This window comes from Chenopodium album, chromosome 24 (genome assembly GCF_948465745.1).
Source record: "Chenopodium album chromosome 24, dcCheAlbu1.1, whole genome shotgun sequence".
Lineage (NCBI taxonomy): Eukaryota > Viridiplantae > Streptophyta > Magnoliopsida > Caryophyllales > Amaranthaceae > Chenopodium > Chenopodium album.
Window position 1 is genome coordinate 13,082,209 of NC_137857.1, and position 72,089 is coordinate 13,154,297.

The window sequence follows — 72,089 nt, forward strand, 5'->3', positions numbered from 1 at the left end:
CACTCAAGGACCACAAGCCACATGGCACCTACCCTTGGGCACCAAGGCAGCCAAGGTGGGCTGCCATGTGCTGCTGTCCGTGGCAGCCACGCCCAGCAAGCCCAGCACTCGCATGCGGGCTGCCAGCCGCTGCTGGCCAGCACGCCCAACATGCTTGTGCGGGCTGCTGCTGCTGGCCTTGTGCCTTGGCCAGCGCTGCTAGGCAGCAAGCAATGGCCTAGCCATGCTGCTGCTAGCTGTTGCGAGCTGGCGCGCCTAGCGTGCTAGCTCCAGCAGCTTGTTGCGGCATGGCTTGCTAGCCATTGCGCGCACAAGGCTGCGCCTAGCATGCTAGCACGCACTAGGCAGCCCCTAGCCTTGCGATGCTAGCATGAGTGCGCTAGCACGCACCAGCCAGCCTAGGCTCGGCTTGGTGCGCATGCTAGCCACCATGCTAGGCTATACGCCCTTAGCACTCGGTTTGCTTGGGCATTCCGATGCTAGGGGTATTTCGGTCTTTTGTTGATTTATTACTATTTCTCGTCTCGTCTTTCACTATTTTTCGACTCGACTTCCGACGCTCGGTTTCGACGCTCTAAGCTCGAATTTCCGACGTCTAAATAAATATTACTCGGTCGACTCATTATTTCCTTCCGAATTAATTCGTCGTTTCGGTTTGTTGAATGCTTGGGTGTGACCCGAAGGGTTCAGTCAAGATTAAGCTGTAACATTAATTATCCATTAATATTACTGATCGGAAGCGGCCTCCACCCAGGCATTCCGATCACTTGACCTTACTGAATATATTAGCTTTCTAATAATTCTGAACCCGCTAACGAAATAGTACACTTGTTCGAAGGACACCATTCCTTTCAATAACACCTCCTATAACTGGTTACCAACTTAAGAAACCGGTCAAGGGATTGTTTTGAGAAGATAAGAGTTAAAGGTAGGATTATTTTTAGATTACTCAAAGGTGGGATTAGATGTTTATCAAAGAGTGTAATAGTACATTCAAATAGACATTGGAGGGTATATTTGTAAAGAGCCTTTATCAGTTTAGCGTTAGAACGCAGTTTATCTCATTTTCTTTTTTTCTCTTTCCTCATGTTAGCTTAACTTCTTCCACTGTTACTCCTCCATTGCTGTTCCTCCTTTTTATTTATTTATTTATTTATTTTTTGATGGGGCTACTCCTCCATTGTTGATAGTATTCCTTTGCAACAAATATTTTTAGCCCTATAGGGTTGATCAATCCCATAACTTTACATATTTCCTTTGGGTTTTCTTTAAATTCGTCGACGAAGCCGCCGGAAGCTTCGAGAAGGTGAAGAAATAGAAACCGAATTTACAAAGAAATTGAAGGAACACCAATGGTGAAGTTGCTAAAAGGTACGAGAAGGTGAAGAAGTCAATGCCGAATTTTCAAAGAAGATGAGGAACAACAACTTGTTTCAGAATGGTAAAAAAAAAAAAAAGTTTTAGAAATTAGAAGTAGTTAAAAGTAGGTGATGGTGATGGCCTGATAGGGGAGTTGATAGGCTGACTTTCATCTTGTCCAAGGTTTCCGGTGGTTGTGTTTGTTTTTTAAAATACTGATGCAACAATGATACTAAGCTAACTCCAATTATTATTCATCACTCACGGAGTGATATGAGTTATTTAAGCCAACTGTCCAAAAAGCGGAGAAATTAATATTTTGTTAATGAAACTCAAATATCAAGACAATTTATTTACGAAATTGTCATTAGATATACATCCAAACTTTACATTACCCCCAATCCAAGCATGACCTTAAGTCCTTAACGCCACTAACAAAAAGTTGTGTAATCAAAGGGTTAAAGGCGTAAAGGTTATTTGATGCCTTGATGGCGATACTCTTAACTAACTCCTCCTAACTGCTACAAGATCTTAACCTTCGAAGGTGCACACAAAAATAACGGTTTAGATTATTATAAGACATACGAGCTAATGAACATGCATCAATGCATCATGCATGGTTATGGAGCAGCACTCCAAAAATACCAAAAAAATAAATAAATAAAAATTCATAACTTAATACTGGGTCAAAAATACCAATTAATTTAGGAAATTAATCTTCTCTTTCTTCATTTGATCATCCAACAACTTTCTCTCTCCTCAACATCACCGCAAATTTACCTACATTTTTTGTGAATTTCATCGGCATTCAGGTGCGAAATTTCGATCATTTCATTAATTTTTCAAATTTAATATTTGTAAGAATTTGATTTTTTCTGATTTTTTTTTACCCTAATTTGATTTGTTTTTGTTGTTAATTAATAGTGATTGATTACGACCTTTTTTCAGGGAGAAAGATGAAATAAAATTAAGTTTAAGGTCAGATTATGTGATTTTTGTATACGAGTTTGAGGCGAAATGGGGACTTTTCCAAAACAGGTAAGAATGATTTTGAATTTATTTTAGGTAAGTTTTGATTTGTTTGATTCAGATTGTGTTATTTTCTGGAATTGTAGATTTTTGTTTAGCTCATTTTGGACTATTTGTTCAATAATTTGTTGTGAACATAGTAATTTGATCATTTAATGGCTTCCCGTTAGATTTTTTTGACCTCTAATTGAAAAAGAAATGAAGTTGGCTAGCTTAATTTGTGAAGTCTTAGGGTAGTATTGAACCTGTGTTTGAATCCCGTCTACATCGATGCCATTTGTGGTTTTCTATACAACTAGAAAAAAAAAAAAGTATTGATTAAAGAAATGTGTTTTCTATGATTGGCATGTATAATGTTGATAGTAGGTAATGTGCTGAATCGGGGGTTGCTCGTATTTATACAACACTGAGTACTTTTTATGCCAGATGAAGGGGTACATTCAATTGAATTTTTCTCACTGAATTGAGGGCACAATAGGGTTAAATTAGGTAATACAAGTATAAGTATTCCCTTTAACCAGACAGCAACATATGTACATTGGCTATGGTAATTGTTGGCTAGGCTGCAAGGAATTAACCCAGCAGAATATGCGTGCTTTAGTGGGAACTGGGAAAATAATTAAATAATATTCAATGTAAGTGGATAAAAAATAATTATGTCAGTTCAAAAGTAATTAAAGATTTATTTCTGTAATACATATTTGGTTGCGCTATTACAGTCATTTGTTACTCAAGACAAATTTGATGGTAAATCGGCAAATGGTTCTATAACAATGATCTGCTCATTTTTTTTTAATTGTGCAGGGTGCAAGTATCAATTATGTGGTCGGATCGCTTGTTTGGGTAGAGGACAATGAGGAAGCATGGTTAGATGGAGAAGTTGTGGAAGTGAGTGGTGAAGAACTTACAGTAAATTGTACAACAGGGAACACTGTGAGTATTTTTTCTCTCTGAATGTATTTGAAATACATGTACCACGCTTTTTGTGATTTAGAGGACCTAATCAGAGAAATTACACCCGTGACAGGACTTAATGACATAAATCGATATTATATGAAGATAAAAAATTAATTGACCATGCTGGCGAATGTTAGTTAGGACAATCTTACTGTGATTCTTAAGCTTATGAGTAGAAAATTTGATTAGAAAAATTGCAAGAATTTCATATATATAATGGAGTAAAGTGGTGATATTCTTTCATCAGCTTGTCATACTCTCCTACCCATGACTATCTTAATATTTCCAGCCCTAGCACTGCTGTAGGCCCAGATTTGGTGTAATTAGCATAAAATGCAATGTTATCTGTCTACGAGTTGATTTATGCTACTTCCTCTGTTAAATATTAGTTGCAACAAAGGAATATTTTATGTCTCACAAATAATACCCCTTTGCTGCAATTAATTGTTAACGAAGGAAGTATATAGTATATACTAGTCAAATAACATTCTCAGCTGTAGTTTTAGAGACAGACTTCTTCCAGCCGATCATGGGTTACTCTTTCAACTTATGTAAGTTAAATGACTCATGGGAAACAATATAATAGTCGTCTTGAGGTTTCAGTGCTGTGATAACCTTTCCAACTTTTGGTGGATGCACTTGAGTATTCATGCCTAAACACTCACCTCTTAGTCTTAAGGAGCTCTATCTAATGCAAGTACTTCGGGTATCACAAAGGAAGATAATATATCTCTTTGCTATATGGGTGATATTAAATGAAGAAATCTACAAAGGGAGGTAAAGGTTCCCTGAAAAGAATCAATTAATTAACATGAATGAGTCTTTGAAGGTTCATACTCATATTAGCTTGTAAGGCAAAACAAGTACATGAACGAGTGGTTGCTTGTTTGACATTTTTGTTTCAAGCCAGAATTCTCCAATTTTGTGATGAAGGGATTAGAAAAAAAAAATTTATTGGATTCCAAGATGTACTATGATGCATTTATTTGAAAGCTGGGATCTCTTTGAAACTTAATAATTCTTCTATCTACCTTTGGTCCTTTTCAAGAATGATTTTGATAAAGTGTAGGTTTTGTTGTGTTATGTGTAAGAAGTTTGTGTGGAAATATACATATTTGTATATGTTGGTGTATTTCACTCTAGATATTCAAGGATCTTTCAATGAAGTCAAATACAATGACGACACTTTTACTCCTTTGGTCCCCAAATAAATGTTTCATTTGCCTTTTGCACACATTTATTGGAAGGTGAAAAAATAAATAAGACAATGGATTTTGGTTGATTGAAAGTGAGTATATAAAAATAATATTTTGTGGGGTTTAATTATGTTGATTAAAGATGAATAAAGATATACATAAGTGAAATGTTACTTTTATTTATGAATAAGGTTTTGGATGATATGAGCCCTTTGTTTTAGGGATAGGGGGAGTGATTTTATTCTAAAAGAATGTGATGGGTGCTTAGGGGAACCTAGATCGTTGAACCAATCTAAGAAATAATTCCTTTCTACTCATTCCTCAATACATAGTACCCGGTTAAGCAAGGCGTTGGTCTACAATGATTTTGGTATAATGTCAACAAATCAAAAGTGACGTTTCTAAAATCTCGCTGAGAAAGTCAATAATCAAAGGAGGATTAGGGGGAAGGGATTCCTCGTAATGCATAAATTATTTATAGCAAGGTTGTGTATTACCACAAGTTCCTATTTGGGTTCACGATAAAGTTCATGGCTCTTGGACATAGGTTTCTACCCCAAGTCCCCAATTTAACCTCAACTCTTGTTGTTGGACTCATATTTGGCATATGGATTTCTTGAGAAAGAGAGGAGACTTTTCTTAGCTACGAAACCACCCAAGTTCCTCTCGGATCTTTCTCGAGTTTGCTAGGTAATCCCTAGGTCTAGCCATTAGCGAAATCCCCTTCTCATGAGAGTGCTTTTCTTAGGTAAGTGTCCAAGACTAACAAGATAGATTGACCCATATTAAATGATCCTAGGATCTAGTCCAAATCCTAGGGTCTTTCTAAATCGTTGTCTTAATTCATAAACCTGGAATCACTGAAAATACCTATGGTCCTAGCCAAATCATGCAAGAATGAACTCAAAGTGCTAGAGGGGAAGAGGAATATACTTGCCATGACACTATTAGAGATCACCTGACCCCTAGTCCTATAGGACTTTTCATAAATCATGTTGGCAACTACAAGATATGAACTTTAAACAATGAAGCCCATCATTAAATATAAACAGTAACCAAATTTTGTAGCTGAACTAAGAGCTTAAATCTACTAACTACTAGCATTGCAGACTAGTAGATTAAACACAATTGAATATTAATAACATAGAAATTAAAAGCTACTGCGTAATATAAATTGTTTGAAGTGATGGTGAGAAACAACTAAACTAAAGCCTTTCAAAATTTCAATGTTGTTTTACAAAGAGGAGCGAGCTTCTTGTAGGAAGGAAAAAATTACGAAAAAAAAGAGGTAAAGCTGTCACTTTGTGCGAGGGGTGGAGCAGCCATTCCCCTGGCATGGCTATGAAGGTCAGAGATGAGGAACGTGTCGTTCTTTAATCTTTCATGGCTGTTCTTCATCTCATTGAAAAATTGAAGTCCCTGAACAGGCTTGTGTCTTGAATGGGGAGGATGCATGGTCTTGTCCTTCCTTTTCTGTATTCTTGGTTGAGCTGGTCTTCTAGCTTAGGCGATTCCCTTGGACTGATTTATGGCAGAGCTAGGTATGATGAACTTTGCAACAATATGAACTTGTCAAAGGGGTTTGATGATGATGATGAGATATTTTATCTTTAGTAGGGGCAAGCAAACATCATTGGTTCTTTTTTAAGTTTTTTTCTTTGAATTCTTAGGGAATTCTTCCCTTTAGCTCTATTTGTAGTAAATTTGTAAAATAAGCAAAAGCAAGGGAAGAAAGAAGAAAGAATGCAAATATGACCTAAAATGCAACTATAATGCGCGTGCAGACAGACACACACACACGCACACCCACACGCACACGCACACACACGCACACGCACACATGCGCGCACAAACACATATCTTCTATTATATGTTTATTTAAGTGTCATATGCTGAATACTTACATTACAACTATTGACTCTTGCTAATGCTCATAGAGTCCTCCTCATCTGACATTCCCTGGCATAGCATGTAGCATTGTAAATGCAATTGGTTCTGTTTTCCATATTCTCAACACTGGTGGACCTTTTGTTTCCCTAGTTGGTATCATTATGCCATTAATGATACATTTTCTTTGAAAAAATACAGGTTGTTGCTAATGCATCCAGGGTTCATCCAAAGGATCCCGAAGCACCTCCTTCTGGTGTAGATGATATGACCAAACTGGCTTATCTACATGAGCCAGGGGTTCTTAATAATCTGAAATGTCGTTATGATATCAATGAAATTTATGTAAGTGATGAGCAATTTTCCTTTTTTCTCTTTTCATATGTGCTTACATATATGATCACAATCTAAACTCTTACTCTTGTGCCGTCATACTGATGTGCTAAATATGTTTGTGTGTACCTGTCATAATTGTGAAAATATGTATCAGTGCTATTTAGTCTTCGCATAACCTTTTTGCACTATGTTGCTTGATACTGAGCATTAAGCCACCAGGATAGAGAATTATGTGCTTTGAATTACTGTTTGTATTATGATCATCTTATCTGTTTCCGGAACATACAAGAAATGGGAAATATGCTGGCAATGGCGCATTTCCTATTTTATTGTGTAATTATATCTTGTTATTCAACAGTAAGAATTTAGTATTCATCTCCTACAAATAAGTTTGATACTACTAAATTTCTTTCTAGACATACACAGGAAATATACTGATAGCTGTGAACCCTTTCCAAAGGCTACCTCACTTGTATGATAGTGATATGAAAGAGAAGTATAGAGGGGCAGCTTTAGGTGAACTAAGCCCGCATCCCTTTGCAATTGCAGATTCTGCATACAGGTAATGTTTTATTTTTGTGGTCAATTTTGAAGATGGCTTCTTATTTTGCCTGTGAACCTTGGTGTTAATTACATATGTTCATGACAGGATGATGTTACAGGAAGGAATAAGTCAGTCAATATTGGTTAGCGGGGAGAGTGGAGCTGGGAAAACAGAAAGTACTAAAAGTCTTATGCAATTTCTAGCATATATGGGAGGAAGAGCTAATGCTGAGGGACGTACTGTTGAGCAGCAAGTTCTAGAGGTATAAATGATTAAATAATTGTTTTCGGTACAATAGTATTGTTTAAAGCATATCATAACTTAGAATTGATTCTATCTATCACATAGCTTTCCAGAACTTGTATTTTTTAAGCAGAAGCTGTTTCCTGTTGTGCTTTAACATGCTTTTATACTGTTATCTCGTAGTAGGAAACAAGCAATATTTGCACCCTATGAAATTCTAGTTTCTATTTTCTGTCTCTCTGAATTCCTTAGTTTTTTAGAAGAATGTGGTGGTTACTGGAAGCAAGTTAAGGCCTTTTTCATGTTAGAAGTCGTATCATGAAGCAATGCCAGGATGGCAGTTACATTGCATGCGTAGTCAACTCATAGCATTGTCTATTTCTGCTGTAAGAAGGGACATAGGTACCATTAAAAGTTAAGGAATTAGGGTCTCTACCATGGTTAATTGATCAAATGTATAATCAACTTTTCTGTTTGGAAAGATATTGGTCGTAGAACTTGTCATGGCAAAGTGCTTTCTTTGCAACATATGTTGCATTCCTAAGAAAGTACCTGGTGGCCTTACTTTTGATTGTGGGACTTTTTAATTTGGTATATATCTAGCTATTGGGGCTTGTGTTAAAGTAATTTTTACTAAGGGGACAAGCAATCACTGAGATTCAAAGAACTAGGTTTTGGCTCAAGAACAGTGTAGAAATTGCTAATATAAGTATGTAGCTAAGCATATGATACGGGGGAAGGTAGGGAAGGTAGTTCCTTTTGATTTCCTGAGTGGTAAAGGCACTAGAATTTAAATCTATTAGTTCATATGATCTCAGTGTTGATAAGCGTCATATGTCAACTTTGTTTATCTGGATAGGGATATGTGGTCCTCCAACACCAATAGTCTCTTTCATTTAATTTTATCACATCTAATATTGTTTTTGATCCTTTGTTATGCAGTCCAACCCAGTTCTGGAAGCATTTGGTAATGCTAAGACCGTGAGAAACAACAACTCAAGGTATTTATCTTGCTTTTCCATTATAATATTCATTCCCATACTTTTGAATAAACCGTGTCTACAATCATTTTCATTAAATTGAGTTTTAACACTGTATAACTTGGCAGTCGTTTTGGCAAGTTTGTGGAGATACAATTTGATCAAAGGGGGAGGATTTCAGGAGCTGCTATCAGAACTTATCTACTAGAAAGATCTCGTGTTTGTCAGGTGTCTGATCCTGAAAGAAACTATCACTGCTTCTACATGCTATGTGCTGCCCCAAAAGAGGTAATTAGTTAGTGAATAATGCTTCTTTATGTGTGATGTTTGGATATGTTATTACATGTGGCTAGAATTATTGCTGGTTCAGATAAGAAAAGAAATGGTGATGCTGATTTGTAGCACTTACAAGAGAGAAGGAATTTGCTAAATGGCTTGTTGACTTTGCAGAAGAAAGATTGAGAACTGAACTATAATCTTGTGAATTTCTTCAGAAGATCTGCATTAATTTATTTCTTAGCAAGTCTCAAAATTCAAACAAAAGCATAGTTTTTGATTTCACAGAACTGCCCTCAAACATTCTTAAGTCTCAAAGTAAAAACTTTAGTAAGGATTTTATCCATATGCTTAAGCAAATAATATATATTACAGTTAGATCTTTCGTCCTTCACCATCTCATTTCTCATAGATTCAGGGAAATTTTTCAATAATCTTATACATGATTAATTGCTATAATGTAGGAAGAATATTTGAGATTGAGACCTTTGAGCCTTGATATCTGTCTACGCCTATCCTCAAACTCCTGTACTGATCAGACTTTTTCTATGTCACTAGTTTGTGTAGTTTCCTTTGTTGCCTTGATGGATACTTTTGTAATTTCAAGGTAGTACTGGGTATCGTACTATCGTGTCAAAATTTCTTTTAATAACTCATAATTACTTTGCTCATTGGCTGTATAAAATTGAACTTTGTTTTATTGTCGGCAACAAGCTCAAAAAAGTTTGCATTACCCTCCATCTTTTTGTTTATATTATGTCTTTTAATGTCTTTCTAATGCATGCTATATACTTGCAGCAAGCTTAATGTTTACTTTGTTTCAAGTTCTATGAATCCATGTCAAATAATATATATATATATATATATTTTTTTTTCATTTATGCTCACTTAGGATGTCGAAAGGTTTAAGTTGGACAGTCCGAGAACTTTTCATTATCTCAATCAATCAAATTGCTACGAGGTTGATGTCATTGATGATGCACAAGAGTACTTAACAACTAGAAGAGCCATGGATGTTGTTGGAATTAATTCTCATGAGCAGGTAGTATGGACATAAAGAAATCTCCGATATTCTTTTTATCGTATCATGCTGGATAGATTTTAGATTTGTTTTCTTACCTAAATAGGATTTGTTATAATCCATTTCCTTCATAGGATGCGATATTCAAAGTTGTGGCTGCAATTCTCCATCTAGGTAATATTGAATTTGCAAAAGGGAGTGATTCAGATTCCTCTAAACCCAAAGATGAAAAATCTAGGTTTCATCTGAGAACAGCCGCTGAGCTTTTCATGTAAGCAGCTTCTTGCACTTGTGACATTTATTTTATATGTACCTTATTGAGGTAGCTCATGCACATGTAATTTGTGTTTAGGTGTGACAAGAAGGCCCTTGAGGATTCTCTTTGCAAACGTGTGATTTTTACTCGTGGTGAATCGATTACTAAGAATTTGGATCCAGATGCTGCTACTGTCAGTAGAGATGCCTTGGCCAAAATTGTTTACTCCAGGTTGTTTGACTGGTACGTTCCTAGACATTCTAACTTAAGGTAAAATATTTTACCTTTAAGCTGGTTAAGACGAGCCAGTCTTATAAGGTTTCATCCTATTTCTTCAGGCTTGTCAACAAGATAAATAGTTCAATTGGTCAGGATCCTGATTCAAAATTTCTGATTGGGGTTTTGGACATTTACGGTTTCGAGACATTCAAGACCAACAGGTGCTTAACCGGTACGCACTTTTGTTGTTAATTGAACGATTTTACCAAATAGAATTGAGAAAAAGTGATTTGATGCATGAGAAACTATATGATTGACAAAATGATGTATGTCACCACATAGCTAGCAGGCACAATCAATTGTTCAGTTATTAAATGATTGACCAATGGATTCCATTTGTTTACCTTTAGCAGACTGTTGAAGCTGTTTGTTGGTCTGGTTATGCCAGCCGTGTCATAAAATTACTTTAAGCTAAGACAATCACTTGATTTGAAATCATTTGTTTTATTATATTGTTGTGTTTTTAAAATAAATTTTTTTTTCTTGCTCTCCTTTTTCAAATTTGTACAGTACTCATTTGTGAGGTTAATTCTACTCTTTGCAGCTTTGAGCAGTTCTGTATTAATTTAACAAATGAGAAGCTACAGCAACATTTTAATCAGGTTCTTATTTTATGTAATTAAAAATCTTAAACGATAGCTCTACTTGATGATGAACAATTATTATTTATAGTATTTGTTTATCTGTTTTCCTTTCTGGCAGCATGTTTTTAAGATGGAGCAAGAAGAATACACTAGAGAAGAAATTGATTGGAGCTATATTGAGTTTGTTGACAACCAGGATGTTCTTGATCTCATTGAGAAGGTTGGTATTCGCCGCTGTTGTCCTGTTTTGATTAGTACACAGAGCTGGTTTGTTACTGTTTCACAATGAAAACTTGGAAGCTTAAGGTCTAAGTTTATCTACCAAAGATTTTAAGTCTAAAATAAATCAGTGTCCCAGACCTTCATGTTCAGGTCACTCAATACTTATGCCATGTATTTATAGTAATGTTAGTGTTCCATGAACAGTCTTCTTTATGAATTGATGTTTCAAATCTTGAGACAAAAACTTTTCTACTTAATACCATTTTCTAAGAAACAAATCAAATGTATCCGAATCTTCAAGATTTTTATAAGAGAAAGCAAATGAGGGGACAACTGATTATTTTGGTGTAATAAGTCTTTTCTATATATGTTATTTCATGTCCACATTATGATTTTCCCATTGTGAAGATTGGGTACATTCCCTGAAAATGTCATCCTGACCAGTTTAACTTTTTGTTGGTGAGCCTCCCGCCCTTGCTACCTAAGATAAAAGAGGATTCTGTGCGTAAAACCTTCCTGACTTTTAACCTGTGTATTGATTGCAGAAACCTGGTGGTATTATTGCTCTTCTGGACGAAGCCTGGTAAGTACTGGAATTATTAAGTTTTTAAATGATAATGTTTTTCATACTTTATGTATATTCAACCTCCTTCCTCTCCTTAAATAGCAAAATGAGAAAAACAACAAAATACACATGTAGATCATCGTTTTCAATGTTGATGAAATTTGTTTTTCCCATAGTATGTTTCCTAGATCAACACATGAGACATTTGCTGAAAAGCTGTACCAGACATTCAGCAATCATAAACGCTTCAGCAAACCAAAGCTATCCCGCACAGACTTTGTCATTTCTCATTATGCTGGTGAGGTAGGTCACTTTTGAGGAGGAATAATATACATGGATGGTAGGGTCTCTTGTTTTTTAGAAAAACTTATCATCTTGATATTAATCTATCAATAATTATGCTGCAGGTGACCTACCAAACCGAGTTTTTCTTGGATAAGAACAAAGATTATGTTGTTCCAGAGCATCAAGAACTTCTAAGTGCTTCCGAATGTGCCTTTGTGGCAAGCTTGTTTCCACGTTTTCCTGAGGAGTCAGCTAAATCTTCTAAGTTTTCCTCTATAGGTACCAGCTTTAAGGTCTGTCTACTAATTCTGTATCTCTCTCTCTCTCTTCTTATTCCATTCTCTTCCCCTGGAGAGTGTTGAGGGTGAGATTCACCTTTTCTTATCTGTGCTTCCCACGTGTCTGAAGCTTCCATATTGAATTATTTTTCCTCGTCTTGTTTACCCAGCACCAATTGCAGTTACTGTTGGAGACACTTAGCGCAACAGAGCCACATTATATCCGCTGTGTAAAGCCTAACAATCTTCTTAAGCCTGCAATATTTGAGAACAGTAATGTTCTGCATCAACTTCGTTGTGGGGTATATTTTTCTGCTTATTGTATTGCTTGGTGTTACACTGTATGAACTTTAGTATGTTGCTTAGTCAGGACTCTTAAAATTTGATTATCTCCTTTAGGGGGTCATGGAGGCTATAAGAATTAGCTGTGCTGGATTTCCCACAAGAAAGCCATTTCATGAATTTATAAATCGTTGTCGTATTCTTGCTCCAGAAATTATGAATGGCAGGTAAAATAACCTAAGTTTAATACTATGGTTCGTTTGTCTTAAATTTTGATTCTTGTTTGTGCTGTTTTCTTTTCCTTCACAATCATTTTACATGTTATGACCTTTTATCTCTATGACTTGCTTTCTACAGCTACGATGAAGTCACTGCATGTAGAAAGATTTTAAAGAAAGTGCAGCTTGACGGATATCAGGTGTGACGGATCTATTATGATGCACTGTATTTTGTATTAAGTTTGTTAGTAAATTTTTACCAAGTCCATGTTGTAGCTCTTATGGTCTTCTATGAGATAATATCAGTTCATAGCAAGGTCATAAAGCCATAGTTGTTCTATTCATCATCATGGTTCTTTCGTGCCCAATAGAAATTAGCAAATGTAGCTTATTACTTTGAATTGCCTGATGATTTACAAACAAAAGTATTGACTATTTCAGCCAGTGTTTTTGGCATCTTATGAATCATATTGTATACTGTGAACTTTTTTTGAAATACTCAAAAAACATAACAAAAACAATGTCACAGCCATAATCCTGGATGGGTCAGCTACACAAACCAAGATGTCATCTTTATGAGTAATTCATGTGAATCATTTTCCACCACTCTCTCGTCTGTCCAATATGAGATGGTCCTGGCCTCCTGGGCGTCGAATTTTCTTCATATCGTTTTTCACTCTTACAATCCATGTCATCCTTGGTTGACCTTGACTTGTAATTACTCCATTATCACAATATTCTATTCTTGGGAAAACTGTCTTTTGATGTTGGATGTGTCCAAACTACAAGAGTTGGTTATTCATAAAATTACTGTGGATGTCTAATTGCAAATTCCATGTCTTACCTCGCATCCACCTTTAACATAATTGCCACATTTTCTTACAAACTTGATCTATCTTGAATTTCTTGTATTCCTATCCTTATAGTAAAGCTTATCAAACAGTTATGTTATAAAACTTATACTTCACCTTTAGGCGCTGTAGTGATGCAGAGTCAATAATTTTCCCTTTTCGAGCCAAGTTTGATCTTGTGCGAAATATCTTGGTCAAAGTCCCATTTTTTTTTCGATGATATACTCTAAACACTCAACATTCTCAGTAATAGACAATTCTACTTTCTATCCCAAAAAGTTCAACAGTATTTTCATCCAAATTCTCCTCTACCTAATTTAACTCGACACATTCTGTTTTTGTTTTACATCACTTTGCCTTAAGCCTCAAGTTTCCAATTCCTGTCTCTATATATATAATTTAATATTGTCATAAATTACATTTTCTTATGTCCATGGTATACATGTATATTCTTTAGTTTTTAAATACATGAGCTTGCATGATCATTCTAAGTATGATTTAATGGCAGATCGGTATAAGTAAAGTGTTTCTCAGAGCAGGCCAGATGGCTGAACTAGATGCACTCAGGAATGAGGTTTTAGGGCAATCTGCTACCAAAATTCAGAAGCAAATCCGGACTTTTTTCTTCCACAGATGGTTCAAACAAATGCGGTTGTCTGCTATACATATTCAAACCTTCTGCAGAGGTACTGCTATATCTGTTTAGGACCTCTACCCAAGAAATATTCTTTAATTCCATCTTAATAAATATACAAATAAAGTACATAGGCCTCTATACTGCAAAAGAGCAATGACTACTTAGCTAGCCTGCTGGATGAGCATAACAGATGTATTCTAGTTAAAGATAAGAACATAAAATTGAATTTGTGATCTTTGTGAAGTACTACTTCCTAAGTAATCGATAATAGAATGTAGTTGTAATGTAATCTATAAGAACAATGGCTAATTCTCAATAGTAACCCTAAGTTATGGACAATTATCCTTGGATGTCAACCTAAATTTATTTCTCCATGGTAATTTTGTGCTTTTTATTATACTTGAAAATATGGCATTAACAACCATTTTTTAATATAAACAATTGTGAAAGAGTTGTTTTTAAATTAATTACAATTCTCAATGTTTGAATGACGTAAGTTCCCTTCAATAAACTGCTTTTTCTTCATCTCTCTTTAAAAACAAAAATGAACTAGTATTTCGATAAGAGACGAAGGAACCATCCTACAATCATAGTTTACAAAAGTCTCCAAAGTTCAAAACTCCAAATATATGTTGGCGTATTGCCCCGACATTCCCAAATAACTTAGTGGCCAATGTTGGATTAATACCCTACTGAAGAAGCAAATTTCTCAGAATCTTTAAGGCCAATATAATTCTTGTTAGATTTATGGAGGTTGATCTTTCATTCGGAAACCACTGTTGACGCATGCAATACCATGAAGACCTTGTAAAGAAGATTATTAGGATCAAAGCATGATAAGTGAGCTGGAGTTGCTTCAGGAAAACTTTATTAGTTGTGTAAAAAAAAATGTTCTTAATAATCTAAAGGCTATAGAGTTCTGAGGAGAATAAATTTTGTTTGACTTTGAGATAGCCCATTCCTTAATGTGATAATTTTTGGAAATGAATTTTAAGCCGTCCTCATTGTAAGAAATCACTCTATTGTGGAAATATGACTATTTATAGATGGTAGTTGCCAATAGATCAGACTTGCACTTGTTGAGGACATGCACACACATTTGTATGCTTTCTACTAACTCAAACTTATCATTGCAGGACAAGTTGCTCGGTCTGTGTTTGAACACAAGAAGAAAGAAGCAGCATGTCTGAGAATCCAAAAGGAGTTGCGCAGGCATCTTGCCAGGAAATCTTACTTAGAGTTATATTCTTCTGCTATGACAATTGAGAGAGGTATGCGGAGCATGGCTGCTCGTAGTGAGCTTCGTTTTCGAAGACAGACAAGGGCTGCAATTAAAATTCAGGTAAAATCTCATACTCCCTCTTTCCTTTATTCTTGTCTCATTTGGAATTTTCATTTGAAGAGAGAAACTTTGTCCATGAATTTTATCTATATAGACATCCTCAATCCTCAAATAATTGCTCCATTTCTCATTTTACACTTTATACAAACTCTCCTTTAACTTTCTTTTCTAATTTACACATAAGGAACTAGATGGAGAGTTGTATAGAAAAGAAATACTCATGTGAGATCTTGTTAGATTCGTTTCAATGTGTAGTTTTAAATTATTAACTTCTCATAATTCATAAATTAAACATAAATAAAGATGTGCACTGCAATTTTTTGAAATGTCATATGGAACATACGTTAAGGAATGCAGGAATTAGTTTATGTCTAAAAGAACTAAAGTTTTAGCCGTATGGTGGAGTCTATATTGGGCAAGATGTCACATTTTTGTTTAGTGAACACAATTGGAAGGGTGAGAACCTTTCATTTTTGGTGAAAATTTCTTTATTGTAGATAGAAGAAGAATGTACGAGGGAGGACCAGAGATCCTTTGAAAAATATAAATGCAAAAATTGTCCTCGTATCACATGTTAATCTTTAGATGAAAGTACCATCAGCATGTGCTGTATAGAAGCTGATTACACAGATATCTAGAGAAGTCAATGCAAACCAAGTTATTGATGTTTTTTATAATCCTATTATTTCTATCTAATCGAATCACCCACACGACCACAAAAAAAGTTGATTCACTTTTAAACACTTCCCATTTTCCTCCTGAAGGTCATACAAAAAAATATGATAATGCTCCTAAATGATTTGTTACATGAGAAAGACGCCTGCTTGTAGTGGAAAAAATAAGGAAGCCCTTCCCTTACTTGAAAAACACAAAACATACTCAGTTGGTTAGCAAGCTTTGTGAGTCTCTTCATCAAAAGTTTATCGTATTGTGTCTCTCTAAGAGAGAGATCAAGTTCCACCCTCCTCCCTCCCCAATTCCATAATAAGGAGAAAGGATTATGTAGAAGTAGCATTATAAGATACCTAAGAGGCAAACTTATGTGTATTTATACATTCGGAATCGAGTACCATCTTACGTATATTATTGTTTGTGAGAACTAGTTTAGATCTTATTTCTGATGATGAGTCAATAGCTGTTTATTTAGTTTTGAAAATGGCTTGTCCTCTTTTCTTGTATAAAGTGTAAAATAAAACTCCCTCTGTAGTCTGTCCATAATTTATTTTTTTGTTAGGCTTAGGTATGCATATTAAGAAATTCAGTAGGGTGGGTGAGAGTATGAGATAAAGTGATGCAGTAGAGGGGTCTACTTCACATGAGTTTAGTAAAGTAGCAAGAAGATTTTTTGTGGACATCTTAAAAAGGAATACAAGAAGATTATTTGTGGACAGAGGAAGTATAATGCTAATTAGGACAGTTAATCTTACCATAGTGGAGTGCTGGATAGTAATTATACATGGAGAAACCTGCTGAAAAGGACGTTCAATTTTCTTAAAACGAAATCATATGAAAAAATGCGTATGAAGACTTTATGTTCTCCATGTAAAACATACGATTCCCTCATAGAAGATAAGAAGTTTTCGGGAATGGATTAGTAGGTGATTAATTTGGCTTTAAAATGGCTTGCCCTTCTTTATTGTTTCATCCATTAATTTTTCAATATATTAGCATGCACTAATATTTTCCTTTTTGTGATATGTTCATGTGTACTACAGAGTCATTGTAGAAGGTACAAAGCCCAATATCACTATCGAAGGATGAGGAAAGCAGCTATTATAACACAATGTGCATGGCGAGCTAAAATGGCAAGAAGAGAATTACGGAAACTTAAAATGGTGACAAAGTGAACATTTTTAAGCAGATTATTTCTTGACCTTTGTGAAATAGTTTGATATGAAATGCGTCTGCTTTGATTTTCCTTGCTTCTAGTTCAATGGAGGATCAACATATAATTGAGTTGAGCATGTTCCTTAGCCACCTCATATGTTGAAACCTTGCTTTTACATGATGTGAGATTACTGGAGTAGGCTACTTATAGTTAAAGACCCATGTAAACAATTAAATGCCTCAAATCATCCCATACAAATAACTGGCGTTCATTTTCATCCACAGAAATCAGAATAGTTTCACTGTACAACTGTCTTTTATAGTTAACCTATTTGAGGGACAATGTGTGTTGGTCAGCAAAATAATATCAACAACTTTTTTTTTTTTTTTTTTTTTTTTTTTTTTTTTTTTTTTTTTGCATCTTTGTTTAAACTTGATTTCATGAATTATATTAACGTATTAGTAGATAAACTTTAATTTAAAAACAAAATTTGAAAGGGAGAAGGCAAAGGTTGATGTTATTTTGTCCCAAATATAGTTGACTCTATGAACTGAGGGTGATCTCTCCCATGGCCTCAATATTTATTATGGTCTTGTAGTTTAGAGGAAAAGTTGTGACATGCAAGCCGGTTAGTGGAAAAGTACATTTTCATTGTCTTTTGTGCTACATTTTACCAAAAATTTGTTGATGTTTGATTGTATGTTAATCTATAAAATTACTCTGCTTTATTTTATTCTATGCTATTTATTCTATTGAACTGCCAGCTACTTTAACTTTAATTTTCTCAATTATAAATTCATTTTATGATCATTTGTGCTAGGCTGCAAAGGAGGCGGGTGCTTTGAAGGAAGCTAAGAATAGATTAGAAAAGGAAGTTGAAGAACTAACTTCCCGACTGCAGCTAGAGAAATGCATGAGGGTTAGTATTATGGTGAATAATTAGCTCAGCCATTAACTATTGTATATCATGAATTCTTCGTTGTTTCCAACCATGACTTCAGATTACTCTTATGAATAGTAATTTTGTAGTATTATGGTGAAAATATAATGAATTTCTCTTGATAAGTTTCTGTACATTTTTTGTGTATTGCCTGCTGTATTTCATCCTTGACACACTTGATTGATATTTACTAGGAAAACTCCTGAGTTTTTATTCATTTGTTTTTATTACCAAAATTATCAAAAGTGTATTTGCATGAGAGTGAGGTATTGGATCGTAAGGGATGGAGGAGGAAGATTTTTGTGGATGACTATACGGAATAATCACTTTTGGTTCATGTAGCCGACCCCACTTATGGGATTAAGGCTTTGATTGATTGAATTATCAAAAGTGGCAGAATCATTAACACTCTTAGTATGTTGTCCTCTAGAATGTCAAAGTTTCATTTTGGTACTAGATCTGACAAAGTACAAATCTTGTTAAGGTTATGGTGATTTACCTGGTTTCATCTTTACTGCTTGCTGTAAGGACTTCAATGAGGTTGTCCCACTCTGCATACATCTAGACAAAATTCGCAGATCTTTTTATTGTTTGATTTTATAGAAAATATGTTGTTCTCTGCATTTACCTCCTCTTTCAAGCATTTTAACTAAACATTTCTCTTACCTGCAAATATATTCTGAACAAAGAACAGCAACAGATGTTTGAAGCTAAATTAAGTAAAACTCATATCATATATAAAATTGATATTGTGTGAGTCTTCAATTTGGCTCTATCTCTCATACACTTATCTCTTATTAGATATTTCTCTTCATTTGTTTGTTTTTTTTCTTAAGGATGATCTTGAACAATTGAAGAATCAAGAAAATGAAAAGCTACAACAGGCTTTGGAAATTATGGAGAAGCAATTTCATGAAACTAAGACATTGCTTATGAAGGAACGTGAGGAAGCTGTGAAAAATGCAGCTGAGCAAGTCCCTATTATACAAGAAGTACCTGTTTATGATGATGAACTGATGAGTAAGCTTACTGTTGAAAATGAACAACTCAAGGTAACATATCTTTTGTATATCTTGCTTGGTCTTCTTTGTATGGAACGATTCCTGTTTGTTCTCTTTTCAATTTCAACGTGTCTTCCCAGGAATGTGTAAGTTCACTAGAAAAGAAAATTGAAGAGACTGAGAAGAAATATGAGGAAATAAGCAAGCGTAATCAAGAATCTATTTCTAATACTGAATTGATAGATAAACTTTCAGCAGAAAATGAACAGCTCCAGGTAATATTTCATGATGGCCTTGCATGACCTACAGTTATTTCCTAAACTACATTTGTTTTGCTCTCATTTAAAATTTTTTTCTTCCTAGAGACTGGTGAGTTCATTGGAAACAAAAATCAATGAAACTGAGAGGAAATATGCAGAAACGAGCAAGCAGAGTGAAGATCCTGTTTTTGACAGTGAGTCGATAGATAGACTTGCTGTGGAAAATAAACAGCTAGAGGTAAGATATCTTTATGTAAGTTTTCTTGATCCGTCATTCATAAGGAGCAATTGTATTTGGGCACTTATTTCAATGTAAATTTCCCAGGAAATGGTTAGCTCATTGGAACATAAAATTAATGAAACTCAGAAGAAATATGAGGAAACAAGCAAGCTAAATGAAGAGCTTGAGGTGAGATTTCGTTGTGTAGGCCTGCTTGACGTGAAATTCACGCAGAACTTCAATTTTTTAATACTTATTGCAATACTTTCCTTTCTTCTCAGGGAGTGGTAAGCTCATTGGAACAGAAAATTGACGAAACTCAGAAAAAATATGAGGAAACAAGCAAGCTAAGTGAAGAGCGGTTAAAGCAGTCACAAGAAGCTGAGTCAAAGATGATTGGACTCAAAATTGCAGTACACAGGTGCTTGACAGCTCTTTACATTTGTTCTTATTAATAAGGATTGTATGTCAGTTTATATAAATGTATGTAAAGGAACTACTGATACTATAGGTTATGATAGTAATGGATCTTTAGTGGTCCTGTGGACTCAAACAATTCATATATGAATCTTAGACACTTTAGTGGAGCCATCATTGACTCGTTGCTACCAAATTTAATGCAAATTGCAGTACCATATCATATACTCCCTTCATCCTCAAATAAAGTCCACCAATATTTAATACAAATTGCAGTACCAGATCATATACTCCCTTCATCCTCTAATAAAGTCCGATTTCTCTTTTGCACATGTTTTTAGAATAGTGAGTAAAAAAATAAGATTGTGGGGTTTAGTTGATTAAAAGTGAATATAAAAAGAAGAAAGTGGGGTTTTGTTGATTATGAACTGATAGCGAAGTTCAATTCTCTTGCAAAGGCCTTCATTGCCTACTAGATCTATGAATGGCCTTTGCAATTTCAACTTCTTGTACCAGCTCATTAACATCTAGTGCAAGCTTCTCAAGGGGACAAGAAAGGATTAAGATTGTGACAGATGGAGTTTAGACTCACATTTGCATTCTGCTGATTTACAATACTTTTCCTAACTTGCAATTTTCCCAAAAAATATCCTTATTGTAGGGATTAGAATCATCCTAAGTACTTTGTCACATTGGTCAATTTGGGTTAGGACTTGCTTGCTTCCCATGCTGGTAATGTTACCCAAAATATCCATTTATCTCAGGTTTTCTTTCCATAAGAATCTTGTTCTGGGATCTAAGCCCTCCTTTTCTTTTTATGTACGTGTGTTACCTGAATTTCAAACACATAATCCTAAGGAAATGGGATTAATTACAAGGAACAAAATATCATCCGCATGAATCACTCACATGGATCTGTTTCTACACTATTACCTTGGTATAATTTGATCTGGGAGACTCAATTTCTTAATATCCTTGATATATATGGTTTATCACGGCCATCTCTTGTCTCCCTTGATCTCTTTTAATGTCTCCATTTTTCCGATCCTCCATTGTGGTGTTTTTGATCACGACGTTGGACTAGTCCAAACTCCAAACCACTGTAGATGGTTTCTTGCATCATATCCTTGATAAATGCTTCTCTGACCTTATGTAGAATCTCTACATTTCAAAATATTTCTCATCTCATGTTACTTCTCATTCACCTTATCACACTCATTTCTACCACATTCATGTATTGATGATGATACTAGAGTTGTGGTTAATGCTAAGTTAGAGTGATGGAGACAAAAGTAAGAATTTTGTGGGTTTAAGTTGAAATATTGAGCAGAACGTGACTCACAAGGGGAGTGGAGGCACCTTAAGAGATAAATTAAGTATGAAAATAATCGAAGGCAGGTTGGAATGATGGATATTGATAGAGACAGCAGACAGGTTACAATGCTTTGGACATGTGTGCATCGTCCAAAAAATGTATCGATTAGAAAAGTGGAGAGTTAGAAAAATGGGTATTTTGAAGTAGTTGTAAGAAGCCAAAGATGTCAGGAATGCTGGGGTCAAAACGATGCGTAGAAATTGGGTTTACAAGAGCATATAGCATCAAATAGAAATATAGAATTGAATGAAGAGGATGTAGTAGTGGACGACACTGGTAATAATTCTTGGTCCATGCTTTTGAGGTCAAGGCTTTAGCATTGTTGTTTCTTATTTTTATTATTTTGCTCATATGGCTGAAAAATGTGAAGGATACAAATTTAACTCTTCGTAAATTGTTCCTTCTGTTTTCTTCTCATTTTCAGTGTTGTGTACTTCGTTGAAATGTAGCTAGGAGCTCACAGTCGCATTTCTCATCTGTGTTGATTGGTAGGCTTGCATAGACAAGCATTTTTATTATGGTTTGGATTTTCAGGCTGGAAGAGAAGATAGCTTCTATGGAGACTGAGCGCAAGAGCAAATTTTCAGATTATCCGGTATGGAGGTTTTTTTAAATTTCAGAACAGTTCTGTCTTTACGTTCATTTTCCATGCACTTATGCTCTCATGATCTTTTCAGTCATTCAGTAATGGTCATGTGAATGAACCCAACAAGGCAAGCCATTTAATATGATTCATTTCATATATCTTTCTATGATTGTATCTACGTATGATAACAAAGTGAAGATATCCTTGTTTTACAGGACTTGCCAAGTGGAACACCAAAGAAAGTTTTTGGCACCGAATCTATGAGGAAATCACATATGGAGAGACAGCGTGTATGTAATAATTTATATTAACTGAGCAACAAGCCTTGCTCTTTCTCATATCAGCACAAGCTATCTGTATAATCTTGATTTGTGCTAGAGCTTGTAGTTCTACCAATATGTTTATTGTTTGTTGCAGGAGCTTGCAGATTCTCTTATCAAATGCGTAGCTGGAGATGCTGGATTTAGTCAGGGAAAACCAGTTGCTGCAGTTACAATGTACAAGTGTCTGCTTCACTGGAAAACGTTTGAAGCTGAAAGAACAAATGTTTTTGATCGGCTTACCGAGTTGATTAGTTCTGCATTCCAGGTATATAAACAAGTATAAATAATTTCTCTGGACAGTACTCATGGAATTTTTTTGGTTCTCTTTTTCGATATTTTGTTCATATTTCAGCACTGTTTTAGACTAATGAAATTTTTTGTTAGTAATCCCTACCATTTAAAAAGTTCGAGACTTTTATGAATAGTGTTTGGACAGTCGTATCCTCTAAAATGTTTATTTTCTTATTTGCCATCATTAATGTTAATTACCTTTTTTTAACTCTTAAGAATAGTGTGTGGACATTTATACTCCTAAAAAATATTTGTCTATATATTTCTCAAGATTGCTATCAAAAACTAAAGTAGTGACATAAAGTCAAACTGGAAGAGCTCCTCGGACAGGCGGACATGGCTAGCGATGCACGGCGTTAGCCACCCTAGTAACTGTGAAAAGAATGATGGTACAAAAGTTGGACAAGGAGATTTGTATTAAAAAAAAAAAAAGGAATAAAATAGAACTGTAGGAGTAGAGCAAAAAACTTAACCTAGATGGAAAGTTGAAAAAATAAAAACGGAGGTCTCGCATCTAACTACAGAAATACAAGCTTATTTGTAACGTATCCTGGCCTCACAAAGACCTTGGATCCCTGAATCTTTCAAACTCTGTGTGAAACATTGCCATTGAAGTAGGGACCTATTGTTAAGAAAAGGGCTGGTGAAGAGATATAATTTTGCTGATTTCCTGGATCCGAAATATTCAAACTCTGTGTGAAACATAACCATTAAAGTAGGGACATTTTGTTAAGAAAAGTGCTGGAGAAGAGATATAATTTTGTTGATTTGACACATCATGTTTATATTGTATATTCAGTACTATGCATTGTTCCTTTCTCCCTGAAACTTGACAACCACTTCATGGTAATTGGTGCAGAATTCAGATAATAATAGTCATCTGGCTTATTGGCTGTCTAACACAACTACACTGTTGTTCTTGCTGCAAAGAAGTTTCAAGGAAAATAAAGATTGGAAACCTCCTCAGCCGCCAACATTTTTCGGGAGGATGGCCCAAGTAACTTCACTTTATATATCTAGAGTTGTTTTGATTTTTATGGCTTACACTTGTTTAAACAGATTATTTCTTGTGTCTTTATATTACTTGGTCTCTGTTACTTAAATATTTTAAAACAATCCCTGAACATTACTTGACCTTCTCTGTGATAAATTTAACTTTCTAGGGATTTCGCGCCTCTCCTTCGTCTGCAAATCTACAAATTGATATAGTTCGCCCTGTCGAGGCCAAGCAACCAGCTTTGCTTTTCAAGCAACAGCTTACAGCTTACGTCGAAATGTTTTTTGGGATCATTCGAGATAATTTTAAGGCAGAGTTGTCACCTCTACTTTCTGCTTCTAGACAGGTTCATTGTGCTTGGCTTTATTTCATAAGCTTATCAAATTTTTGTGTTGAGGTCTTTAAGTAACTACTTCCTTTGTTTCGTTTAAGATGCATCATTTTTAAAAACACGGACTTCTAGGTAGTTTTTGGAGATGAGAAGGATAGAGAGAAAGGAAAAAGAGGAGTCATGTGATATGAGAGAGATAGAGAAAATTTATTAACTAAAAAGCAATGTGATGCATCTAATTTGAAACTTCCTTATTTAGAAAGTGATGCATCCAAAACAATATGGAGGAAGTACAATAATGTTCATATCTTTTGCATCAACTCACCCACCCCTCTTGGGGTTCTTTATTTTTTTTTTTTTGAAACAACTCTGATTTGCTGTTTTACTACCTTAATATGTGTGGAACTCCATCACACATTCACACTGACATCTTATAGTTTTGCAATTGCTTGAAAACTTGAATTTCGCTCTTAACATGTTCATTCTCTGTCTTAAAAGACAAGGAAGCAACTATAGTATAGACCCTATCCCATCCAGGTTTTAATGTTGTAACTTAAGAATGAAGGAGCTCAGCAGAGTCAAGAACTGCCCAGTTTATGTCTGTTAATTTGAGTTGTTCAACTCACTCAGATTGCCTATATATGCTCATATTGTGTAAATTATGAATATTTCATATTTAAATACCATACATTGAACAAAGCTAACAAGATCTCACATGATATGTTTTTTTGTTTTGTATGTAATAACAAAAGACTGTTTTTTTAGCTTGACCCCATTAATATTGAGTAGAACAAAAATTAGAGGTAGTTTTTATTAACAGCCACAGGTGTATTCTGTTAACATCTCAAATAGAACAATCAAGGGACATATCAAAATCAAACAATCAAACACGGGATAGTTATAGTGGGACAAAGGATTGGGGGATTTGGGGGGGGGGGGGGGGGGGGGAATCTTTTCTTTGATTTACATGTGTATAAGTTGTCCTAAGATACCAGAATTATCAGCTTGGGCGTTTGGTTCATAGTGGTATGGATATGGAACCATGAATGTTACCAAGGTAGTATGGGGTTGGTGCTTGATACCTAATGCCATATGTTTGGTTCCCTTAAGGAATGTATATGACCCCCTTATTGATACCTAGAGATATGGTATGAGCTAAACCCACCTACCCAAACCCTGTATCTTATTGGTTTGTGGTACAGGTTTTTAGATAATTTTGTTAACAAAACACATGGTATGGGTTTTACCAATTGCAAATCGAAGTGTGAATTATGAAAAATTGTTAAGAAGTCCTATAAATAGACCAAATGACAGACAAAGACTTCATGTTTATTTTTATGGAAAGTAATTAATGTTCTCGAAAGATTGACGAGGCTAGTTACCTTGATCTTTTTAATTATTAGTACAATCATACCTTTACTTGTTCTTCCCTAATCATTCTTCTTCCTTAATCTCTTCATATTCTCTTCCTCAAAAAAATAAATAAATAAATAAATAAAAATTTCATATTCTCTCTGTTTTGGTCCTTAATCTCTTAAAAAATTAGAATTGAAACATATAATAACCAAGTTGTTCATAATCAAATAAAAAAAATGAATAACCTTATGTTCATAGTTATATAATTAGTCAATAAATGTAATGAATCAGGCCACACCTGTTACTCACACTTACAGAAGGAAGCAGAAAAAAGGGATAGGCTAACACACCACCATAAGGGGAAGCACTACTTTAATGCTGCAGTGGACAGTAGTTTTTTTTGTTGGCTTGTTAGCTGCCATGTTGGCTTTTAAGGATGAACACAAGAATTAGTAAATGCAGCAAATAAAGTTGTACTTTCTTAGCTAAGTAAGTAAGTAGTATAAATTGGTAGCAAGTAGTGGAAGGAAGATAGGCAGAAATTTGTATTGGGGAAACCTTAGAGAGTTGTGGCTTAAAGCCATTGTTAGAAAGCTATAGTCTCACGCTATTTTGAAAGTAATAGCCTCACACTAATTTGAAGTAATAGCCTAAAGCTATAAAACCTATAATTTGTAATCCCCTTTGTGCCATTGTCAATCAAGATTCAAGCTTCCATCTTTATTATTTCTTCTTATTCAATCTATTTACAAAAAGTCAGAATATCTAGTTATTACAATAAAACAATAAATATGTCCAAAGTTAGTTATTCTATGACAAAAGAGAGAACAAAAGGGCATCAATGACTTTGAATTGGTGGTGTTGAATAACTCCAGTAAGCTTGCTGATTTTTTTTTTTCTTTTTTTTTTTTTTTTTTTTTTTTTTTCTTTTCCCGAAACCGTAAGCTTGCTGATTTACCTACATTACAACTCCCACAAGTTGCTCCATTTCCTGTTATATGTCTGGTATACAACTTTTGGATTTTTTCTCATCTAATTATTTTCAATCATGACACATAGGTTCCAAAGACATCAGAGGTAGCAGAAGATCCATTGGTTCACCATTGGCAGGACGTCATTGACTGCCTTGATTCATTTCTTAATACACTGAAGGAAAATCATGTATGTGCTTTCATTGAGTCCTTGGAGTTGTGGAAATATTTTCTGCCTTGTCGCTCACGAGTAGTGTTGTATTTGTGTCAGGTTCCTAAAGTATACGTACAAAAGATCTTTATACAGATTTTTTCGTATATCAACGTGCAACTTTTTAACAGGTAAGATTCTGCTTTCCTAATAACTGGTCTAGATCACATCTCATGGTGATCTTGATCCATAATTTTAGTCCTTTGATGCTAAGAGAATCTGTTGCCAAATCTTATAGGGCAGGAAGCCTGCTTAGAGGTGGGTCTGTGAGTCTTAAGAGATTTAAGGCACAACTTGAACATAGTGGAAAAATAGTGAAAATATAGATTTCCTACATTAGGAATATGGAGCATGTAACTAAAAACTAAATTTCTTCTCTCTAAATCAACAGTGTACTCCTGAATCGTGAGTGTTGCACATTCAGCAATGGGGAGTATGTCAAGGCTGGGTTGGACAAATTGGAAGCATGGTGTGGGGAAGCTACAGATGAGGTATCTGTATGACAATCTTCAGCGTTAGATAATATTCATTCTATGTTTTACCATGTTTTATCTGGCTGCTTTTTTTATAAATTTTTTGGGATGACTGTATCTTTGCTACTTGTCCTCTCATGATTTTTGGTTGATGAAACTTAAACTTTATTTCCAACAAAAAAATCTACAATTCAAAAAGGGCTTTACATAAACTTTCATCAATGCCGTTTGAAAATTCATTTTATGCATCAGATATTGCCAAAGATATGATTTTTCAAGCAGTTAATTATGAATTTTTTTAGTATTCTATACAAAATATTTACTTTCAAATTCTCAGTGTTAGATCTTCTGGATATAATCATATAGACTGTCCCATGATAGAAGTCTTTAGAATGTTATGTCCCAATGCTTTACTCATTTTCAAAGATAACCCTATAATTTAAGTTGACAGGAAGCCAGGAATCATCTACTGCTGCCAATATCAATTTATTGAAACTGTAAAAATATGTTAATCTTTGTCAATTGCAGTTTATAGGATCATCATGGGATGAACTTAAGCACATAAGACAAGCTGTTGGATTTCTGGTAAGTCTATCCAATGCTGTTTTTTTCCCACAGTTTTACCTTTCTTTTGACTCATTGTCATGTGAAGGTGTGAACTTGTGAATATACGATGGTTCTATTGACTATCTATTGTGAGTGATTTTCCTCAAAAAAAAAAAAAAAAAAAAAAAAAAAAAAAAAAAAAAAAAAATCTATTGTGAGTGATCTAAACAAATGATAAGCTTATCTTTGCACAAGAGCTTAAATCAATTCAACCAGTATTTCTCATACTTTACCCTTTGATTAATACTACTATTATTATACTTGGCTAGATTGATTAGGATGAGTTGAATTGGGATATACATTGCAACAATCAGTTAACATGACAATCATACTCTTGTCAGTATCGTTCTTTAAACACTTCATTGATAATATAACCATTAGTCAGCTGTGTTTATAAGGATCTGAGCTTGTATTAAAGTGATTTGGTCTGACCATATACTTTATTTATAATCTCTTATACTTCCTCTGTTTTTAAATAAGTGCAACGTTTCCCTTTTTTGGAAGTTTCATAATAAGTACAACATCACTACTTATGGAAATGATCTCTCTCTCTCTCTCTCTCTCTCTCTCTCTCTCTCTCTCTCTCTCTATCTATCTATCTATCTATCTATCTATCTCTCCTAACCACATCAGACTACTTCTCTATCTCTCTCCTCTCCAACAAGATTGTACTTCCCTTACATGTTACACTTATAAAAAAACAAAGGAAGTATGTAGTTCATTATAGTATTCTCTTTTATTTAAACATTGTTACGAATTCAATCTCATTTCTAATTTAATGATTGTGTTAAGGCCTGTTATTGTAAATAAGGTTGGAGAGAGAGGAGGTGTATGACACAACTGTTGCATAATTCACATTGAACACTATTAGCAAACGAAAAAAATTGGGTGAGTCAGACTCACGGTGAGTTCAATATATATGACATTAATAATCTAATATCTCACAATAATAAGCTAATATCTGACATTAGATTATTAGATTGTTAATGTTAGAAATTAGATTATTAATGTCAGGCATTAGATTTCTCATGTTAGATATTAGATTATTAATGTCAGATATGTTGTACTCACAGTGAGTCCAGTCTTACGCAAAACGTTCTTATTAACAAATTATTTAGAATTACATTAAGAATGTATAAAATTTATATTCAAATTAAACAATACAACTCAATAGTTTCAAAAAAAAGGAAAAAAAACTGCAACTCAAACCATAGTCACAAATTCATAATCACGTCCATTGCATAATAAACATGTGAAGAACTTGATGATAACAAATTACAATAACTCAGTACAATTACATAAATAAAAAAAATGAAAAAAAAAAGAAAGAAAAAATCGCAATCAAATTTACAATGATGTAAAATATAGAACATAACATATACAACTAAAATAATACCGCTATTAACTATAAGGTAAAAGACCTATAATACACCCGTGCATCCTAGTCATATGAAGTTTCTTATATAATTGGTGTAGAGTGGGGGCATGTAAAATAAAGTGGGGTTAGAGTGATAGTTGCTTCTAATAAGTATTGTTTCTAGCTTTGAATGTCACAACAAACATGACTGTATTTGATGGTTCATTTTTTTCCTTTTGTTTTTGGTGTTTGATACTTATTATTTTGCTCTATATATAAAGTTCTTATGATTGAACTTAAGTGTTTGATTCTTGATTATATATAAATTTAATCTCATTGTTTTTAAAATCTGTCTTTTGTAAGTGAATTTTTAATATTTCATGTAGATGTTTCTTATTTTATCTCATGGTTTTCATAATCTACCTTTTACTTTTAAAAGAATTTTCAAATATTTATATGCTTTTCATTTTACTCACTTGCATTGTGTGCTATATCCAATGTGTATGATTACTCTATTACCCCCTCCGTCCCCAAATGATAGTCCCTTATAGGCAAAAATTACGGGAATTAAGAAACTTAAATAAAAGTAATAAAATTACATTGAAAAGTTTGTTTTCAAAAAAAAAAAAAAAAAAAAAATTACATTGAAAAGATAAATTTACATTGGGTATGTAAAATAGTAGAGAGAGAAAGTAATAAAAGTACTTTGAAAAACAAAATTTACATGGGAAAATTAAATTTGCACAAATATTATTGTAATTGGAAGAAATTTTGATAAAAAATTTATATTAATGGTACTTGAAAAAAGCAAATGGGACTATCAATTTGGGACTAAAAATAGGCCATAAGGGACTATCATTTGGGGACGGAGGGAGTATATCATTAAATACACATTAGTGTAAATTATGAATTTTTTTTATTTAAATACCCACATTGAAACGATTCTAAAAAAGGTTCTTTTTTATAATTTTTAACCTTCACTCTTCCCTCCCAGTATCCCCATTAGTTAATGTACTAAATTGGAAAAGAATTCCGGGTCATTCAGATTTCAAGTTCGGGTTGGGGATATAGATGTGGTTCGAATCCTGTCACCTTGATGTGATGGGCTGATGTGCACAGACCCGAAGGCTATAAGGCTGACGAATAAAGTACATCTTTCATTAATGCACAAGAGAAATGAAGCAAATATATAGTACCGAAGGAAGTAACACTAATATTTCCTAGTAGTAAGAATTAGAAAGAGAAAATTAATTTGCATCTTATATGTTTTGTCCGATATTGTTTTGAAAAGCTTATTTAATTGACTACTTTATTCTAAAATAATTCAAACAGAACAAGGTATTAGATTGCTGCTTCCTAAGGGAACAGTGGAAGTATAGGTCTTTCTTTTATATTTAAATCAATTTATGTCCTTCATTTTTATCTGTTCTATATATTAGTTGAAAGGGCTTGGCGATTACCTACCTCACCAACTCTTTCCATGAAGTTGTTTCTTAAGAGAAACCCTGAGGGCTGTAAATTTTTATTAACCGTCATGCTGCTGTCAATAATAACAAGAACAATCGTTACAAAGTGCAATAACTAAAAACTGGGCATTAAGCAATTGGCCATCTTGTTTGAATGAACTTCGCAAACATTCTGTCTATGCATTTATGATACTCTTCATGACAGTGTATAAACTGTGATATTGTATGTTTTTGCTTTTTTGGTCCATCAAGATTTTATGTTGCAACATATATTCATTTACAAGCTTCTACAAGGCCTAGCAAGCTCTTATTGTTACATAAATTATGTCAACATCTGTTCCTCATTATGTGGCTTGTAAAAAATTTTGTATGGCTGGCCTTCTTGTTTCATTGGTATGCGGTCTTATAATAATATAAATAGAAATAATGACCTAATTTTTATATTTTCAACAATAGGTTATAAACCACAAGGGGAGGATCACCTTTGAAGATCTTACAAGCGATCTCTGCCCTGTAAGTTTCTTTCTTCTCCACTGTAGGTGTAGGTTGCAAATGGAAACAGAAACCCGATGCTCTAAAACTGAAAAATCCCGTTATCAATTTAGCATTTTGCCTAGGTGAGGAAATTAGCTTAAATGGGTGAAAATTAATGCACGAGTCAGGGATTGGTGATGAAATTGGAACAAAGTACTCAGCTCCCCATAATAGATCAATTCTTTGTTTAGAGCTACATAAATTCCAAGTTAAAAGAATAATCACCTCACTCAACTTTAATCCATTTAGGCTGCACAGAGTAAATGTAAAACTTTATTTTTCTTTCTTTGTTATGCTATAAATGTCTGTAGAGGGCAGTCTTCATCAATATAATTTGCCTTTTCTGAACATTTGTGATATCACATAAAGAATCAAGATATGATTGAAAACTTAACTGTAGTTTCTACCTGTATTCAAATTTTACTGACTTTGATATTGTATATATTTTCAGCTATTGAGTGTTAAGCAGCTATATAAAATATGTACAACATACTGGGATGATGATTATAACACCACTAGTGTTTCTCCAGATGTAAGCCCATAAGCTTTTATAGTCATGATACTCTATCGTTGCTTTTCCTTTAGTGTAACTGTGTAAGGCACTATTCTGCTTTGGATTTTTACAGGTCATTTTAAGCATGAAGACATCAATGCCTGGAGAAAATGAGGGTGAATTGGATAGTGATAAAGGCTGTTCATTGCATGATAATTCCAGGTGAAAAGAGAGAATACACAGAAATCACTTTTCTTCCTTCAGTAGTCAATTCTAAACTTTTGATAATATGTTTTTACTGCAGCATACCCCTTCCTGTTGATGACCTATCTCCTTCTCCGGATGAGAGAGACTTTGCCGGTGTGAAGCCACCACCTCTGTTACTTGAGAATCCAGATTTCCAGTTTCTACAGGAGTGAGGCTGAGATGATAATTATCTACAGCGCTTATCTGCTTCACCTAATGAGCTCAAACTAACCCAGTGTAAATTCATCATTCACACATAAAGGTTATCCCTTGTCCCATTTTTCTTCTAAAGTAGTGCAACATCCATTTCCCTAGTTGTAAATTTATTATCAGTATTTGATATACATAGATTTAGGCTTCTCCTCATCATCAATGATTGTATATGTTTTGATTTCTTCAACTCTCCCCAATAGACGTCGAAATTTTTTATTTTTTGATAGAAGTAGGATACTTATGTTCGATGTAGCATGGTGAGAGAAGTTGTGATGATCTTCCTCCCATTCTTTGGTGTGGTAATACAGAGAGGAAATCTTTTCAGGTTTGTCTGTACAGTTTTATTGCAAGGTGTACCTCTAATGATTTGTATGTACAGTTGTATTCAAAGGTGTACGTCAAAATCAATGGAAAAACTATTCATTAATGCCAAATCTTCTTGCATTTCTGCATTTCACTAATAATAGTTTTTGTAAATTTGCTGAACTCTGAATTTCTTACCTCCTTTTTGGAAGAAGCACTAAGCATTGTCTCATCTATGGATGTTTATTTTTACATTCTGTTTAAATAAAAGTGCAAGTGGAGAGAAAAGGAGGGGATATGCACAAACACAAGTTCCCTTATTTTTGGATAAGAGGTTGGGGGAAAGGAAGGCATAGGAGGGGAGGACAATTTTACGGTTTTTTCACCAACGGGGCGGTTAACATTAAAGCTAATTATGTCACGTGTCAACTTCTAATTGGTTCTCTTTTATATTATTTAATTAATTATTAAAAGTATAAAAAAAATTTAAAAAAATAAATAAAATAACACCCCAGCCCATGCGGTGGCGTCTCATGCCGCCCCTCCCCCCTACAAAAAACTTCATTTGCAAAAATGACATAAGAAATTGTCATCGGGTAGTGCATACAGTGCTATGACAATGGAAATACAGAAAGCAATAAGAGCACTCAAGATTAGTCGAGGAGGTAGTGTTAGTCCAACTCAAAGAGAATCACCCTCGATGTTGGAATAGTAGACTTGACGTTTTGTTGTACTATTACTAGCAACCATTGTAACATCTGCTTTCAAAAGTCCAATAGTTTGGGTAACATACAATACACATGGAGTTGCATAAACACAATATATATGGTTTTGAGTTATGGCAGGGTAACCCAGGCTTCACATACAGTGTATCAGAATTCAGAAGTATTAGTACTTTTGTTGTGGATCTTTGTGGTGAAAGAAATGTTATCTAGAGTATATACAAATAATACAAAGTACAAGAAATGTTGAGCTGCTTCATATTTGCCACAATTGGTAAGTAGCATATGTGTGATGAGTAAACATTTGTAGAGAAAATGCACCTCGTATTTCAATTGCCATAATATAGCATGTAAAACCAAAACTCAGCTGCTAATTTATCATTATCGAAATTTTACAGTGTGCAATGGCTATCCCCAACATGGTCAGTGTATCGACATTCCTCGTTTCAATCAGTCCCAAAATAGATTGGAACTAGATGAAGCCCGTGCGATGCACGGTTTTTTGATTATTTATTTATTTATTTATTTTGTATTTATGAGATAAAATTTGTTATATATTTAGATAAAATCCCTAATATTAAAAAATATATTTAATTAATTTAAACTTAAAAATCTCATTCGCCAATTTTGCTTACGTGGCATGTGAATTATTTAATTCTAAAAGAAATTAATAATCTCTTATTTAATTGGCTACTACTAAGATTTATATTCCTACATGGCGCGCTGAGAAAATTAGATCCTACGTGGCTCTCTAAAAACTCGGGAAAAAACTCCCCTTTATATATATATATTAGATTACAACTTCTACGTTAATTATAGGTGATACAAGAAGTATATATAACCTTATTGGTACAATTCTCAAATGGTCAGTAATAGAAATTTCTTGATCGAATCCTAGAAGCACTATCCTGATATAAAAGAGCACCAATACCATAGTCTAGTGCCAAAATTTTGTCAGCCTCTGAATGTGTCTGGAATAATTAAGGCTCATTTTTATAGAGCAATACATGATTTGCTCTAAGGTTGATCTCCTACAAGCCAAAGCTAACCTAATTGTATTGCTCTAGATATTTCTCCAAATTATCCGGTCTTCACCAAATGCTGCAACTACATCCACATATAATTGATGCTCCTGTAAAAAATAAGGATTTTGCATAAGATATAAAACAGATTTATCTGAGCAATACATATGAAATCAATAGAGACTAGAAAATTGACCATGCAGGTTCATAGCTGTAGACGTAAACTTTGGTAATTTGGATATAATCACACTTGCAATTACAAATCATTACCCTTCTTGCAGACTAATTTTGTAACAAAGGCCCTTGAGTTAACATTACCTCATGCAGAACCCGAGCTGCCAACTCCTCTGGAGTGTCAGAAGCACACACAGGCACGACTTGCTGGGCAAGGATCTAGCCAGTGTCATTTTTCTGGTCAACAAAATGGATAGTAGGACCAGAGTATCTGGATAAGAAAAGAGTATTTAAGAAGACTATTGCAAGCTTAAAGTCAAATTCCTAAGATAAGCAAAACACTTGCACTTCCCTTTAGAGCTATGCTAAAAACAACTGGCTAAAATCAAGGCACGATGATTTACTATTGCCACATTTCTGGGTTATGTATTGACATATTGTGAACCAACATAATCCAGGGAAAATTTAAAGTAGAAATCAAGGGACAAAAGGTATTTTCTTGACACAACCATCTCACATCACACATCTTCATTTTAGTAAATGGACCATTCTCATCAGCTTTTGATATGTTTAAGCACCCACTTAAAAAACAGCATTGGCGTCGATATTTAAAGTGTACAGCAGTACAGGCAGCTGTCTTGAAAACACTTGATCAGATTCCTCTTTCTTTCACAATGATCTACTGTATAATTTAAATGTGCCAAAAACTAACAAATGCAATCTAAATTCTACACCTTTTGCACTAGAAATACTAAAAATCACGAGGAAACTACAATATAATTCCTGATGGCAATATTACCTTGCTCCAGAAGCAATAACTGCTTTATGAACCTTGAGCCCATAATAGCCTTTCCGTCCTAAAGCTGGTAGGAGTGAAGGATGTATATTTAGTATACGCTTAGGAAAATGTTGAACCAATTCAACTGGTATAAGCTTTAAATATCCAACAAGAAGTATGAAGTCCACTTCAAATTCCCTGCATAAAATTCAAAAGTGATTCACTAAGTACATTCACAGAGAAACAATATCTTCAAACAAAAATTCTATTGCAGAAATAGCCTCAGAAAAGTGGATGGGGCACATCAAGTATCTTACATTCAGAATCAGAATTATTATGGCATGACCCATTTGAAAAAAGTAACATCAAAAGTTGTAGATGGACTTAGGGCCTGTTTTGTAAAGCTTAATTTCAGTTCAGTTCAATTCACTCCAATCAATTCAGCCCATTTTAATTCAGTTCCTAATTTCATTTTCTCATAAACAATTCATTTCAGCTTTAGTCAGTTGAGCCTCAATCAGTTCAGTTCAGTTGTTTTCGGTAAATTTGAACAGACCCTTGTTGTGACCAGATTTATTAAATTTTAAAACAAATTGTTAACCTTTTCTTTACTTGTTTACCGGTTTACCGTAGCAAACAGCCCATGTTATCTTTCCCCCCAAGAGACACATTTTAGTACTAGTGCCAGACTTAGTGTTTATGACAATATCTCGTACAATAAACACTTAGAAAAGAAGAATTCACTTAATGTCAAAACTACATTTTGCAATCACATACTCCGCTGGTGCAAACTCAATCTCCCACTCTATAAGATTTATCACTTAAATTGGACCATAAACTGACATCACTAAGTATTGATGCCCAAGATGCTAATAATCAAAGCTTCAACAATCAATTAGACTTCCCTCTTTTTTGTTCCTCTACTTTGATTTTGCAGTTTTTACATACCCTATCTTGAATCCTTGACCATACTTTTCACTACTATATAGAATACAAATGTAAATATGTATGCGACTCAATATATATTTTTAAAATATAAAATTTTTACATGTTTTACTTAAATATAGTTATAAAGTCAAAGTTGCACATTGTCACATTTAAAAGTCAAAGTGGAAGAACTAAAAATATGGAGGAGGTACAGATACATGTTTATTAAGCAAACTAAAAAAAAAAACAAGTTTTATGCAACAAGAAATAAACACGACTCTTGGTTAAGGAAAAACTCAAGTCTGCTATTTGGAATTAGGAAGAGAATAGTGATCCCGGGTAGTAAATCAAATAAAGTATTATCAAGAAACTAACCTAAAAGTAGTTACAAGGTCACTGGATAAAAATTGTTGTGACTCTTCTTTTGTTCTAGGAAACAAAATAACTGGAATACCATTTTCTTTTGCATAGGCTGCACCTCCACAGCCTGTCATTCACACACGGTGAATCCCAAAGCTAGTTATTTATAAGAGAATGAAATGATAAAATTTTCAAATCTTTCTGAATGAGTAAGCTAGCAAGTAAGTTAGTGATAAATAGCGACATCAAGAAAATATGAAACACACTAAATGGAAACATGAACACTAAAGAATGTTAAAAAGAATTCTACACTTCTTAAGAGGCAGATAGTATCTAAATGAAACACATACATACAAAAACATAGATCAGAAAAGGGTGAGAGTGAAACCGGGGAAAAATGATCTTCTACGAGAGTTCATATATTTATCAATGCAAAAGTAAAAGATGTGATATTTTACCTCCTTTGTTGGCTACCAACACAACTAAATCTCCAAGTACTGATCCATTGAGTGTTGATTCATGAATTGCCTTGAAATTAGAACCTCCACCGGACACAAAAACTGCCAGCCTTTTCCTGTTAGGCTTCTAGTTGCGTTGTGCTAAGTCGTCAGAAATATCTTCTACTTTACGGGAGCTGACTGGACATAAGAACTGTCTTCTACTACTCCTAGTTCTACAAGTTGATAAACCATATTTTTGATCGGCTGGCATATAACTCCATTTGGTTGGTTGAAGAAAACAAGGAATTGTTGTATCAGACAACGAGCCTTTAAAGTCCTTAAAAGATGGCACAAATGCACTCGTTGAAAGTCTTGTAAGAAAACCTTGAGCTCCCATCAATCAACTCTGAAAATGCAGAAGATATTTCTTGCGATTGTAGAGAGGACCCACTCAAAAGAGAATTGATGGACAAGAAAAGTTGAATTCATAAGGCATTACATAGTTAAGCATTAAATGAGACGCAAATGATCTCAGTAGATGTTCGTATGAAAATGTATGCATAAATATTAATTACAGCAATTCAGACATCTCTACACCAGGGCGGCTTACTACATAACCAAGAAGACAGTGAAGTTTCAAGTCTTTGGCCACTCAGCATTACTAAAAGGAGTGAGTGAAAAGTAACACAAGTAATATAAAGGGGCTCTGCCCAGTTAATCTCTTTGATTGCTGGAGTTTGTTAATCTTGAGAGACAAGTCAGCATTTGAGCTTATTCAGGTAAGGACATGTACACGGTGGCAAACGGAAATGGCCACGTCGGCAAGCCACATGGTAACGTGCCCATTTAACGGCAAGAAGACGGCGTTAAATGTCCAGAATCCGAATTTTTTTTATTTTCTTTTTGAAAACAAATCAGAAATATTAATTTGTAGCAGCAAATTAATTAAAGGTAGTTGGTGGGTTACCTCCTTCAAACTGAAGTCTTTGTTCTTCATTTTAGCTAACATAAACTCGGATGGTAGAGGGAGCTGATGCTTGTCTTTGATTCAAATGAAATAACGAATCTGCTTGGGAACTCTTAACACATTTGAAGGTGTGTTTAAGGTTAGTCGTTTGTGTTTAATTAAAACTCTTGTTGCAAAAATAGTGTGTGCTATAAATTTTCGGGTTTTGGTATCAAACATTAGCGATTGATTTTTTGCTTTACAACTTATCATGGTGTTAAATTCTCCTTAAATTTGTTGATATTGTATGATTTGTATTGAGTGTACTGCCTACAATTTGTTTTTGTTGCAAATATTTGTTGTAAGTGTGTTTAATTTTTTTAATTTATTTTTATTTTTGTGTTTTTGTGTTTTTTTTTTTTATTTTTTGTTTAGTTTTTTGGGTGGAAAAGATTTATACAATAAAGTTGCATTAAGTCGAATGTGAATGAAAATATGGAAATCAAGTTAAAATTTTAAAATCAAACATTGAAGCCGGTACTATATTTTATTATGTTCTACCCCATTCATAAATCGAATATATGTTGTTCGATAACTTCTATAATGTTATGAAATTAATTATTATATTATATAAATTTAATATATCTGACTTTTGTGTTAAGTGATGATCCGTATCTTTGTCCCAAACATATATTAGTACACATGTTAATTACCTTTTACATTTAATTTAATTAATGCCTTAACCTATCTTTTTGACAAATTTATTTCTTAAGCAAATTAGCTTAGGTAAGATATTTTTCTTAACCAAGCTAAGTTAATTTTGTAGATCCAATGTTTAAGCTAATCGCTTGGGAATTTTATATATCGTCCTTAGTTAATTTGAATAATACCTACCTAAATAATAATAACCTACAAATAATAATAATAATAATAATAATAATAATAATAATAATAATAATAATAATAATAATAATAATATATAATATATACAAAATTGTATTATCATTATTATTTGTATTTAAATAATAAAATACTATTATTAAAAAAATAATAATAATAAAATACTATGTTAAGCCATATGTTCTTAGCTCCTTGCAATAACTCTAATGGCCTTTCTTTAATGGAGAGGGGGCGTCAAGTATTTTTAAATATTTTACCACTTGTGGTGGAGCTATTGGATTGGTTGCTTACTAATTGTGGTACAGAAAGAATGGAGATCGATGCATACCCAAGAGAAGAAGCAAAGGGTCATCTTAAGTAATAAAAATCATATAAACAAAACATAAATATGTTATCGTTACTTATATTTAATTAACGCATATATAATCGTTAATTATATAAAATAAACACAATTAAAGCTAAATCTTATAAAAAAAAAAGGATAATTATGGTACCGTTAATAATGTAAGATAAACACAATGTAAGTAATGATTACAAATTGTTTATACATGGATTTCAAAAAATAAGCTAAGGCCTAAAACTGACACAAAATTTGCTTGATGTGGTTTTGTACTGAAACGAATTTTTGTTGGTGTTGTATGACGTGTCAAATTTAATGGTAGCTAGGTATCACAATTGTTTTTTTTGTTTTTTGTTGGTTTTGTTTTGTTGTGTTTTATTATGAAACAATTTTAATTCTTAATTTTTTTTTTTTTTAAGGAAAATCCTATATATCAAATTTTATAAAATCAACAGATATTTTAACTAAATCTCAATTTTTTTTATTTTAAAAAATAAGTTAATCCTAATTTATAAAGATATTTTTAAGTTCATAAAAAATAGATAATTTTTATTAAATATATAAGAATCTTGGTAGTAGGCCTAACAAAACATTATAATCTTGGTTGTGCGCATATTTTAAATCTTCGTAGGATGTAGTTTAGATAGGATTGAGTAGGCCTAACAAAACATTAGAATCTTGCTTGCAAATTATAAAATTCCCTGCCTATTAGCTTAAACATTGGATGTACAAAATTAACTTAGCTTGGTCAAGCAAAATAGCTTACCTAAGCTAAATTGCAAGCAAGTCTCTAACTACAACCATTGAAGTTCCTCAAATATACACCGTTTATCACGTTTATGACGTTTATCGATGTGGAGATGTTAATATTTATTAATCTTATTTAGTCAGCATAATGTCACTACTTAAAGTACGACGCATAATATAAGTGTATACCTTTCGAGTTTGAGCTGTGCCGATTGATTAAACCTTAATGAATGTATATGTGCTAGTATTTATAGATTCCACATTATTATTTTTTAATGTATTAGTTTAAATGTTGTGCAATTTTAAATTTTTTTTTTTTTTACCCAAAATATTGTGCAATTATACGTAAGAAAGCTTAGCAATGGGCATTATCTCAATAAGATCAAACACATTATAACAATGGGCTTCAGTGAAAATAGGCATATTTCATTTAAATATATAAGAATCTTGATAGTAGGCCTAACATAACATTATAATCTTGGTTGTGCGCATATTTTTAATCTTCGTAGGATGTAGATTTTTCAAATCCACATATGTTGATGCAGGTGTTGTTGAGATACACGTAAGGTTGTTCTTATGGATAAAGATTTTGAAGCTGGGTCTGGAGGTGACCATGACAGTACGAGTGTCTCCACTGACATTGATGAGGTGGTCCATGAGGGAGATTGTCTAAACACACCAATGGGGTCTGATAACCAAAATTGTCCACAAAATGTAACCCCAAGCGACACGAACAGGACAACAGAGACAGGTGTTGGTAGTAATCAAGTGACTAATGTTGAACCTCCTAAAGTTGGGATGATTTTTAAGGGTTGGAAAGAGGTTGAGACTTATTACAAAGCATATGCCGAGCAAAAGGGATTTGGTGTCACTAGGGCACAAGGTGTGTATTCTAAAGGGGAGGTAAGGGATAGGATTGCAACTACTTGGAGGTGTGAATGTTGGGGAAGACCAGACATGAGGGCAATGAGGGAAGCAAAGAAGAGGTCTAAGTCTATGGGCGTGTCTGGTACTGGCGGGGTAGTTGATGGTGTAGTCTATGCTGACGAGCTGAGCAATCGTAAGCGGAAGTCAAAAAAATGTGAGTGTAAGGCAAAAATTTATGCTGGCATGAATTGTGATGGGGAGTGGGTGATTAGGACAGTGGAGTTGGAACATACAAATCACACGCCAAATCCTGCAGACGCAAAGCTAGTTAAAGAGTATCGAATAAAGAAATTGACTTCAAATGTTCGAAGAAAGTTGCTGAAATTTTTTGAAAAGGGTGTTCCTGTCTCTCAAATACATGGATGCTTAGCCACTGAAATTGAAGGGGAGGATGACTTGCAATATAGTGTAAAAGACTTGGCCCATGTGGTTTACAAGGCTAGGAAGTTGAAAATGGCCGGGGGCGATGCTGCTGCCATGATGTCGTGCTTTAAACAAATGCAAGAGGGCAACCAGCACTTTTATCACGCACACAGATTAGACTCACTGGGTAGGTTGAAAGATGTACTTTGGGTTGATGCGCGTAGCCGTGCAGCTTATGAAGAATTTGGCGATGTTGTATGCTTTGATGCTACATATTTGACGAATGAATATGAATTGCCATTTGTAAATTTCGTGGGTGTAAACCACCATGGACAGTCTATATTGTTGGGTTGTGCATTGGTTTCTCATGAAAATTCGGACACATTTGCATGGATATTTAAAGAATGGTTGTCATGTATGAATAACCGACCTCCTGCTGCTATCCTCACAGACCAGGCTGCGGCTATGAGAAAGCTCATAGAGGATGTCATGCCTTCGACGCGCCATCGATGGTGCATTTGGCACATAATGAGGAAAATTCCAGAAAAACTTGGGAAATGTGAAGGGTAAGCTTTTAAAACTATATATTATTCAGTTATACAGTTTATATAGGTACCTGTTCTCTGGGGTTCTTACTACTTTCTAGTTTATTTCTTTACAGTTACCATTACTTCAAGGGGGTGCTGAAAAAAGTCGTGTACGAAAGTTTGAATGAGGAGGAGTTTGAGAGAAGGTGGAATGACCTACTTGTGGATTATAATTTGGAAAACAATGACTGGTTGAAAGGATTGTACAAGGAGAGACACATGTGGGTCCCTGTGTATATGATGGATTATTTCTGGGCTGGAATGAAGACTACCCAGCGTGTCGAGAGTATAAATTGTTTTTTTTGATGGATTTGTCAATCGCCACACCAAATTATATGAATTTCCTGTTAAGTATGCTCAGGCATTGGAGAAACGGGTGCGTGACGAGACTGCTGCTGACGCGAATTGTGGTAAATATGTTCGGAGACTAGCTACTGCCTTCCCAGTCGAAAGGTTTTTCCAACAACTGTACACCGACACCAAGTTTCAAGAGGTACAAACAGAGTGTACTAGAATGATGTATTGTTATTGTACTGTAGACAAGATGTTGGATGAAAATACTATACAGTACACAGTTGAAGATCGTGTCTGGGTTGTGCCAGAAGGTCAGAGTGAGGAAATTGTTACTGATCGAAGGAGGTATTATTCAGCATCCTTTAACATGGAAACCAACGAGGTCTATTGTGACTGCAGGAGATTTGTTACGCATGGTATTATGTGCAAGCATATGATGCGCATACTTGATCAGAATGCTGTGGTTGACATACCAGGAAAATATATTATCAAACGATGGCGCAAGGATATCCTAAGAAAACATACTAAAGTGCGTATTTCTTACCTCGATCCTAATGAGAATGTTGTTTTGAAAAGGTACTATAGGTTGATGAGTGAGTTTGAAACACTCTGTGACGAAGCTGTTATGGTGAATGATGACGCTGTTGATTTGGTAAGTAAAGCATTGTCGAGTTTGCGAACTGAGGTGGAAAACTGCAAGATAACAAAAGCAGATGAGTGTACCATCTTATCTTTTTCAGATGATGTCACTCAGACACAAGATGGGGTTGATCAAGTAAATGATTGTGATCCTTCTCCTTCCCAGTTTGATACAATCATTCAAGATCCAGTGGTCACAAAGAAACCTAGAGGCCGGCCGAAGGGTTCAAGACTAAAGACTTTAGCTGAAATGGGCTTCAAGAAACCGGTGGTAAGGAAAAGGAATAGGGCGGTGGTCAACGATGATAGTGGTAATGACAAAGGAGAGGACACTGCCAAGGTTAAAAAGAAACATGCATCGACCGCGGATAAGACGTCAACAAAAGGCATCGGCAAAAACCCTAAAAACAAAGGAGTTGACACCAAGAGTACCGATGTCAACAAAAAACCACCGGCTAAGAAAACAGGTGGAAATGCATCATCAAATAGCACCACCAAAAAACAACCGCCTAAGAAAAGAGTTGGAAATGCATCATCAAAAGGCACCACCAATGTCATCAACAAGGCGTCAAAGAAAAGTGTTGGTAAGGTTTCGACTAAAGGCACTACCAAAGACTTTCCTGCTGAAAAAGGCGGTCACGCCAATGTAACCAATGTCAGCACCAAACCACCGGCAAAGAAAAGGGTAAAGGGTAAAAATGTCCAAAAAGACAACAACACCGGTAATGGATTGGTTGGGACCGCAAACATAGACCACAATCTTGAAAAGCCCATAAAACATACGAAGGTACTACCCATACTGGGTAAATTGTTTTTGAAGTATGTCAATTGTACCCCTTTATGTTATTAGCTTCTATATTTGGAACCCAGTAACGATTTTTCAATTACTGAGTTTTCAGGTAGTACCAAAGGTGAAACTGATTACTGAATTGGTACCACTATCAAATTCAGAAGGAAAGACCAGAGTAAGTGTCCTTTATTCAATTACCCAACCACATGCCCTCTTGTTTTTTTTTTTGTTTGGTAGCTTATCATTTTTGGTAGCTTATCATTTTAACGTAATACCTACTTTTAATGCAGATCAAACGCAAACGAACTAGTGGTAACATGTCTGCAGATCATCATTCAAAGGCATCAAGAGTTGGTTAGCAAGACAATCATCAACAAAGACCCCATTTAGTGTATTATTTTGAACTCTAAAGTGTACTATTACTTTTAGTTTTTTGACCTTAAATTACTAGCTGGACAATGTATCAAGTACTTTGTTGTGTGTTTTATTATTTGGTTGACAATCTACTTTGATTTATTTTTTATTGTGCAAGTACTACATTACTTGAGTTAAACTAATTATTTGCTACACTAGCTCACACAACGTCCACACATGACTATGTGTACATACACAATGATATGGTTATCCTCATAATTCTTAAGCATAATAATCAATCAACATAACGCTAAATTCTAGGGGATTGATGCATTGCAGGGACACGATTATTGTTTCTTCAGGTTGAATTCCTTCGGCCTTAATCAGTTTGTCAATTCCGTCCGTAATAATGCAAGAATTAATTTTACCACTTTCGTCAAATGTGATGTGCATTGTAGCCTTCCATACTTGGTTCGTCCAAACTTCAACCTCTGTTATTTCATCAAGATGGATGAAGTTTGCTCGTGCAAATTCCACTAGTACAATCTGCAATAAATAAAACAGAAAACATTAATTGACAATGAACTCAAACTTAGATACATGTAAATTGTGTAGTTTGTATCATACACATACCATCCTACCACACTTTATGTTGTCTTTTGTGAATGTCGCTTTGAACTCTTGGAAACCGTCACCCAGGACTTCCATTGGGACGAATTCTGTACTGTCAGCATCACTTCTTGTCCCATCATTCTCAATGATCACATGCGGGTCAACTATTGTTATTTCTTGTTCATTCCGCCAAATTCTAACCCTAAAAAACCACTCTTCCAAATCCTCTATTTCAATTTCTAAATAGTCACCAATTTCAAGGCTATTTGACCTCACAAACTCACTCCATCCTTCTGTGATCCGTGTTTCAACTCCTGTTTTCGTTCTCACTTCAAGCATACGAACCACATAGATCTTCTCTTTTGTGCCTCGGTGAAGTCGGAGCATTCCATCACCGCCTTTCTCATCTTGTACATCTTTGATCTGCCGAGCCAACCGCTTTGATATCGGCTGTTATACAAACACATGTTTATTATTCTTTGCATTAATAATTAATAGAAAATTCCTAGTATGTACTAGGTTAGGATGCTAACCAGATATTGTTTCCTCCTACGGCTGAGGTAGAACGCACATCGTGTATAAATACACTGCATGTCCCTCAATGATTGAAGAACCTTCAACCGTTTTTCAAACACCACTAGTTTTGAGTTTCACGCCTGAGACGTTTCAGACAAATGAGTATCGCCAATTCGACATTCAACCGAATATAAACTAAACCAAAACTGAGTTTGAGATCTAATCTCAACCTTTACACAAATTTGACTCAACATCGCAATAGTAACATGATTTATCTACACAGAACCTATTACCAGATAACCATACTTGCATGATTTCGACATATTCTATTGGGCAAATTCATCTGGACATATTCAATTATTCAATTTGATAAAATTAATCAGATTGAACAATTACATCGGAAAAACCAATTCGGCACATTCTTCTGGAATTATTCAATCGCATCTAATGTCAGTCGATCTTAACAGATACATATGCAATCGAACACCAAATTTCACAAATTGCACAAATGAATCATATAATAAGCATATGACACAGTCGAATTTAATCCGAAATCAACCAAACAATTACACTCCTAAAACTAATTCTGAATAGTATCCGAATTACTCAAAGCTTTTAAGTTACTAAATGACATTAAACAATCCCCTAATTAACATCTAATTTAAAATAAGCCAAATATTCATACATCGAACCATTAATCACTACCATAAACCAATCGAAGTAAACAACACTGTAATCCAATCAAATAAACAAGCAACAATTAATTAACATCAACCACCCAAACCATTCACCAACAACGGAAAAATTTAAAATACAGACTCAACAATTAAATATCAAAGTCAAATTACCTGTAATCGGAAGAGGATTGAAGGGTAGATCATGCGATAGTGAGTAAAATAACACCAGACCCCCCAAAAAAACGGCGGCTATAAAACCTATGACAGAGAAACCACACCAGATAGAGACAGAGAGAGAAAGCAGAGAAGGTGTAAAGTAATGAATAACTGTTACATAAAACACGCAAGTAATACTATTTAAAAAAAATAAAAAAAAAACCAAAATAACATTTAGGCCTCAGGATCGAACCGCTAGCCCACCTTAACAAAAGTTCCTTTGCTTCACTTTCCAACCACCAAACCATCAAGGAAGTACATTTCAATTTTTACAAATTTGATGATTATACTATATTGGTCTGAATGTAAATTGGGCCTTTAAGGCAGCGTGCTAAGGACCAGCTTCATGGGCCTTACAAGGTCTTTGTTAAGGACAGTTAACAAATATGAGGACATTATTTTTGGAGGGTATTGGGCGCCTAAGCTGTTTTCCCCATATGATGATGTAATTTTGGGCCACGTGTTTTAGATCTCTGGTTGTTGTAAAATTATTAGTAAAACTAGAGGGTACCCGTGCTCATGCACGGGATATATGTAATATATATTATTAGAAAAAAAAATAGTAAAAGTGATAGTTATTAAAGGGTGGTGGTTATTTTTAAATTTTATTTAAAATTTTTTTATAAATTTTTTTTTTTATTTTTTTAATTGAGTGATAGGGGTAGTTATGAGTAACAATGGTGAAGAGTCGTTTTGATGAGAGTGCTCCAAAACCCAAATGCTCAACTCTCATGCATTTAGGTTGTTTTTTTTTTTAATTTTTTTTTAATTTTTTTTTAAAAAAAAGAAAAAAATAACTACCTATCCCATTACCATATTTTTAATTTTAATTTTTTTTTGAAACAAAAACAATAACTACCCATTCACTATTTCCTTTTGGTTTTTCTTTTCTTTTTTTTTTTCCTTTCTTTTTTTTTTAAGTGACTACTACTAACATTTCACTTTGGTACAATAGTATAATATATGTCATATATTAGCACGAGTATACAATTCCTTTATCAACAATTCACTATAGTATTCTAAATCCCCAACCCTTCAATTATATGCATTTTAATAGGGACTACCTTCCAAACATTTTCTACTTTAATCATCAAAACCAAAAACAATGTACAACACGTTTTTGTGCAACTAGCCTCAGCAAATAACTACGTACTTGCAACAGAACAAAGTATGTAACTCCTACAGCAAGACACTAACCCATATGACACTAACCGAGTAACACGAGTAACCCCTATAACACTAAACGGGTAACCTCTATAACTTTGAAAAGGTAAACCCCATAATAGCATTGCGTGGCCACCGACATAAAAGAGTAAGATCCTGATTTTTGAGCTTTTAAGCAAAGTATAGAAAATCATATTTCAGCATAGCACAGCAGGTGTCAGCACATTATTAATACGATTATTAATACTCAATACAACAGAGCTAATTAGGGTTCAATAAAACTGACCAGTCCAAAACCAACCATTATAGCTAAAGTCTAAATTACAACATCAAAATCAACTTTTCATATGTTAATTATATTTTTTTTATATATCCTGTGTATTTTGCACGGGTCCACTCTAGAAAATATAAACACAAAAAAATTGCATCACATAATATAAAAATAAATAGTGGAATAGAGTCGTTTTTCAACACTTAATCACAATGCTCCAAAACCCCAACTCTCAATTCTCATGCATTTCCTTTTTCTTTATTTTTTATTTTTTATATATTTATTTTTTTTATAATTTTTTATTTTTGGATCCAACTAACTTCCACATCTCAAAAAAAAAAAAAAAAAACCTCCAAATAACTTCCACTATTATTTTTCATATAATACCCATACTATATCCCACATAATTACCTATTTTATTATACAATCCAATGAATTCCTTTTTTAAAATCCCAATATTACAAGGAGTTTATATTACAACCGCACATTCTCTTTGGGGTAGTATGTGTTCTTAAGAAGAATAATAGTGGAAGTTTTTTTGGAGGGTTTTTTTTTACATTCTCTCAAATATTTACATTCAAATATCATCTTTCATGGATCAAAAAAGTGGTTAAACGCTAACACTAAAAACCTGTTAATCGACAATACATATCACAATCCACACACATGTATTAAAAGCTCTTAGAAAGATAATAGTTGCAAAGTCACAGAAACAACGTATTATACATCAATTTTTACTAATACATTAATTTGAAAAACTAATCAAACCGTAGTAGCCATTATTTTAAATAGAAGATGATACACTTTTTGTCGTGCCGGATGAGCTTTGACTCCCAAGATCAACACGTTTACGTTTCTCCGATAGGTCATATGCCCAACCATCAGCTACATCTTCCCATGACAACTTCTGTGGACAATCTAATGTCAGATTTTTAAATCCTCTACGCCGCACCAAAGGTACAGTAACCTTTTGTTTCTTTCTAATATAATCATCCTCCTCAATGTTTTCCCAAATATGCCCTTTACAGGCAGGTCCCCTTACCTTTCTTTTCCTTCTTCGTCTTTCGATTTCAACAGTACCAGGATAGGCGTCAGAGCTCGAACTTGAGTCGCTGCTCTGATCCGAGTTTTTTTTGCGCCTAATCACTCTCTCCGGTCTCAATCTCTTGTAATTGACTAAGTTAATAGCTGAATCTTTGTACATTAATGACCTTTTAAGACCAATTAATTTATCTGAAAACATAATTGTTGAACTGTGTTCATACAATACATTTTCTTGATTTTTGGCCATATTTCCCATTCTACGCCCTAACAGATGTTGCATGTTGCCTACACTTACCCTACAATCATCCTTCTTATGCCCAATCCTTCCGCATACAGAGCAGAAGATGAACACATGTTCATATCGAAGGTACACCCAAATAAATTCTCCTTCAATTGCTTCGAAATAAAACCCTGGTATAAGTGATAGCTCTAAAGGAACGCACATCTTAACCCTTAAAAATTCTTTAATCCCAGGCGCAAGTGATTCTTCATCAAAATACATGACTTTTCCAATCTCATTTAAGATTGGCTTCACAAAATCTGGACTGGCTGCTGTTAGTGGAAGTCCCTCAACCCGCACCCATAAACAAGCCTCTTTGAACTTGAATGCTTGTACAGACGCCTAAGGGAACCATGGTGTCATCACAAATAAGGCTCCGTTCAAGGAGGCAGACTCTTGATCAACTAAGTTATCCCTGTCTCTAATGTCAGAGCAATGTAACATGAACACTGAGCCCACTTTTTCTACTTTAATTTCACCATTTTTTCGCCATCTAGATTGAATCCATTGTTAGACTCGCTTCTGGGAAAAGCTCCTCTCATCTATAAACTTACCTACAACAATCATTGGGAAAATTCGATCCCCCCCTCTAGGTGGTTGATCTTTCAGCCAAACCTTCGGGCCGTGCCGTGACAACCCTCTCGGTGATATTATGATCTTATTGTAAGACCTATTGGAGTTCGAATTCATCACTGATAAGCTTTATAACAAGGAGGACATACTAAATTTTCATTGTGGTTGATTTGTTTGGGGTTAATTTCAATTTAAGGGTCAATTTGCACTTTGAACTTGTACGTATTTGTACATAGTTTTTTAAAAAAACATTATTTACGTTAAATTGAATATTGATTGCGTGAAGGCTGCACTATTTAATAAGGTTGCCTTCAAATTGTAAATGGAGATATGTTCCCCCACCTTAATTATTGTAAGATATATTAATGGGGGTACCAACTTGTTGCAGTGCAGCACTGTTCATCCAAATTTTGTATTTGACCAAATCATGAAAAAACAGAGACACGAGTAAGAACGAAATCAAACCTTGAAGTAAGGAAATTAGTTATTAAATAAGTAGATAATTCACTTACAATTGTATAAATAAAAAAATACTAAATAAAATTTATAAAACCCAAATCGTTAAATCCACAGACCGGGAGTCGGGGAAGTGTTGGTTTTTGAAAATGGAAAAAAAAAAAAACAACAAAACTAAAAACCCACTTAATTAATTAAGAATCCTTGGTTTCAAAAAAAAATAAAATTGTGAAGCCTTAATATGTGTTTTAGCAGTAGACGATATCATAATTACCCAAATTTGTCTCAATGGTTGGTGCTCGCAATTCATAACTACGACGCTTTCGACCTGTCAATGACACGAGATCACAGTTTCGAACCTGTGATCCCATGCAGGTTGCTGTTTTTTATTCTCATTTTCTAGGAGTAATTGGTTTTTAACTAAAATTAAAGTGTACTTGTTAATTTTTGTTAATGAATTATTATTTTACTACTTAAATTTTTTAATTTGATAACATGACAAAGATACAACTATAACATCTAAACTTACAAGTACAACGTGTATTGATATTAATTTTCAAACTATTCTGGGAGCGGCAAATTTAACTTTAGTATTCATGCATTGAAGACACATCTGAAATTGTAGACGTAATGAAGCAAATAAAGTTTGCTCCTAACTTGACTTCTTGTGATTTTGTAACTCTTCTATTTCGATAATTACCTCTGCATACTTAACCCCAAAATTATTGCTTTTTTAGTTACATAATTAGACAATGGTTCTATAACACTCCAATGCTCATTGCAATACCTGGATAAGGTTAAAAATATAATAAATTAAAAAAAATGGCAAATGTTTGGCTTGAGACTTGAACCTCGGATCTATACGTTAGAGAGTAGTAGCTTCTGACCATTGAAGCAACTCAATTAGATTTGTCATAATCTACTATGTTTATTATTATATTTCAAAATATTTAGTACTTTAAAAAACCTTCACGCTAGGGCCTTTTTTTTTTGGGTTTTATGATATGGGCTTGGGCCAGATTCAATTGGACAATATGTTATACATAAAACTATCATATGAAATGTACTTCAAACGTAGTATTTGTTATGATACGACATTTCAGAATAGACCATACGTGTTCTCCAAGATGACACCGGTTCGATTCCTCGCATTACCCCTATCCATTCTTATACGCCTACTTTACGGCTAGATACATCCTTTGAATCTACAATAGTCGTACTTGCGATTTCCAATTATTGAGAAGTGTGAACGGACGTTATTTGATTACAATTACAAATTTCTGAACTGAAAAATTAATGGGTCCTTGGTTGAATTGTGTAGTGTTTACGAATTTATATTTTTAAAGCAATGAAGGTTGGTAGTTTCGAGATACAGGCTACTGAAAGGTTGATTTCGCCGCTTATATAACCACAGCAATATCCATCCTTTTCTATCAATTCATTCTTTCTATTCGATCAATTGTGTTTGTTTAGAACACCCTTTTATTTCCTTTTCTTGCAATTGAAGATGGCTGGAAACAATGGTGACAGGACTACTGCTCAAGTATACAGGAAGTGGCTGCAATGGAGGAAGGAGATTGTTGAAGAGCAATTACGTAAGGTTGATGACTGGGTTAAGGAGCGTGAAGATATAAACAAAAGGCTTGTAGAAGTTGACAAACATGAGCAAAGGTTTGGGAAAAATAAACCGTTGCAGATTGTTGATGGTGTTGTCCCAGGGGTGATTGAGATTGAAAGTGATAGTGACGATTCTGACGATGATATTGAACCAGCGAAAAAAAAGCAAATTGTTCTTGGCAAATCATCGGCAGGGCAGGGGGAAGTCGGTAGTGGGAGCGGAGTTGCGGCAGTTGAGGCCGAAGCCGGAAAGTCTGACATGGAGATTAATAAGGTTGAGGACGATGTGAATGATGTTATCGAGGAGGAGGCTTCATCTCCAGTTCAAGTTCAAGTGGAGGGGAATGCGGAACCCCCTTGTGCTGTTGAAGAACAGAAGGATGAAGACTCAGAGGGTTTGGACTTAGATTAATTATGCAGGGGCTAGTTTAAGAAATATTTAAACTTCTATTGTTATTGATGGATCATTTTAGGTTGTTAGTAGTACTGAGTAGTAAATTATGTTTTTATGATTAGATTTACAATTATAGTAGCTGAAATAATGTTGAAATTTCTGTAATTGGATTGCATGATTATGATATGGAGGACACTGGCATATATAATGTTGAATCTAGTAGTTAATTAAGCTTTATTGAAATTAGTTTACAAATTTTATTTTTTTAATTGTATAAGCGTCTCAATTTTCATCTTTATTGATTTCGGTACTGGTGATCGGATGACTTTTGCTTTTATTAGGATATGGTTCATCCTATTATCCTAATACTAATTACATGTTCACCTTCAATTATAATCCAATTTTTTTTTTCTTTTGGTAACTTTATGTATAATAAATTTTGACCAATACATATACACTTATTTCGTATCGTACGTTTTATACATTTTGTAACTCATCCGAAAATATATGAGTAACATTAAAAAAAATGTACAAATATGAAAATGAACGAATATGAAAAATAAGGGGTAGATGGGGATATTAGTGCGTGTCGCTTAATTGGAATCATTTTAATGAAAAAATAATTTTAAAAAAAAAAGTTAAAAAAACAAAAAATATGGAGTCAATAAAAGCATAATACGACAAATTCAAAACAAATTCACATACATAATAAATAGAAAACAACATGTGAAAAAAAAATAATCAAAAAATAGAACCAAACGATACTACAAACCCTTTCATACTGTTTAAGATTACTGTTTAAGATTGGTATATATATATTTTTTGTGCAAAAGTAACCACGGTCAATGACTGTCCTTATGGCTCTTGCATCTACATACTCTAATTTATCTCCTCTCCAAATTGTGTGGTTCGAATCCTGTTAAGCCCCTATTACCCTCCTCCCCCCATTTTTTTTTTTTTTTTTGGTCTACTGGTGGCCCATTTTTTTTATTATTTATTATGAATTTTATTTTTTGTTTTTATTTTTTTTCTTTTTTTTAATGTCGTTTGGTTTGAGATGGATACGGTAATTGCGTTTTGGGCCACAAAAAACAAATGAGATGGATACGGTAATATGGGCAAATATCTTAGGGCCCAATTATTTAACTTAAAAGAACTGGCCTTTTTGTGTTTGGCGGGGCCAAAAATCAAGTTTAAGTTGCTAGTGTCGTTGTGTTTGGCTGTGCATTTTTTAGTTGTGAGTTGTGACTGCTAGAATCGATGCATTTGTTTATATTCTGTTTAGAACAAATTATATGCAAATGGAATTATCTGTATCAATTTCATGTAATTGCAAAATAATCACAATTTAAATAAATCCTTCACGATATGGGCTTCTTTTACAATTTATTTTATTTAAAAGTAATGGGCTTGGGCCGACTTCATTTTGTGCTAAAATTTTAAACTATTTGACATGTACCTCAATATTGATATGATACATTTCACAATATTCACATGTAATCAAATTTGTGCACTACGTCTTCCATTATATTAGTGTTTCCTGTAATCAAATTGGGATTCCTTTACTACCATTGAGTCGCATATTAGTGTTTCATATTATCAAATACTTGTGCTGCATCAACACGCAAATTTTACTCGTGCCCACAAAACATTTAAATCATAAAAAACATTTAAACTATATATTAATTGTTTGTACAATTGTTCTAATGATACAAGTGAGAGTTGACTTTATATAACTAGTCAAATACACAATAGATTTTGAAAATATATTAATACAATGAAAAAATAAAAATTGGATCAATAAGAAGGATAGAACCTAGGAGCTAAAGATAATTGCATTAGCCTACATTGGAAAACGCGCAAACATAAAAATAAAAAAAAATTGGTGGGGGAGAGGGGTAAATGGGACCTCACGGGATTCGAACTCTAGCATTGTGGAGGAAAGTTGAGTTAGATTAAGTAGAATCAAGTGCCATTACGACAGTCATCGACCGTGATGAGTCGTGCACCAAAAAAAGTCTTAATACACACTTACTCAATAAAAACGATTGTGTGGGCGGGTTTTAATATTTATTTTTTATTATTAACTATTTTGATATAGAAAAAGTTGTACTTATCTTTTGTAAAACATATGAATTATAAAACAATTAAATTTAAATAAAAAAAAATTATATACAATGGAATATATTTTAGCAATATTAATTTTATTGCAAAATAAATGAATTATACAAAACAAAAAAATTCAAAAGGAAAAACAAACGTGATATACTGGACAAATGCGCCAACAATAGACCAAATAAAAATCAAAAGTTGGGGAGGGCCTAACAGGATTCGAACCCAGGATTGTGGAGAGGAGGTAAGCAAGAATCTGTTGAAGCAAGTGCTATTGGGACAGTCATCGACTGTGGTTATTCTAGGACGCAAAAAATACTTAAACACATGAAGGTAGTATTAACGATTTCGTGTGTAGTCATTTTTTTTTTTTAAAAGTAAAAAAAAAAGTGTATTTATTTTTTGTAAAACAAATGAATTATTAAACAAAAATATTATTGTTTGTCACTTTTTTTTCCCCGTTTTGTAAATTTTGTTTATTTTTTATTTATTTATTTTTAAAAGGGCTGTTAAAAAATAACAAGCAAAATATGCTTTTTCAAAATAGTGTTTGGATTTGTTTTCTATTTGTATTTCCCCCTTTTTTTTATGGGGAACTTTTTTTCGGGGAACAAATGAACCTAAAAAAATACAAATTGTATTTTAAACATTGTATCTTTTGTTAAATATTTTGCGGTTACTATATAATTTTTTTAAATAAAATATTAAAAAAAATTTAAAATTTTTTTTAAATTTCTACAAAGGGTGTTTTATTGTACATAGTTTTACATAGTTTTGTATCTCATATTTTTTTTTTAAGTAACATTTGTTATAAGTTGGTTTTAAAAAAAAATTCTATTTTTCGGAACATAACAAAAAACAAATAATTACGAATTAATTTTAACTTAATTGACGTAATACACTTTAATAACCGTTACATGTATTTAATTGGTCAATTTGACGGTTACTTTTGACAAACCCACCTCATCATCCTCCACTCACGTGAGGCATAAAAATAATCGAAAAAATCCAAACAAATTGTCCACCCTTTTTCAACACCTTTTTCAAACCCTATCCCTTTCATTCCAACACAAACAATCTACTCTCCTCTCATACTCCCTTTTTCGCCGACGGCATAGTGCGCGGTGGTAGATCTAGATCCAACCAAACACCGCAAACGCAATCAACAGGTAACAATCCGGTTGTTCAGTGTTCTGTTGCAAGAACCACATTTTTTCATTTATGATAATTATGTATCAAGTTCTAATGCCATGTTTAATTCTATCATGTTTAATAATTTGGAGTTTCATTTTCAACCAATTTGCCAAATTACGTAGAATAATTGTTTAGTCTTAACGTTTTCTTATATTTTAATACATATGCCGTTAGATTTTTCGCTACATATAGAACTTGGTATGAATATGTAGTGTAGTTGTGGATAAATTATGATAGGTTTTTGGATTTGTGTTTGTTTTGAGGATTTATACATTTTTTATTTTGTCGTTGTAAGAGGTGGAATTGGATTTGTATGCTATGCTTTTTGAATTGCTATAAATTAATATTTGTTTAATATTTCTTAAATTTGGACTTATATGTCAATTTGGAAGTAATTGACTTTGTTATGTTCTTGTCAGTGAAATTGGAATAGTAAATTGGCACGCTAATTGTGATTGTTTTGGATTTTAAATATTAATTATAAGTTTCAGTTTAATTTTTTTGTTAATAATAATTCTGGAGACGGTTTTTTCTGTTTTTAGTTGTACTTTTAAATGTACTCTATCGGGGTTCTTGGCCCACTTGTCAGTAGATGCGCTTTATTCGGTCAATCTATACTGTCAATATCAGTGCTTTAAATGATTAGTTTACTTTACCGAATTTGGCCATGGAAATCTTTGTTTTCCATACCTATGAAATCCAACCAATTTTTATTTCATTTTTGTTTTTTTTTTAATTTTGGTTTTTTTTTTTTTTTTTTTTTTTTTTTTTTTTTTTTTTTTGTATTAGGAAATGGCCAACTGGGATGAAACATGTTTTATTGTCACGGTTAATGATGATCAGAAGTTTTTTTATTTGGTGAGCATTGTTTTTTATCAATACATAATTGTCAAATATAGTTTCACCATCAACATATCATCATCTAAGCACATAATTTTTAAAACAGTGTCTTCCAGATTATGTGAGGGATGTTCTTCGTGGGGGAATAAAGGTGGTTCAAGTACAAAGAGGCGATGATGATTCCATCACCTATGGCGTTAAGTTGATGAAGGTTAGGACTAAAACTGGCAAAAATTTGATGTTTGGAGATGGGTGGGAGGTCTTTGCCGAGGAGAATGGGGTGGCGATTGGTGATACACTACTCATCACTTTAATTGGTTACGCTTCATTTAAGGTGGTAGTTTTGAGAGATGGGGTTGTAGTGCCTAGTGATGTTATTTTGATCTCGTCTGATTCAAGCGACCATGAAGGTGCAAATGATGGTGCTAATGATGGTGATGATGGTGGTGATGACATTGCCGCCCAGCCTATCCAACAACCAGCCCCAAACCCCTTCTTCACATTCAAGTTCCTCTATAGCTACATATTTAAACCAACAATTGTAAGTTAAATTTTAATATGTGTTAGAATGTTAAATGGGGTCATGTTACTGATGTATTTCCTATAATGTGTTTTCATGTTTTACTTGTGTAGAACATTCCACTACCCTTTGCTCAAGCAAATTTAAGTGGACTTGGAGACCCTAGCAGTGTTGTTTTGATGGGAAATCAGGCATGGGATGACACATTACACATCAAACGCAATCAACATGGGAAGGTCACATCTTGCAACATTAAGAAAGGAGTTCAACAATTCATAGATGGTGAAGGTGTTACGTTGGGTGCAAAGTATATTGTAGAGTTGATTAGTATGGAGCCCCCAACACTAAATTTGAGAAGTTACTGACATGGAACCTCTTATTTAACTTTGTGTTAGGTTCTTAATTGTAACGTTTTGTGATGGTGACACTTTCAATGGATCTGTATTACTTGAAACATATGTTAGTAATTTGGGATTTATTAGGACCTATGTTTAGTTTTCAAAACAAGTGTAGAACAATGTCTAACATGTTGTTTTCATATGAAGACTATAAATTCATAAATGTTTGAAGTTTGTTTGTATTTAGTATATATACATATTAGATTGCCAAATTATAAATGCCATTTTATACACTTATAACTTTACATAAACATAGAGTACCTTACATATTATTTTTACTTGTTCACACTTAATGGATAGCACCTAATTGAGTCGGGCCGGCCCAACACTAAATCTTAAACATGTTTTCCAATGTAATCCTTCACGCTAGGGGTATGTTGATTTGGAACAAAGAGTGTTTTTGATGCAAATTTGGAACAAAGAGTAAGGCAAAAATATTCTTCAAAAAAAACAAAAAAAAAAAGTAAGGCAAAAATAATTGGGGAAAAAAAAAGTAAAATATTATGAATAAATCATCTTAAGAGAAGTTAAATCACACAACACAAAGGATCAATGATAAAAAATAAAAAAAATAAAAAAAACAAAAAAAAATGGGTGGGTGGGGGGCGACAATGCAGCTGCGAGGAATCGAACCCAAGACCTAGGGTAGTTGTAATGCGGTGAGTCATATAGAGATGTAGGTAACCATTGGGACAGTCATCGACCGTGTTAATTCCATGCAAAATAAATGAATATATATAAATCTACTGCATGCAGTAATAAGGAATAATGTGTTATTTTATAAAACATGTAAAGCTTTAGTGCAATTGGTATTATTAAAGCCATTTGTTATATGGATCGCAATATTTCCAAAAATACACATGAGATTCTGGGAATTACAACAAATAGTACGAAATTGAAAATTCCCGGGGGTGGATGGGGAACTTGGTGTCGCTTAATTGAAATACGACATTTATAGTGTGTCGTTTTAGGAAAACTATAACTTTATTGCAATTGGTATTAATAAAGTTATTTCTTATATAGATGGAAATATTTCCTAAAATTACACATCATGAGTCGGGAAATTACAACAAAATGTATGAAAATTAAAATGAAGGAATGGACGGAGAAATCGGTGTCGTGTAATTTGAATCCGACATTGACATTGGCATGGATATTATTATTGTTCCCAATTAATTTTTTAAACATATATATATATATATATTTTTTAAACATCAACACATTTTATTTTCCAACAACAAAATAGGAAAAATCTATTAACTATTCAGACTAAATGATTTTTTTAATGAATTAGTATTATTATATGTTATTTTGTCCTTTTTTTTTTTTTTTTTTTAAGCAATCACTCAAGGTAAAGCACGTAGGAAAATATTTTTAACATTTCTTCTTAAGGGTAGTTAAATCACATACCACAAAAGGAACAATGTTACAAAAAAAAATGTATAGGTTGGGGGGAGGGGGGAGGGGTCACAATGTAGCTGCTAGGTATCGAACCCAAGACCATGGTGAGTTGTAATGCGGTGAGTGGTGTAGGGATGTATGTAACCATTGGGACAGTCATCGACCGTGTTAATTCTTTGCTAAAGAAATGTAAATATACGTATCTACTGCAGGCAATACTAATGAATAATGGGTCCTTTTTTTGCAAAATGATTTTTTAAACTGTGTTTGTATAATTATTTTTTATTTTGTCCGTTTTTTTTTCTAATCACTTAGGGTAAGGCACATAAGAAAATATTTTTAACATTTCTTCTTAAGGGTAGTTAAATCACATACCACAAAGGAACAATGTTACAAAAAAAAATGGGTGGGTGGGTGGGTGGGTGGGTGGGTGGGGGGGACATTGTAGCTGCTAGGAATCGAACCAAAGACCTTGGGGAGCTGTAATGCGGTGTGTGATGTAGAGATACCATTGGGACAGTCATCGACCGTGTTAATTTTTTGCATAAGAAATATAAATATATAAATCTACTGCAGGCAGTACTAATGAATAATGTGTCCTTTTTTTGCAAAATTTTTTTTTTTTGGTATTAGTATTATTATTTTTTATTTTGTCCTTTATTTTTTTTAAGCAATCACTCAGGGTAAGGCACGTAAGAAAATATTTTTAACATTTCTTCTTAAAGGTAGTTAAATCACATACCACAAAGGAACAATGTTACAAAAAAAAAATGGGTGGGTGGGTGGGGGGGACATTGTAACTGCTAGGAATCGAACCAAGGACCTTGGAGAGATGTAATGCGGGGAGTGATGTAGAGATGTATGTAACCATTGGGACAGTCATCGACCGTGTTAATTCTGTGCAAAAGAAATGTAAATATATGAATCTACTGCAGGCATTACTAATGATTTAATGAATAATGTGTCCTCTTTTTACAAAATGATTTTTTTTTTTTAGTATTAGTATTATTATTTTTAATTTTGTCCTTTTTTTTAAGCAATCACTCAGGGTAAGGCACGTATGAAAATATTTTTAACATGTCTTCTTAAGGGTAGTTAACTCACATACCACAAAGGAACAATCCCTAAAAAAATATCTTACAAAAAAAAACATACCACAAAGGAACAATGTTACAAATAAAAAAAAGGGGTGGGTGGGGGGGACAATGTAGCTGCTAGGAATCGAACCAGAGACCTTGCGGAGTTTTAATGCGGTAAGTGATGTAGAGATGTATGTAACCATTGGGACAGTCATCGACCGTGTTAATTCTTTGCAAAAGAAATGTAAATATATAAATCTACTGCAGGCAGTACTAATTAAAAATGTGTTGTTTTATAAAACATGTGAAGCTTTATTGCAATTGGTATTATTAAAGCCTTTTGTTATATGGATCGAAATATTTCCAAAAATACACATGATTCTGGGAATTACAACAAATAGTTCGAAATTGAAAATTAAGGGGTGGCAATTCGGGTTAGTGGGTCGGGGTCGGGACAGATGTCGGGTCGATTTCGGGTTATGCCTAGAAACAATCAAAAATAGTGTAAAACATGATATTATTAGGAAATATGAAATTTTAGTCAAATCAGGTCGAATTCGGGTTTTCAGGTTCAGAACGGGTCGGGTTCGGATTTCTCTCACTAACTTCGGGTCGGGTTCGTTCGGGTAATCGGGTCGGGTCAGGGATTGCAAGCCACTGGATGGGGAACTTGGTGTTGCTTAATTGAAATACGACATTTATAGTGTTTCGTTCTAAGAAAACTATAAACTTTATTGCAATTGGTATTAATAAAGTTATTTCTTATATAGATGGAAATATTTCCTAAAATACACATCATGAGTCAGGGAATTACAACAAAATGTACGAAAATTAAAATGAAGGAATGGACGGAGAAAGCGGTGTCGTCTAATTTGAATCCGACATTGACATTAGCATGGATAATATTATTGTTCCCAATTAATTTGAATCCGACATTGATAGTTGCAAGGATAAAACAGGTTCCCAATTTAATATATATATATATATATATATATATATATATATATATATATATATATATATATATATTTTAAACATCAACACATTTTATTTGATAACAACAAAATAGGAAAAATCTCAAAACAATTCAGACAAAATGATTTTTTTAAAGTACTAGTATTAATATTTTTTATTTTGTCCTTTTTTTTAAGCAATCACTCAGGGTAAGGCACGTAGGAATATATTTTTATTATTTCTTCTTATGGGTAGTTAAATCACAAATCACAAAGGAACAATGTTACAAAAAAGGGGGGGGGGGGTGTTGGGGGGTACAATGTAGCTGCTTGGAATCGAACCTTGGGGATCTGTAATGCAGTGGTATTGTAGAGATGTAGGTAACCATTGGGACAGTCATCGACCGTGTTAATTCTTTTTAAAATAAATGTTAATATATAAATCTACTGCAGCTAGTACTAATGAATAATGTGTTGTTATATGGATAGAAATATTTCGAATAATACACATGATTACAAAAATTACAACAATTAGTACGAAATTGAAAATTAAGGGGTGGTTGGGGAACTTGGTGTCGCTTAATTGAAATACGACATTTATAATGTGTCGTTTTAAAAAATCTTTAAAACTTGATTGCAATTGGTATTAATAAAGTTATATATTTATAGATGGAAATATATCCTAAAATACACATGATGAGTCGGGGAATTACAACCAAATGTACGAAAATTAAAATGAAGGGGTGGATGGAGAAATCAGTGTCGCCTAATTTGAATCCGACATTGACATTTGCATGGATAAAAATAGGGAGGGGGTAGGGGGGGCATTTAGCTGCTAGGAATTGAACCCAAGACCTTGTTCCAATATATAATCTTCTGAATTTTTTTTCCATGACTAATATAATTCATTGATTAAAAGCATGCAAAAATACTTAGCTTATTAATTTTCTTTCAATTATAAAATTTCTGGGAATGAGCTAGTGAGACTAGCTTAGTTAGCTATCTTTCATCAATTTGATCTCACGTAATGTTTCCTATTAAAATATTCAATCAAAGGAAGATACATCAAATCCTTTAAAACTTCGGTTATATATTTTCAACACGATGGATAATCTAGTCAACATACTTTAGAAAATAATATAAAATTTTCACATCAATAATGTATATTCATATTAATATTTTGGGTGTCTTTGACACTTACTTTATTATGTTGACATGTGAGATCATATATAACTACATTCAATCATGCATCAATCCATATTTTAGCATCATAAGCATGTAATTAGTGTTAAAAGAATATAATTGGAAACTTCAAGTCCCAACAAAGGGGATGCAAATTAGTATTAGCTTGAAAGTTAACCATTTCATAGAAATTATATGTCGGATATAATATTTTCATCACTTACAATAATTTATCAATCCACTCCTTTTCCACCCATGCAATCAACATATAAATGAATAAAATAATACAAGATGGAATATGATTAACATAATTAGAGGTTAACTACTTTCCACATATAGATACTTATGTATATGACATCATGCAGTCAAATATTGTAATATCAATAAAAAAAATAATTAAAAACATTGCTATCTATCATCAAAGAGCTAAATCATATTCACGAATTATATTTTTGTAAAACTGACTTCATATACCTTAAATAAAAAATTCAAATGGTCAGTGAGATTATTTCGTCACCCACATACAAGTAATTTCATTCATAAAGTAAAAAGCAATATTGATCAACTTTAAAGACTTCATTGCATTATGATGAAAACTTACTCCACAAAGTTTAATCCATACTAATCTAATTATAGTCAATCAAAGTTAAGCATTTTTAATAAATCGCTAGATAGACTTAATTATAACCAATAAGGATTCTCCATAACAAATCCAAACCAGTGTGATTCTCTTTAAAAATGAACTTGATATGCCAATATACCAAACGCATGTCATCTATCATATGGAGTATACGGTTTAAACATGCCATCAAAAATAAAAACTATGAATGAGGACTTCTTAATTTGGAAATCACTTAAGTAGCTACGTATATTTATCATATAATATCGATCTTAAGTAATTGATATTCTTATTATACGGTTTAAACATGTTAATTTGTACATTTGTTATTTGATTAGCAATATAACACTCACAGAATACATCATTTTCTGTCGTTGTATAAAATTAAAATTACGATTCTAAAACCAGCAAATTAAATGATATTATATTATAGATATATTAAATTGACACAATTTATTTACTATACTTTAAATTAAACCACATACAGATTAAACAATATGGTGCAACCAAACTTATTTAACATAAAACTAGGATTAATCTCAAGGTAAATCAACACTACAATAATTATTAATCTGACCAGCTTAGCGAATAAATCTATAATTGTCTGCACTACGAAGTAAAAGGTAAATCAACAGATATGGAAAATGAATCATCTATTGTGCAAATGATCAATTGTACTAACGTTAATCTAGATATTTTATAATATAATCAAAATAGGGGTGATTACATACCTGATCACGGATGAATTATATATATGCGGCGTCGTAATCCAACTAATTCGATAAATTAAATTAAGCTATGATCCTGATAACGTGTTGTGAAATAAGGGGTAATATGAGATATGGAGAGAGAATTAATCTGTGTATTCTATTCCATATGATAAGATACATATATACACATATCTTATAGTTAGGGTTTGGTTGGATAAGAATATAAGCCCTAGAAATAATTTTCATAATGTTCAAAACGCTTAAGTTTTGTTTTCTTTTATAAATACTAAGAATTGAACAAGTCGACGTATAATGAAACGATATTTTTAGGAATATTTGATTTTTACGGGATCAACGATAAACTATTAAGCTATCCTATTGTGAAGTTCACATAACACAAACCCCTAAAGGAACAAAGGATGATTGACTTAGTGGCAAAATATACAAAAATGGTATGATGACGTCATACGCTTTCGAAAACGCAAGCCAAACAGTACAATAAGGGAAATCATATTCTATGTGGTTTGCTATATCTGAACCCAAATTTAACTCACTTATTGATGGGTTTCTACTGCCTATTTATTCACACCTTCCTTCACCAACCACTTTCACTCCAATTCATTAAATTCACCTTATCTCTTCTCTTCCATATAAACTCACGCTACCTCATTCAACCACTCACCATTACCATCTTCTTTCTTAACTTTTTAATTTTAATTCATCAAAATGTCTTCCTCCACACCTAAACAATTCGCTCGCCGTGCAACTCTAATTTCCACTCGCACATTCTATGTGCTTTTCGATAGTAATGAACCCGGGGAAGGCACTCTCGTGCTTTCAAACAGAGGTTGGATTCCATTTCCAATCAATGGGTCAAGTGGCGGAAACGCTCATGGAGGTTCTATGCCGGAAGAATTTGACGATATTCAGGACAGTGAGGTGTTGCTATTAGAAGTAGAAGAGGACAACCAAGCCGTCGGCACTGGGTGTTTCCCAAGACTTGTCGAGTACACACCGGAAGAAGAGACGGAGGCAATCAATGGCGGATCTAGCTTCTCATTTCCTGACATCAGTGGTAGTGTATTTGATAATCGTGGTCGGGTTGAAAATCCGCCCACACCGGTTCACACCCGAGCCGGCTCGGAGGTGGAAATGGATATTCTAGCTGATTTGTTGAAGTTACATGATGAAATAGATGGAAGTAGTGAAGCGCAACCCATGGTGTTGACTATGGGTGGCACAGTGAGCTCCGGAGTGGAGAATGGTAAGAAAGCTGGGGGAAAAAATGTGGGGCCGTGGTGGAAGTTAGGGTTTTTTTTTAAGTGTTTCGCCTTCCCTAAGGTGAAGTGAGTGCTTCAGCTGTGCCATGTTAGATCTGGTTTTTTTTCCACTTGAATATGTATGTTTCATGGGTACCTATAACCTAGGTGATCGTAGTACTAAATAGGGGTGTGGTGGATTTATTTTCCAAAAAAAAAAAAAAAAAATTTAAAAAACATGGTATGTTGATGGGAAAAAAACATGTTTTAATGTATCAATGTCTTATTTTACTACCTTTTAATGGAAAAAATATTAATATATATTTTATATATAAATATATATATGTATATATATATATCAGTTTTTTTAAAATTTGGGCTAAATATAAATATTATATTTTAAGAAAATAAAAAAATAAAAAAATATGGAAGTAAAAATTAGAAGTCAAGATCTTGTGATGTACACTGTTGTAATATCATAATTTGCTTTCAACAGTGTAAGTGGAGTAAAAACTGGTGGAAACCATTTGAGCATGGATGGAATTGGAAGTATGAATCTTTTGTACTACTATGTGTAAGTTCTGTCTAGCTCAAAACTATTAGCATATGTGTTGTTTAAACTAATCAATACGAGGTAGAGTGTGATGTTAATCCTCGTAGTGTTTATTACTATTAAGGAATGTGATATGAGTTATCTAAAAATATTATTAGTAATGTTTCTGTCTATATGATCCTTCATTTCTTTATAATATATTATCTTACTAAAGCTGTTACTACTAATTATGCTAAATATTTGGAAAATTATTTATAATATGTTGTAGCTCATGAACTAGCTGCCCAAAAAAAGCATTTCTTTTGATGAATGTGGATGGAGGAGGTCCCTTTGGGTTTCTCTAACTTTGTTTTGGCTGAGTTGGCCTCTCTTATTGAGTACTAACATTTGAGCTGCCAATTTGATAATAATAATAACAATAATAATAATAATAATAATAATAATAATAATAATAATTTCAAATAAAACTTGAACCTTACATCAAGGTCTAAATATTCATAGTATGTGATCGACTCTTTATTTTTTATGATATTTAATCCTATAGCAAATAATTGTATTAGTTAAAAAATATTGGTGATAGAGGCTTCATAGATTTAACGAACCTATACAAAAATAGGCAAAATTATTTGAACAAATATTGCAATGTGGAAGAAAGTATGTGGTAAACTGATCACAACCTTCCACTACAGACTCATAGGGTAACTTTTATGCACATTATCTTTACATGCTCGGATTTTGGTAAACAAGCTAAGCACAACACCATTATAATTACCCCAAATTCTAATGGTTCATTCGGTTAAAAAAATTATATATATATATATATCAGATTAGTTGTCATTTTTTTGAATAATTTATAACGCAATTACTAATTAAGTCGTAATAAAAATGAATATCCATAATTTTTTTGGATGAAGAAAATGCAGAACAAGAGAGATTTGTGCAGTCATATGCTGGACTAGAGTCAACAATTCATTCAAACGACTTTTATTGTTGGAAATAAGGCCTAATTTTGTGAAAACTATTATTGTTGAGTTTAGAACATTTAAGCTAAGCTACAATCACTTTATATAACTTATATAAATACATGTGAATTGAAAATGGCATAATTATTCTACATAATTGTTATGGTACTTAACCTCCTCCAATATAAAAATAACATATACCTTTGACATATTTAATTTTTTTCCTGTTAGAGTGTTCCAACTCATTAGGTGGTGTAGTCCTATGCTTATACACATGCTACAAAAAGTCATTACCTTAATTTTTTTTAAAAATAATATAATTCTATCCTTATTTTAAGGTTACACTTGTCAACTATTAAACCATTTGATGTCTATATATAATTACCTATTCAATATTATTTACAATTAGTTTCCACCTGAAATAGAACTACTTTGTACTTGTGCCACGTTTCCTTCAATATTCATAAGTATATTGGAAATTTAATTATCATTGTACGAGAAAGTTTATATTTACTGAAGTGAGTTGAGCTTAACTTATCGGATCTGAACTGAAATAATTAGAGTTGAGCTGCAATTAACTAAACTGAACTGAAATTAACTAATTGTGAATAGCCCCTAAGTCAAAGATTTTCACTTCACAAAATTTGAGAATATTGTCCATATATAGAGTCATGTCTAATACACTGCTATAATTTTATTTGGAATTTATATGAAAACTATAGATAATCAAATCATTAGAGCATTACCAAATAATATGAAAACTATAGATAATCAAATCATTAGTGCATTACCAAATGGTTTCAATTCTGTATTCAAATATAACTAATATAAACAAACTATTCGTCCCTTTCGTACGTACCATTATAATCTCATCTATATAAGTCTTTTGATCGATTACATCCATAATCTATATCTATACTTTTAGTATTTAAAAAGCGAAACCACAATCACCTATATGACACATGTCATCATAATTCACCCATATGCCACATAACACAACAATTAATATTTCCTCTTATACTCCCTTTTAAAGTAAAAGATAAAATAAAATGTTATTGAATGCTAAAGTCTTTATGCATTCCTAACTTGCAAATTTGAGTAAGAAATGGAGTGTTCCATTAGTGTTTCACTTTCACTATAAAAAAAAGTTGTATTCCTCTTTATACCCCTTTTAATGTAAAAGTTAAAATAACAAATTATTTAATGTTAAAATCTATATGTATTCCTAACTTGCAAATTATAAGTAAGAAAATTAAGCAAATTATTATAAAAAAATCACCGCACAAATAAGTAACACATTTCAAGAAAAATAAAATGAGCTTCAACCCGTTCATTGAACGAGCCAAAATGCTAGTTATTGTTAAAGCAACAAGTGATGCAGTGGAGTTGATAATTATGTATGATGCATGATCAAAGTTTGCAATTTACTGTTACAACTTTAATTTAATCTAAAATAAATTCTAAGTTAACATTTGCTTAGTGTTATTCAATTACCTACCATTATTTTTACGGCCTAATTATTTTAAAATACGAATTCATGCAACAATTAACCTTGTTTTAACCTTAGTAAAAAACAAAGTTAACCTTGTTGCATATACACTATGTTATGCCCGATAATTAATAATATTCAATGTTCTCCCTTATAAATTTATATTACCATTTTGTAATGAACCTCTTTAATAAATGTTAGTGTTAATGTTCTCTGTAATATATTCTATTTTATTTTTTTTAAAAAAAACAAAAATCAGTTAAAAAAGTCCTTTAAGCCACAAAGCCAATTAAAACTACATTACATAATAATCGATTAATAAATACCATAATACAACCGGTTCTTCTAATTTATGGTACATCCCATAATATAACATTTTTAAAATTTTGTTCACTAATACTATAATTACTAATCCAACTACATAATACCAAAAGTTGCCATCTGCCTTCCAATGATCAACAAGCAGCCGTAGGAAACACACAACATTTGAGGAAGAACCCAATCTTCCACCAAAAACCAATCTTACGCCCCTTCACCTTCTCTTTATCAGCAGCCTCCAAAAGGAGTAGCTCTCCTAGAGTGCATACAACAGATACTTCATCTTCATCATCCAACTCCGCCAACATCATCTCAGCTTGGACCACCTCTTCGATCTCGTATCCTGCCCTAGTATGTGGTGGTGTCATGTTATCTTCAACCAACCCTAGAGATGTGAACATGTTAGTAGATAGGATAGGAAAAGAGAAGCTATCTTCCCTCGTCAAACCCTTCAACTCTTTTTCATTGGATCTGGGTATAGATACCGGCTTACCTTGGTCTTCGTCTTCCATGGCTTGCACCAATATGCTGTCAAAGTCCGTCGGATTTGGGCCCCACATTAGGCCGCACTTACACTTATCAACCACTGGATCGTACAACCCTATAAATGGTACCTTCAGTCGATCTCTTTTTGTTATCAGAAGTCTCTCTTCATTAGGACCTTCGAAATCGGAAATTCGATACTCTCCGGTGGCCATTTTTTCCGGTGGTGGATTTTTTTTGGGTTTAAGGATATTAATCTGCATTGTTGTTGAGGAAGATGGTGATAATTTGATAGATGTTTATACGAAACTTTTTTTTTTATATTTGGAAATTGAAAAGACTTAGTCTAGAGCAGCTTTTAATTTAATAAATGAAAATTTGATGAAAAGAAGTTGCATTGAAGGTGAATAAATAGGCGTGTGATGGTGAAAGATAGTGTAATGCTTTTCCTATTTTAAAAAGTAATTTTAAATAGGCAAAAAATTGTAATACATTTAATGAATTATGGAAAGTAGTTGGTGAAGTAGTGTACTCCAAATCAGTACATGTATCTATTTTCCACTTCATTTGAAGGCTAATTTGGGAAAAAATCAGAAAGTTATTTGGATAATTTAACAGGTGGTGGATGACTTCATCAAAATGCACACGCATGTTACCCTTCCATGGATTGTGCAATTAGGGTTTTTGTTACTATTAATTATAATTAAAATATAACCTAAACCAATTTAAAAACTGTATTTTTTTGGGAGAGATAAAAAACTGAAATTGAATATTTAAAATTACTTTTTTTGTAGATATAATTCTAATTTCAGTTTTTTTTCGATTACAAAAATCAGCTTTTTTTAGGACGGATAACTTGTTATCAAATTAAGATCTTATCATCTCATACAGTTTATCCCAATTTTTTCGCATTACCCGTGTGTACATTCAGACAGATTAGGCAACATATCTTATTATTAGAGAACATATTGATACGAATGTCACATTACCCCTCCCCCCATATATAACCCCCCCCAATGCAATTTTGTGTAGATTTTTTTTTTATTATTTTTTTTACTACGGGCATGTTCTCATTGACTGAACAAAGCTGAACTTAACCGAATTGAACTGAACTCAGCTGCACTGAACTGAACTTAACTGAACCGAACTCAGCCAAACTGAACTGAAATGAATATTTATAAGAGTCGGAAATTAGGATCTGAACTGAACTAAACTGAACTTAATTGAACTGAAGTGAACAGAGCTGAGCTGAGCTGAGCTGAGCTGAACTGAACTAAACTGAACTGAACTCATCTGAACAGTACTAAATTGAACTGAATTTTAGCGTAAGAGAACAAGCCCTAAGTAACTACATATTATCGTAGGGTGTTTGACTCACATTCGTCTTTAATTGTTATCAATTTTGTCCGGTACGTTGTTATGGCCTCTTAGTTTCCTATATATTGGCACAGATCTAAGTTAATGAATAATTAAAATATCAAACTCTATGATGTACACTATGTTTTTAAAGGTTTACAGTTAGTTGAGTGGAAGAACATATAACAATTAATCCTTATAGTTAATAACTTCAAAGATGTACATTTTATAATAACAATCATAAATTTTATGCCCCTAATTTATTCCAACTTTTATAAAAAAAAAATAAGGTTATCCAATTTACGTACTTTGTAGATTAGAAACCTGTACATAAACTTCTAATTGAACATCACAAATTGGGTGTACTGAGGACATCTAACTAGATCATAACATTAATACAAGATAATAACACCTTTGACTTGTGCTTTGTCATTATATAACACTATGCACTGTATTGTATTTCAAATGCTAAGTATGCTGGACTCCAATTTCAAAAGATTCTAAGTGTAATGCTTAAAAAAAATTTATGACTACTTATCTGAGAACAATTTATTGTAAACATTGAATGTTATTGTATTCTGAATTATTTGCAGGTTGTCCAAAGATCTCTACAAATATTTTGGGAGACTTTATCTAATGATGTGCTATATCATACTTACAAGTTTACTAGCACCTACATAAATTGAAGACTCCTTTTACTGTACAACAATTATCCATAAAATAAGAAACTTATAATAAACTACCAAATGTTTAATTAAAATTAGTGACCATCCCGAGTCTATCGAGCACGCTTAACCCAAATTTTTAGAGTATGCCTCCTTTGTAGAACGGGTTATAATTAATCTTGGTACTACTACTACTACTACTACTAGCTTTAATAACATCATATTTAAAATTACTATCATTATTATCATGTACTTCTTTTGTTATTTTTTACTTGACATGTTTTTTCTAATAACACGCTTATCAATGTAAAACTTCATCGATCAATAACCTTAATATATCTGTTTAAGACTATAATAGTACTATACTTATTAAGGCGAAAATGTGAAATTACCTGACCTACTTGCATATATTTTCGATATATCAGTCACATAACACAGTAAAAAATGGGGTAGTGAAAAGTAATGCTGGTAAATTAGGTTAAATTAATAACCGGGTGAAATATATGTCAAAATGGACCTTGAAATAGACAATTAATTTAATTTTATGGTAATCCGAGAACACCCGATATGTCTATGCACATTTGTTTAGCTACTAATTTCCACTAACCAAATTGCATTTGAACAACACATACCATAGCCATATTATTTATGTCAATCAATGTTATTCCATCAATTTTCCACAAAGTAATTGATGACAATGGTGGTTTAATATAATTTGTTACTTTATCTAAGGTAGGTATGCTATATCATAACTACATGTCTAGTAGCATCTACATAAAATGTAAAACTCTTTTCAATGTTCATCAATGTACATAAAAATTTTACTTTTACTTAATTACTAAAATGTATAACATGAGTAATGTCCATTCCGAGTCTATAGAACACGTTTAATAACCCATATCTTTGATGACTATCCGCATTGCGGAACGGGTTATAATTAATATAAATATAATCGTTTCTTACTATATGACATCATATTGAACATTAGCACATTATGATCATCAATATGTTTAGATTTATATCGGTTGAGTCATTTACTTTTTATGTTAATCCGACACCACAAATTTTCCTTACAAGTTTGTTAATAGGGTACACATGATTACCTACTAATTTCACTTAATTTACTGCAGTTGAAGAATCATACTATTAATATCATTTCTATCTTGCAATGTAGATTATCAAAAAAAAATCTTGCAATGTAAAACCATTAAATTTTCTCTAAGTAATTTATGACAATGGTGTTGAGATGCCTTTTGGACACTTAGATAGGTCTAATTTTTTTTAATAGACCTCCTGGTTAGGCTTGTATGACACTGCAACTCTCTCCAGGCTACTTCATTCATAAAAAATTCTTCATCCAATACCAAATTGCCACGTATGAGAAGAAGATGTAGAAGGTATCAAAATAAGATAAAAAAAAAACCTTTCATTAATGTTACTACTTGTAGTATTGCTAGAGAAGTAACTACTTTGTTCCCTAGTCTGCAAATATGCAGAGAATTATTTTTTCCACAATATCTAAACTCTAGTTTTCCTTTTCCAAGGGTTGTACTCCACTGTATCCACTGTCAACGTACTACAGTACTACCAGGTGTAAGTTATAAATATGGTAGTTGATGATTTTATTCTCACTTGAAGTCAAAGAGTTTTGTAACAATGCTTTTAGAACCACGTAAAGTTTTTTTACACTCCTATATTATTCGTCAAGCTAAATAAACCTATAATATTCCTAATATTTCTCAAAAAAAAAATAATAAAATAATATACTATATTCCTAATAAACGATAATAATCGACTCAGCTCGTATTTGTAACGACCACTAGTGGTGATTTGGTGAATATTTGATTTACTTGAAACTTTAGCCAGCACGAGTAGGATTCTGTGTAGATGATCCCATTTGAGCACCCATCAGCTCGAGACAGTGGCGTACCTTGGGATTCCGAACTGTGGATTAGAAAATCTTTAAACACACATAATGTTCATGTATCAATTAAATATTTAATACATCAGTACAAATTATTAGTTTCAACTAATCGATGGATTTCATATTTTTTTCAAAATTAATTTTTAAAAAAGGAAAAAAAAACCTTTTGCAAAATAAGAAAAAAACAATCATCACGTTTTCATACTTTGAAATTGTATTAATACATTACTACTGCTGTTTATGATAACTCTATAATTCGATTGCAAAATAATCAATAGTACACTTAAAACAAAATACTCAAATCCCCAATAAACACAAATGTTAAGGATATAAACTTCTTACAATTACCAATTACAAGACCAAGACAAAATTGTTAAGTCAAATTTTCTACTACCTAATTTGTCAATAATTCAATGGCTCAACAATACATCAACAATACATGTCCAATACGGGTGATTTTTATAACTAGATTAACCTAATGCAATGTCATATTTATGATTTTATGTTTATTGATGAA

At 33.3% G+C, this 72,089-nt stretch overlaps 1 protein-coding gene and 1 pseudogene across 2 annotated transcripts; one reads left to right on the plus strand and one right to left on the minus strand.

The window, feature by feature from the left end:
• Positions 1 to 1,932: 1,932 nt before the first annotated feature.
• On the plus strand, positions 1,933 to 32,532 carry LOC145612452 (myosin-6-like). The gene is made up of 43 exons (XM_081667820.1): positions 1,933 to 2,171; positions 2,308 to 2,397; positions 3,193 to 3,321; positions 6,630 to 6,773; positions 7,181 to 7,326; positions 7,414 to 7,570; positions 8,494 to 8,552; positions 8,660 to 8,819; positions 9,700 to 9,849; positions 9,963 to 10,099; positions 10,181 to 10,327; positions 10,423 to 10,524; positions 10,908 to 10,965; positions 11,066 to 11,167; positions 11,715 to 11,752; positions 11,911 to 12,037; positions 12,142 to 12,312; positions 12,468 to 12,599; positions 12,697 to 12,806; positions 12,937 to 12,997; positions 14,157 to 14,334; positions 15,422 to 15,627; positions 17,343 to 17,462; positions 18,276 to 18,374; positions 19,232 to 19,447; positions 19,537 to 19,671; positions 19,760 to 19,894; positions 19,982 to 20,065; positions 20,158 to 20,297; positions 22,203 to 22,263; positions 22,346 to 22,381; positions 22,470 to 22,544; positions 22,672 to 22,842; positions 23,728 to 23,865; positions 24,032 to 24,211; positions 26,612 to 26,713; positions 26,795 to 26,865; positions 27,126 to 27,225; positions 27,736 to 27,792; positions 31,093 to 31,149; positions 31,622 to 31,702; positions 31,797 to 31,885; positions 31,968 to 32,532. Exons 2-43 carry the CDS (start codon positions 2,377 to 2,379, stop codon positions 32,080 to 32,082), a joined length of 4,797 nt encoding a protein of 1,598 aa, XP_081523946.1. The 5' UTR covers positions 1,933 to 2,171; positions 2,308 to 2,376; the 3' UTR covers positions 32,083 to 32,532.
• A 1,678-nt stretch (positions 32,533 to 34,210) lies between these two features.
• Positions 34,211 to 37,331, minus strand: LOC145610568 (phosphoribosylglycinamide formyltransferase, chloroplastic-like; annotated as a pseudogene). The gene is made up of 5 exons (XR_014106298.1): positions 36,867 to 37,331; positions 36,424 to 36,535; positions 35,143 to 35,319; positions 34,488 to 34,614; positions 34,211 to 34,279 (listed from the first exon to the last, which is right to left on the minus strand). The product of XR_014106298.1 is annotated as a phosphoribosylglycinamide formyltransferase, chloroplastic-like (transcript).
• Between the last annotated feature and the right edge of the window lie 34,758 nt (positions 37,332 to 72,089).

Excerpts from the sequence above, each read along its gene's own strand:
- LOC145612452 (XM_081667820.1), top strand. The coding sequence starts at position 2,377 with ATGGGGACTTTTCCAAAACAG. Across the intron at positions 3,322-6,629 it reads ATTGTACAACAGGGAACACT|GTTGTTGCTAATGCATCCAG; the intron begins GTGAGTATTTTT and ends GAAAAAATACAG. Across the intron at positions 11,753-11,910 it reads GCTCTTCTGGACGAAGCCTG|TATGTTTCCTAGATCAACAC; the intron begins GTAAGTACTGGA and ends TTTTTCCCATAG.